General features: G+C 36.6%; 3 protein-coding genes and 1 pseudogene across 3 annotated transcripts; 1 reads left to right on the top strand and 3 right to left on the bottom strand.

The window, feature by feature from the left end:
- Positions 1-15,252: 15,252 nt before the first annotated feature.
- On the top strand, positions 15,253-20,667 carry LOC143571017 (B3 domain-containing protein REM8-like; annotated as a pseudogene).
- Positions 20,668-35,530: 14,863 nt separating this feature from the next.
- LOC143571010 (secoisolariciresinol dehydrogenase-like) lies at positions 35,531-36,733 on the bottom strand. The gene is made up of 2 exons (XM_077056525.1): positions 36,584-36,733; positions 35,531-36,411 (listed from the first exon to the last, which is right to left on the bottom strand). The coding sequence occupies exons 1-2, from the start codon at positions 36,601-36,603 to the stop codon at positions 35,619-35,621; spliced, it is 813 nt and encodes a 270-aa protein (XP_076912640.1). The 5' UTR covers positions 36,604-36,733; the 3' UTR covers positions 35,531-35,618.
- Positions 36,734-40,833: 4,100 nt separating this feature from the next.
- Positions 40,834-41,417, bottom strand: LOC143571012 (small ribosomal subunit protein eS17-like). Its single transcript, XM_077056526.1, has one exon. It carries the CDS (start codon positions 41,289-41,291, stop codon positions 40,866-40,868), a length of 426 nt encoding a protein of 141 aa, XP_076912641.1. The 5' UTR covers positions 41,292-41,417; the 3' UTR covers positions 40,834-40,865.
- An 11,387-nt stretch (positions 41,418-52,804) lies between these two features.
- LOC143571013 (secoisolariciresinol dehydrogenase-like) lies at positions 52,805-54,524 on the bottom strand. Its single transcript, XM_077056527.1, has 2 exons — positions 54,463-54,524; positions 52,805-53,668 (listed from the first exon to the last, which is right to left on the bottom strand). The coding sequence occupies exons 1-2, from the start codon at positions 54,480-54,482 to the stop codon at positions 52,876-52,878; spliced, it is 813 nt and encodes a 270-aa protein (XP_076912642.1). The 5' UTR covers positions 54,483-54,524; the 3' UTR covers positions 52,805-52,875.
- Between the last annotated feature and the right edge of the window lie 3,663 nt (positions 54,525-58,187).

Consider the following 58,187-nt stretch of genomic DNA (forward strand, 5'->3'; position numbering starts at 1 on the left):
CTTTATACTAAAGCGTTTGATAAAACAAGATTTCAAAACCTTATCGAGCTAAATGGGATGATCAATCCCGAGTAACCATGCTTTTCTTGTAATATTTAAATAAAAAAAAAAAAAAAGGTCACTATCGCTTAAAAATATGTCGGTTACATCAGTTTGAAGGACTTGTCTTCGGATATGTTTTGGTCCTCATTTTCTACTTGTAGATTTTGAGGATAGCCATTAACCAGATTACTGATTGTGACCGGGGCGGTTTATGATGAGTTTTCTTTTTTTCGCTTAAAATTAGTCGATCATACTTAGTTAGAAGGACACATACTAGTATGTGGTCGGTCCAGCTGATCCATTGGATCTTCGGGATAGCCGTTTACCTGAAGACTTTGTTTTGATCGGGGCGATTGAAGTCAAATTTTTTGAGGGAAATGAAATTATTTTTCAAGTCTACTACTTCGTAAGAAGTACGTTTGCTATGTTAAACGGAAAATTGATCCAACCTTGGAAAATGATAGATATACTAACTTTGTGTGCTTAACTAGTGAAGTTATTAGGCTTAAAAGGCTTTAGGACAGTCATTGTATGTCATGGTAACTTTTCATGGTGCGTAAAAGTAGACGTGATACAAACTAAATCTACTTGATTTTACGTGGAAACTCCTTAAGAGTTTTGCTTGTCTACATTTTTATCTTTCCAAGTGATAGGCAGAAAAGCAATTACCCAGTCATACACGAGCCCATGTGTGTTCTGATTCCCGTGAAGATAGCGTTTCAAGAAACTGCAGTGATCCAGATTCGGAACTTGCAGTTGGTTACTACTCTGAAGTCTATGTAAATGTTTATCAAAAAAAAAAAAATTGTGAGTATTGAAACATTCTAGAGATGAAAGTGCCAAGACTTCTCAATCATAGAGTAAGAAGGAGAACGGGAAGCAGATGGAGAGTAATTACAAAATTAATCAGACACTATGAGTCAAGGTCAATTCGGGGTGACTTGGGGAAAGCCAAATACGCTTTGAGAATAGATAGGAGGCATCATAATCTCTGAGTTGTTGCCCACTTAAATTTTGAGGCATAATTGAACCTAACTCGTATCATAGAAATGATGAAAACCATCTTAAGTATATTACCTGCTTACAACCTGTCTCTTTATGTCATAATACAGCTAAACACGGATCTATGTGACAGTCACTTACTTAGTATGATTCCTGTTCGGATCTTTTCTAAAACGTAGCAGTCCCTATCGAGACTGAAATTTGATCCCTTATACTTAAATTGTTTAAAGTTTTCTTTTTCTATAGTTGTATTTGTTTATAACGGGTTACTTGGACTTGATCGTGTCATTTAGTTCTTAAAGGAAAGTTTTATAACTTGATTGAAAAAATGTTAAAATTATAAGGTTAAATTTTGTAAATATAGGCGATGTTGTTGAACAGGCGAAGTTGTGGATAACTTCGCCTAGGCGAAGTTATCCGTAACTTCGCCTGTATAACTTCGCCCCTATATAAGGATTTTCAAGAGTCAAACAGTTCATTATTCTCAAACTCAGCGAACTTATTCACCGTTTACACAGCGAACTTATATTCTGATCCTACTTGTTATCTTGTTCTTCGATTTCAAACCGATCTAAAGGTTGTTTGGGTTCTTTTATCACATGTTATATGTTCATTGATGTTAATCTAAGGTTGTTTCAACAACCGGTTAATAACCTCGAACAACCGATCTTTAAACCCGAGTTCAAACCTTGTTTTACGTGTTCATGTACAAACTGGTCGTTTAGTTATCATTAATATCATGTGCTTGAGCCTCCTCAATCGTCAAAGTTAATCGAAACTCCGGTTTTCCGGATTTCGATTAACCTTACTGTCACCGTTTCAGATTCAGGCGAAGTTAAGGTTTAGGCGAAGTTATCCGTAACTTCGCCTGGAGCTTAAATTCGCCTGAGGCGAAGTTATCCGTAACTTCGCCTGATGCTCAACTTCGCCTGAAACTTAAATTCGCCTGAGGCGATGTTGTGGTGAGGCGAACTTAAAGATGAAGCGAAGTTGTTCCCAACTTCGCCCCAACTTTAACTTCGCCTGGAACCTTTTTCACTTAATAATTTTTGGTCGAACTTAAAGCTGAAGCGAAGTTGTTCCCAACTTCGCCCCAACTTTAACTTCGCCTGCACAGTTTTTATCACAACTTCGCTCATGGTAACAAGCGAACTTGTGTTATGTCTTAATGTTTATCTAACTTGGTTCGTTTGTTGCAGAGATGGCTGCTGTTGCCGGTGCTGGAGGTGCTGGAGGAGATGACGGTGATAACCAGAGGCAATTCTTTCCGGGTCACAACATGTTCATTACCTTAGACCCGGAAATGAGCGGTGTTGAAGACTACCGTGAGATCATTTCTTTCCTCATACGCTCGAGGATATTTCACGCAATCACGACGACTCTGCCGATATCCTTACCCAATATCGAGGATTTCTGGCAGACGGTGGAGTATGATTGTCGTGTTGAGCCCCCGGTCATGAGAGCAACAGTAAATAATCAAGAAGTTCAGTTCTCATCTGAACAAATTCGGGTGGCGTTACGCTTTGGAGGGGAGACTCGGAACGACCCTACGGAGTTTGTGGCTCCGTTTCGTGATGGAGCATTTCTAAGAATGGGCTATTCTGGTCCATTGGGCGATACCCAGAGACGGAAGGGGTTCCTACTTGATCAGTGGCGCTTCCTCATGCACGTTATGATAGTATGCATGTCTGGGAGGAAGGCGGGCACTGACGGTATGGGTGCGACCATGCAGTCCGCAATGACTGCACTGACCTATAACAAACGTTATAGCTTCAGTCAGATGGTCTTTTACGAGATCGACAGACAGAGGAGGGCAATGGCTCGTGAGCGGTTCATAATGTATCCAAGATTCATCCAGATGATCTTGAACCATGTGGCTCCAGCTTTGCCTCAACGACGCCCGATAAGATACGTGGAGAATGTGAGCAAACGTATCTTTGCTCAATGCCGTACATCCAGTGCGAGGAGCAAGCCTGAACGTCGTCCAAGGCATACTCCACTCTTTGGGTTCTTAATAAACCCGGGGTATGTTCCTGCTGCTGGGGACGAGTTCAGAGATCCTCACCCACGACAGGCGGGAGCACCTCAAGCTGTACCTGCTGCGCCTGTTGTGCCGGCTGAAGAGGATGTAGACCTTGATGCTGCATTTGGCGGCCAAGGATTCTTCGACATGGATCGTTTTGATCCACATGAAGAAGTGCAGGTCTCTGCTGCACAGGTGAGGGAAGTGATTGTGACTAGAGCAGCTACGACGGTGGCTGACTCCGATCTTGACGACGTTATGGATGAGGCGAGAAGGATGTTGGTGACTAGAGAGAGGACGTTGGGGAAGAGGAAGAGGACGGTGGATGATAGTGAGTCAGAGGAAGAAGAGGAGGACATACACAAGTTGATCAGACGTTCGAGACGTGAAAGGACAGGTGCTGGTATGGGAGCTGGAGAGACTTCACGTGTTATACGTTTTGCTCCATCCGCACTGTCAGGTATGTCAATTGTTCCTACTTCTGTACAGGTTACAAGCGCTGCAGATGTTCCTGTGGTGGCTACATCAGCTGTTGGCATCCCATCCACTACACTACAGACGACGACTCCGGAGATTGTGTCGTTACCACCTCCAACGCTTACTCCTTCAGAGGTGGTGGCACGGTTTGTAGAGTCGACGGTCGTCGCAACTGCAGGGTTGTCGGTCACGATACCACCTGCGGTTACGTCCACAACTGCTTCTGAAGTCCCAGTTGCATTCGAAATCCCTGCTGAGTATACTCCAGATACATCTAATATGAGATTTGATTTCGATGCAACCATCTCAGACTCGGAGAGAATAGCTGCACTTGAGCGGGTCGTGGCAGAGCAATCAAGGATCAACTTTATCCAGACCCAGGCTATTCAACGCCTTGTAGCAGAAAATCAACTACAGTCGTCCCTCCTGGTTGAGCATGGGAGGATTATAGATGCTATGAAGGCGTTCTTGGCATCTCAGGGGGAGACAGGCTGTAGAGGCGACGAGTTAAGGACTAAGAAGAGAAACGACAGAGACGATGATCCCAATGCACCGAAAGGTGCAGGTGGTGAGTTGCCAAGAACTACTCAAGCTCTTGGGACTTCCACAGCTCAGGGGGAGTCTGCAGGTGCAGTTGGTGGTGATGAGGTGGTAATGGTTGATGATGAAGATGATGTGATTGATGCGTTGAGAGAGTTAGATGATGATATGCTAGATGATGATGTGTTTGATGATGATGTGCTGCCGTGTGAGGAGATTGAGAAGATTGGGGCACAGATTGTGATTGAAGATGGGATAGAAGAGGGGGAGATAGTAGAAGAAGACGTTGAACACGAGATCCCAGATGTTGAGAAAGCTGACATGGGTACTGAGATGGATGAGACTGAGTGGGAGGAGCAGCCTAGGTGGAAGGAAGGCTGTGCTCATTGGTTTATTAAGACCAAGAAGCCTGCTGTTCCAGCCATGTTCAAGAAGAGTTATAACATCAAAGGCTATGCTGAGTCGAAGAAGGGAATTATCTGTTGGATATATGATGAACAGATAAAGTTGTTTGTGGTGAAGCGTTATGATGGTATTCAATACTTCAAAAGAACCCTGAGATCTCTCAATACGTTGCCGGAATGTGAGGTGAAGGATTTGGCCAGGTTGGGCCTGATAAATAGAAGTGACGACAACATGGCAAGAGTGATTGGGAAGATCGTGTGGAAAGAAAGCATAAAAGAGAAGAAGTTTGAATTATTAAAGCCACAGAAGGGAAAGCTCGTGGAGGATACAGAAAGGGGAATGAGAGCAGATGGCAAGCCATGGATGGTGATGAAGTACAAACCGATCCGATGCATCAAGGAGGTTCCAATGAAGATTATGCCTCAAGATGTGTTGAAGAATCTAAAATGGTGGTACGTTGATTGCCAGACTGCTGAAGCCGTGATGGAAGACGAAGACGAACAAGAAGTGCTGAGGGTGTATGATCCGATGCATCTTGTTAACTTATCGAAAGCTGATCTGCAAGTGTTGAATGAAATGAAGATATTCTATATTCCTGCTTGGAAGGACGAAGCAAGGAAATATCAGCGAGTAGTCACGGTATGTGTTAGAGAAGGAGTGCATGCGTGAAGATACAGGATTACAAGACAAGAGCTTAAAGATCAAGATATGAAGCTACTGCCAAGGGGGAGTCTGTTGGTGCATGAATGTCAGTAGTTCATAGTCTAGTGTCTGTAATCGAGTCTGTAATGTTATTTATGTTTTTGTACAAGCGAAGTTGTCAACAAGTTCGCCTAGGCGAACTTGTTGAACAAGCGAAGTTATGGACAACTTCGCCTGAACATATCAGGCGAAGTTGTCGTGTATATAAATACAAGCTTACGGCTTGGTTTAGTATTAATCGTTCAATCAGTTAGTTAGCAGTTTTGGTTATCGAGTTTGTTCGGTAACGTGTGTTTTGTAATAGTGATATTTACATCACGTGAGTTCGGTTTTAATATATAACGTGTTTCGTGTATTCGTGTGTTTGTGTTCTATACTCGTAACGATCTACGCAGGGATTCCGCACCTGAGTAGACCGCGATATCTCGTGCGATCCGTCCAGGGAACCTACATTCATCTTCTTAAGGACATCGTGTTGGATGATGTTGACCGAACTCCCACCGTCAACTAGGATCCTGCGTACATAATGGTTAGCGATAAATAAAGTAATAATCAAACCGTCATGATGAGGATCCTGGATGTTTAGTTTGTCTTCCTCATCGAAGAAGATCCTTTTGTCTGTTGTTAAAGTGGTGGATACTATTGGTCGGTCCCCGTTATCCAATTTGATCTCTTTGGCAAGTCTTTTTGCTGCAGAGAAAGAAGTTCCACATATGTCTAAACCTCCAGATATGAAATTGACCATCCGCACATTTAGCTCATCCTGGTGAGGATCCTGGATACTTGAGTCGAAGAAGATTCTCTCATTAGTCACTCGAGTAGTGGGGATGAGTGGTCTTCTTTCATCGTCCAACTCGAATTCTTCTGTAGGACAAGAAGTTTGAAATATGTCGTATTCTCTGGAGACGAAGTTGATCACATGAGCATCTGGTGGTGGTGGTGTTGCTTTTTGTGAAAGATCTTTAGGATCCTGGATCTTGGTTTTCTTCCTTCCCAAGAGCTCTTTGAAGTGGCCCTTGCTCAGGAGGTATCCAATTTCCCTCCTTAAACCAATGCATTCGTCTTTCATATGGCCAAAATCTTCGTGGAAGGCACACCAATTGGACTTGTCTTTGAAGGTGTTCGTTTTCTCATTCTTACAGGGTCACCTAGCTTTCTCCCCTAGATCCTTCATGGCACAGATCAAACCATGGGTATCTACGGAGAAACAATACTCAGAGATGCAGGGATAGTCTTCATCATCATCTCCTTCTTCGGCTGCTCGTACGTTTTGATTGTTGAACTTGGTGTACGGCTTTGAGTTGTTGTTCCTGTATGAGAATCCTTTATTCTTGTCAAGGGATTCATCTTTTGTTTGAGCGCCCAATCTTTCTTGGATCCTTTTGTCATCTTTCAGCCGTATAAACCTTAGTGCTCTGTTCCTTACTTCATCTAGAGACCTGCGGGATGTCATCACAAGATCATCATAAAAGGGGGAGCCCCTCTGAAGTCCCATCTTGAAGGCTTTAACTGCAGTAGCCATGTCAAGATTAGGGATTTCCAGAGCTTCCCTGCCGAACTCGTGACGAAATCCCTAAGGGATTCATCACTTGGTTGGACAACTTGGTATAAATCACTAGTTAACTTCTTAAATTTCCTTCTACAGGAAAATTGACTGTGAACAAGTTAACTAAATGTGAAAAGGAAGTAATTGAAAAGGGAGGAAGACTTAGCAGCCATTTTAATGCTAATCCTGTCAGTGTGGATCCAAAGCCTTTACACAGGCATGCTTCCTTGAGTCTCTCAGGAATGGGGTTGATCTCTATCATTTCTCCGTATAGTGCCACATGTTCTTCAGGATAAGTGGTTCCATCATAAGTCTTCATGTTAGGGGTTTGGAATCGCTTCGAGATTTCAGCATCATATATAGGCGGAGCAAATCTGGATAATTTGTGGCTTCCCTCAGGTATCTCGGGGATTGGTCGTATCACCCCGGGAACACTAGATATCATATCCTTGAGCTTCTGTAGCTCCTTGGCCATAGCTTGGTTGATATTTGCATCCTGCATGGAACCACGGTTAGCATCTAAGGATAAAGGATCATACAAATTACCTCTTTGTTGGCGAAGGTTGGCATCTCGGATGAGTATCTGGGATAAGATGAGTCAGCGATAGGAGTTGGACCACCCGTCGCGATAGTCTGCATAGGAATGAAATCTCCTTCATGGACTTCGGAGGATCGTTGATGTTGGACTCCTGAGGATCCTTGATTATGATAGAAGGATCCTTGAGGTTGGGAATTATAGGATCCTTGAAGATATAATCCAGAGGATCCTGATTGAAGGATGGCTGATCCTTGTCGGAAGTGTGAGGATCCTTGAGTTTGCTGACCCATGGACCCTTGTTGAAGGATAGATGATCCTTGCTGGAACTATGAGGATCCTTGAGTCTGTTGACCCATGGACCCTTGTTGAATGATAGATGATCCTTGAGTGAACTGAGCCATGGATCCTAGACTAGTGAAATCTAGCATCCTGGGTATCAGGGGAGTGTGATCCTCCGTTGGCCTCTTAGTCTTCTTGACATCTTCTATCTCACAAAGGATCCTCTGGTTGGTCTTGTTCTGCTGCTCCATATATGCTTTAACCTACGAAAACATAGATGAAACATCATTGTTAGTATAACCACCGGCGCAGCAGCAGCGGTTTTCGAGCTCTGGAAGACTGGTAACTGCGTCGTGCTTCCAGCAGCAGCAGCCCTTGGTGCTCCCGTGATTGGCGGAGGCATCGGCGGCAAAGCTCTTGATGAGAGAGAAACCGAATATGGCATAGTTGATGAAGTAGAGGTTGATTGAGAGGCCGTTGATGGTGATATGGGTATGAAAAGTTGAAAATTGATAGCGAATAATCTGGATTATAGCACCAATGGCCCCACGATGGGCGCCAAATTGTTTTGGACAAAAATCTGGTAAGGATAATGTATCCAAATCTGTTAAAGTGATGTATAGTGCTATGCTAATAATAACGATTATATAAATGAAAATGGAGTGAACACGGTGATTTGTTGTGAGGAAAAACCTTTTGACCTTGTTCAGATCAAAAGAAAAAAACCCGGGTGATGACAACTCGTCGATCACCGGTTTATTAATATCAAAAAATGGGTTACAAAGGTTGTGGAGATTATATCGATGTTACAAGAATTGCTAATGTGTACAGAGAGAATAATTGTTTCTGCTCTAGTGTGTGTGAGTACAGTGATATATCTAATCGATCGTTCTCAATGTATATAAAGAAATTGCATGTAACTAAAAGTCCTAACTATCCGCCATTATTCCACTACTCTTCCAACGTTCGTTTGACCACGTGCATGTAGCTTCCAGTTTCGAGATTTAAGGTAGACCAAGTCCTTTAGCCGTTACTCCTGTTGAATAATATCCTACACATACGAAACAATTGTTAATAATATTAACCTCTGAGGATCCTTGATCTTCGATATGGTTCTGGAACTCTTCGGGAGGATAACTGATCCAGACACATCTTCAAGGATAATATATCCTCAGCGGAGAAAATATCAGCCCTCACAAGCACTAATTTTTTTTCTTATCATTATTAGGTTATGTGTAGTGGAGATGCTACGAAATTGGGCGACTTGCGTCATGTGACGTTTAGTCAGCAAAGGATGATCTTTTATTTTAAGGGTGTAGTCGTGTTGTAGCCCTTATTTATATATATATATATAAATATATATATATTACATTGTAATAGATTTAGGACTTTTCATCTTCCTGAGAAGCAGCCGTAATATTTATTACTCTCACTATCTTACCGCCGGAAAAAATTGATTGTTCTCCTGTACTCCGGCGACTCTTCCTCTCTGCCTATTGTAACGGTCCTCCCATCAATACTCCATTCATGTCAATTGATTGATATTAAGAACTGTATGTCGTTACAGTTGTTGCTCGTTATACAGATTTCAACCGTAACCCTAATTCTCTGCCTCATCTATCTCGCTATAAAGCCTTAACCGCAGTATAATATGCAAAACACAAAACCCTACCAACATCTCTAAATCATTCAAAATTGGTGCTCCGGGATCTAGGATGAGGAGTGGGGAAAACGAAACGCCTGCGGAAACTGTAAATTCCATAAATTGATGCTACCGGATTTAGGGTTATTTCAATGGATACTAGAAGTCAATTGTAGCTGCTGGTGATGGAACTGGAGGTTCTGCTATGGCACTGACTGTGGATAAACCCAAAATCGCTTCTCATACAGTATATTCTCAATTCTACCAAGATTTTTGTATGTTACTCTTAAATTGACCAATCAGTATTGATTTTCTTCATTAATTATGTTCACCAAAGGTTGTATTTTAGCCATAATTTACTAAACACATATGTTATTCATGCTAATGCACATGTAATTTACTACTTTTTAATGTGCCAGTGATGCATCAAATTGTTTATGTCAAATTTACAATATCTAATTACACTGAACACGTTTAAAAACACAAGTAAATTGGTAAAACGGGTCAACCGATGAACCCACAGGGCTGACAGTTTAGCTAAACATGTAAGCGGGTTCGACACGAGTTTTGGTATAGCAAAATTTTAAATCGTGTTCGTGACTAATGAAGAATAAAATTATGCATGGAGATGGTAACGTTATGAATTTAGTACCTGCTTGATGCATTGATCTTGTTATTATTCATGCTTGCAAAGATTATGTATTTTTGTTTGCAGCAATACAAACAAACAGAAGCTTCTCAAGAGTCTTTTATGACTTGAAAAATGGCCAAAGGCAACGGTTTTGGGCTTGCAAAAACTTCAGGTTGTTTTAGTTTTATATTTGAAGAGGGTTAAGTTTCACATAACCAAGATATTGTAGAGCTCCAGCCTGGTTCTGAAGGGATTCCTTTGTTAGGTACTTTAATTATTATTGGTGATTTTTTTAAAGAATTGATGTTTTTTTATAAAACAAGCAACGAAACATTAATAAACTATCTTTTGTTTTAATATTAGAAGTGATGAACCTCTCCCGGTATGTTTATATGTTTATTGATGAAGTTGTCCCTAAACCGTATCATAACTCTGCATATATGCTTTTTGTGGTTATGAAGTTCTTTATTTGGTAATTCATTCGATTTGTCACTGCTGGAAAATGCACACTCTTTTTTAGCTATATGCATATTTTTGTTTTTGCCAGAACTGATTTTGAAGAAACTGAATATTCCAAGTAACACTTTGGTGTGAAGCGTTGAGATATTGTCAGTATCGTCGCGTTTCAGGTTTGCAATTTAAACATGCAGTTTGCTTTGTTTATTTTATATTGTTAGAAGTGTGAGTGGCTTTGGGTGATGCACTTCATGTGTTTGTTAACGTGTTTAAGCACACTTAGAACCCACCCCAATTGTTGCTTGATTTAAACTATTTATTAACTTACTTTTTGACTTGATTCATTGTCTTATTTGTTCGTTAAAAACCAAAAAAATTGGCATTATTGAAGATGCAAATAATGATAATCTGTTTACATGTTATTCTACTTGAACTATAAAGTGATCCGAGTCATTTTAAAACATGGTTGTTAGGGACATTCCCCTGATGTTAGGGACATTCCCCTGATGTGGGTACACTGCTAGCTGGGGGTGCACCAGCTGCATATAGAGTTTACAATATGACACATGGTCATGGAACCCATGAAGCAAAATTGAACCGAAACAAAACCACCAACAACCAAAAACCTGAAACTGAATGAAACCTAAAAACCATAAAAAACAGGATATCCAGGGACAAAAACGAATAAACAATTGAATTCGAACCGAACCGAAATGAAACCAGCAATCAAAAAAATCAAACCTGAACGAAAAAAAGCCTAAAGAAAACAAAAAAAAATAACTGAAACGAAACCTAAAATAAAAAACTAAAAACTAAAATCCAAAAAACTGAAACCACACCGAAACAAAACAAAAAATTGAAAAACTAAACCTGAACCAACACTCGATACGGGTCAAAACACAGTATGCGAATTGTAATTTTAGTTAACTACTCATAGTATTTATTTTAATTTACATTACTTTTAATCAAGTGATTCATCATTTGTTTGTTTTCGTTTCGTGGCTACATGAACAAGAGGAAATTTGAAGATGAAATTTTGGAGATTCGTGTGGCAAAACACACCTGTACATATAATAATAGGCGTTTGTTATATTGTTTCAGATAACTTTTCAAGAACTGAATTTCAGTTTCTTTTGTTGCTAAGTTGAAGATGTTATTTGTCTTGTGTTGATCTTTACGCTTTTATAGCTTTGAGATCTTTATTATTAATCGTGACGACTTGTCTTTATCCATTGTTATAGTGGACTCAAAATATTGGGTGTTTGTGTTTCTCTACCAGGTGAAATATTTTAGACAATAAAGGCTTTTTTTAATGTGTCTTTCCAAAATGATTATTGCCACTTAGAGATTTAGAATTACACATTTAAAGCTTACTGATGGTTTTACATTTATCTTGATACTAAGTACTTGCAAGTTGCAACAACGTTTACATGCATCTCCAATCAATCTTTTTGGCCGTAACTAATTAAAATTACGAACATAAATGTATGAATTTGTGATGTAGGTGTGATTCTTTTTCAAACACGTTACAGGCTCAATTCAATCAAAATAATGAATTCCAACAATATTTTTGGCAAGTTCATATTAGCTGTTTGATGAAATATCCAAATGAAGTTATGTTTGTAATAACCTGCTTTCTTGATTAGTTGATTGTATAGTGTGCTTTGAATGATGATTTAATTGTGGGAAAAAACAAACTATGTGAACACAAATATTTTGTTTGTATTTATGGTTCAGTTACAAGTCGAAACCATGTTTTTCAATAACGGGTCTAATTTAACCCGTTAACCGGTTACACTTTTGGTAATGTTAAGGGGTTACTGATCAAATTTCTCCAAGTTTACCATTCGGTTGCCGGTAAAAACCTTGTTTTTTAAAAACGGGTCCAAGTTAATCTATAAACGGGTTACATATTCTTCGTATTTACCATGTTATATTTCACACCCGCTGCAAAGCGCGGGCTCTTTGCTAGTGTGTATATATATATATATAGATATATTACACAAATATAATACGATTATAATAAACACATTACACACAACAGGTGATAAAAACCCGTCGCCCCCCTTATCACCCAGGGGGTAGCGTTTTCTCCTTTTTATCGCCCCAATTTGGGCTAATTATGGCCCCGTTGCGGAGGCCAATTACGGGGCTGGTGCCTTTGGATCTTGATTGGTCCACGTGGCACCAATCCCGTCTAGACACTTCATTTTTTATTTTTTTTTCGATTTTGTTTTCGTAAAGTTTGACTGGGCCACTTTGCGACACATTATTTGGTCTCTTTTGGATTTTTTAGTTACGGTCCGACTGAATGCCTATTTTGTATTTTGTTTTGTTTTGTTTTAGTTCTGGTACCATAAAGAAAATGATGAGAACTGACCGAATTCGAGTAGACTCAACGTTTTTTGTTTTAGGTTCAGTACCATAACAAACATGAAGAAAACCCACCAAATGCCGGTTTTATTTTGTTTTTTATTTTAGTTCTGGCACTGTAATGAACTTGACAGAAACCAATCCAATTTACGTAGACTCACCACCTCAACGTCGGGATCGACAACGGTCAAGTTTTACCAACACCCGAGTTTTCCAGTTGACGCCACCCCATTAGTCCACCTCAAATTTTATTGTTTATTGTTTTTATTTTGGTTTTAGTTCTGATACAATAACAAACGTAAACGAAACCGTCCGAATTCGTGTCGACTTACCACCTCAACACTTGCGGCCAACAACGCTTGGGTTTTACCATCGCCCGGATTTTATCGACCTGTTCCGATGCAACGCGCTAGGTAAATCACTAGTTTATAAATAAATTCACTCTCTACTATTTTTTTTACACTCATACAATCATTTTTTACTCTCTTATATTTCTATCAATTTAATTATATTTTTCCCAAAAACATCATATTATGGAACAACCAAATCCTGGATCGAGAATTAGAGAGGGCTAAGAATATGGAGCTATGAAGTAGCAATGTTACCAAATGCTTGGGTCCATGTTCCCAAAAACTTGGACCATGTGAACAATTAATGAATGTCGAGTTTTGGCAACGAGTATCCCTATTTTGTGTCAGAGAGAAGATCAAGAGATTGTACCATGTACCAAGTGTCAGGACCAGCCCTTAGGGGTGGCTGGGTGGTCGACGACCACAGGCACGACATCCAGTTAGGCCCGAAATATTTTATTTTTATAAAAATTTATATGTATTTTTATGAAAAACAACATGTATATGTAATGTTTAAACTTAATTGCAAATAACTAGTTTGGCTTAGTGGCAAATGGTTATGACTATCAACCAAAAGGTTGTGGTATCTAGTCTCATTTTAGGCATGATTAAGCCTATTTTTATATAAAAAAAATTTTACATAACCCAAATCATAAGCAAGTATGCTCATTTAAAAATTAAATTGTTTAAACCCAACAAAATTCTCATTTTACTTGAGGTCCAAAATATATTGTTCGCCTTCGGCCCAAAATATTTTTCGTCTTCTCGTAGCCGGCCCTGCCAAGTGTGTTCAAAATGACAAAATATGATGAGACAAATTAACGCTTACGATAACGACTCATTTAAAGTAAAAGCGAAAGTTAAAAAATAAATGAAACTGAGAATAATATTTTTATGCATATCTTTTTATGAATGAAGTATTGTCGGGTTCGAGTCTTATTGTGTCACTTGAGACATTGTGAAAATATTAGTTGTTCATAATAAAAGTATTGTTTAATTATTTATGTATTTTTAAAATGAGATCTATGCATTTTTATTTATTTTTTGTGCTTTTTTTTAACAATTTATTAGTAATTTTTAATTAAATATTCAAATTATCTATACTATATATAATACATGTGACATAGACAAATTAAGATACCCAATTTTTAAGTAATTTACAACTTTTAATGCCTAAGATACACCTTATATAGCATGTAAGATAGAGACAAACTTGTCCATTAGAAAATATGTCTTGAAATAGTTACAACAATGCCCCCTCAACTTTACTCAACTTTTGTAAATTTAAGAAATAGTTACTACTTTGGACATTCATCTTTACATATATATTCATTTTAGTTTTAATTGTAAATAACTTCCCACCAATGATTTTCCAACAACCATAACTTTTTCATACCTTAATATTTTTTATAAAGCACTATAAAAATGAGCATTTTATTGTCTTTAATTTGAGTATGGTATTGCTATATATATATATTTTTTAATAACATTTACGTATGGGTGATCACAATTCAGTTTTAACGGCTTCTAAGATATACCGTGAGCCAAACCGTTGGTTCGATTTTTTGTTATTGAGAACCGAAACTGAACCGTTGAAACTTTAAACTGAATCGTTACTAATGGTTTGATTTCACGCATTGAGCTTCAGTAATAAGTTTACCGTTCGGATCCGGTTTTATATAGCCAATTTTCTGTATAAACCATAAACCAAACCGTTTGCTATGGTTTGAACATTCGGAAACCAGCTGACCAAAAGTGATAACTGGTTCCACCGTTTTCAAGGTTTCAAATGAACCATAAACATCCACAATTGTTACACGATTACTATGATTTTTGTTCCCCGCTGTATCACACGGGCACCCGTCTAGTTTAGAGTGTGACGCGATCTCTTTTAATAGTGCAAAATAGTACAACTTAAAATTAAGATAACAATATTGGATTGATCAGGTTTGGTAAGGTAGTTTGAAATGTTTATAGTTATATCTCAGCTATCCAAAATGTTAACAGTTGCTCTCAAGTCTAAACTCTAAACTTTTTGGTTGGTAGCACACTTCATTTAATGCTTACTTGATAATCTACAACTTATACGTACGCCAGTTTATAAACTTTTATTATCAAGACAACTTGATAGTCATCAAATATAAATTTTTATTAAACACTTGGATTACTTTGTTATGATATTTTTATAAGATACTAGGACCTTTGAGATTATTACCTCTTATCATAGCATATTTTTTGCAGCAGCCATGGCTGACCCTTCAAATCACTTCTTCAAGTTCATTCCACCAGGCTTCAAATTCAACCTTGTAAGCTTTTATATGCATCGATCATCAGGAGCAATGCTCATTTATGATATTTTTTTTTACGTACTGACTCCACATTTTCATCCAAATTTCGCCAATATGCATCAACGCAACTAATATTCATTCACAATGTGATAAATGTTTATTAAGAGATTTGTTAACTTTCAGATTCAAGTCATCAATGGATTATGGATCCAATAAAAACAAAATGAAAACATAATAATAATAATAATAATAATAATAATAATAATAATAATAATAATAATAATAATAATAATAATAATAGTTTGTCTATATTTGAATTTACAGTCGATTCCAAAATCTTTTTTGACGAACTTGGACGGATGGAGATCCAAAAAAGCAATACTGAGACGAGGGTGTCACAAATGGCCGGTGGACATTAGCGACGGAGGGGTTTGGTGACGGATGGAGGAAGTTTGTGGTGGATAATGGAGTGCAAGAGTTTGACTTTATTATATTCAAACATCATGGAAACATGGTGTTTGACCCATCTACATGTGAAAGGCAGTATCCAAATCTATGTGACGAGGTAGAAGATTCTCTCCTAGAATCTCATTCGCTTCACACACATAGTAAGCTCTCTTTTTTTGCACTCCCTGCTTCATAGATTGTACTTTCTTTTATGTTGGTGCCTTTATGAGTTTAGAGGTGCAAATTTTTGACATGATACAAGACTAACATCAAATTTGTATATAAAGGGGTTTGCGTCTGTTTTATGACGAACCCATGAACATGTTTAGCTAAACGGGTTGTGTACGGGTTAAACCCGACATGCTTGCGGATTGACCCGTTTTGGCCATTTATTTATTTTGATTTTTTTAATATTTTATGTAATAAATAAACCGGAGGTGTATCTTATGCTAAAGTTTAAAACTTGAAAAGAAATTAACATGCAATTTTATAATTAAAAAGGAATTGTTTTATACAAATTTGTGTGTGTATATATATATATATATACTAGTTTTTATCCCCCGTATTACGGAGGCTGTTTTACATTATTCGTTTTTAATTTATACTTTTTTGGAGTTTATATTTATTTATTGTAAGAGAATTTATAATATACTTAGAGTTTGATGATAAAATGGTTTCACAAATAACTAAGATGTTATAACCCGGTTTAAAAGTTAGCTGGGTTTGGTGAGACCCAGACCCGCTTATTTTTTTTACTATAAAATTGTTTCTTAATTATAAATAATATCTTTTTTTTAAATTATATAATAATTTTTAGTATATCTTATTTTAAAGGATTTTCACATCAATAATTTGGTGAGAATAATTTTTAATTTAATGATGTTATAACTCGTTTAAGGAATATCTGGGTTTGGTAAGACCCATACCCATGAATTCGGGTCAAATGCATGAAAAACCTTCATTTAAAAATCAAGCAAATCCGGTGACTCCAAAAAAAAGGGAGCGAACATATCGCGACAGTAGGATTTTTATGGGTCCCCCCGTATTACGGGGCTGTTTTACATTACTCGTTTTTAATATTTATATACTTTTATGGGTTTAATTTTATTTATTGTAATGAAATTTATAATATACTTAGAGTTTGATGATAAAATGGTTTCACAAATTACTAAGATGTTATAACCCGGTTTAAAAGTTATATGGGTTTGGTGAGACCCAAGACCCGCTTATTTTTTTTACTATAAAATTGTTTCTTAATTATAAATAATATTTAAAATAATCATATAATAATTTTTAGTATATCCTATATTTTATAGGATTTTCACATCAGTAATTTGGTGAGAATACTTTTTAATTAAATGAAATTTTATAGCCCGTTTAAGGAATATCTGGGTTTGGTAAGACCCATACCCGTGCATTCGGGTCAAATGCATAAGAAGCCTCCATTTAAAAATCAAGCAAATCCGGTGACTCCAAAAAAAAGGGGGAGCGACCACATCACGACGCATAAGATTTTTATGTTTTCGTTTATATATATATATTGCTTTTAAAATGTTAAATACGTATTGATATGCAAAAAATATATAAATAAAAACCTTTCAGTTCAAACAGGTCGTGTTTGGATCAAACCGTGAATATAAGTGTCGTGTTCGGGTTGACGTGTCTGACATGATTTTTGGGTTTGGTTTGGGTTCGGGTTAAATTTTTGGGTTTGTGCTGGGATGGACCCAACACGACCAGTAACAACCTTGGCTAATTTTGTTTTGATATGTGATTAGAGAGATCGAAGATGCTCAACAAGCGCAAGAGGACGGACCGACTATTCTTCTCCAAGAAAAGATGTACCTCCACTGGACGATGATCGTTGTTTTGTGACCACAATGATGCCTTACTCGATCCAAACCTCACGAATTGTAAGTCAACTTAAATTTAGATTGAACAATTTTTTTTTTGTTAAAAGTTCGAAAATTTAGTTACTTGATTAAACTTGAAGCAAATTAGGATACATCGCCAATAGGATGTTCTTGGGCGGCTTTGAAAAGCCATGTGGCCGGTTTTGACATTCCTCTTTGGAATACACGATGGATATAATTAAAAAAATTAATAAACATCTTAGAACCAAGAAATATGAACTCCGAGAACCGCATAATGGATTTGTACATTTTACTTTATGTTATATTGAAAACGGGTTTATAACGTGCGAAGTATGGCTAGTGTGCGAAGCATTAAAATAATTGTTACGCTATAGTTTTAAAATTGCGAAATAATTTTACACTACAACAAAATTTGGACGAGGTTAATACTTATTTAGTTACTTTAAAGCTGTACGGTAATGATTGTGGATGCTCTTATATAATGATATAATTGGTGTTAAATCTGTTTGCCACAAAATTCAGTTCCACTACATCATGATAAACTTCTGTTCCAGATGTCCTGAAAACAAAGAACAAATGTAGTTGGTCGAGTCCAAATTTAGCGGTTGTGAACGAGTGCATCATTATACGTGTTTTGCAGAGTGTTCCTTTGAAGTTCGCTCGATCAAATGGATTAATTACCAGAAAAATGCATACACAAGTAGTTCTAGTGGACGAAGCAGAGAATACTTGGCCAGCAACGGTCCATATCAGGACCGATCAAATTCGTTTAACAGGCTGGCGTAACCTCATAATAGCAAATGACTTAAGAGTTGGAGACGCGTGTATGTTTGAGCTCGTAAAAGCAGGAGAAATGCCTGTTTTCAATTTCTATAGTACGTATCTCTCCAAATCTTTCAATATATAGCTATTTATTTTGTTTTTTATTAATCTAACTTTATTGTTAGATATAGCGAAGAATCCCACCAACAACAATATTCAAGTAAAGAAGGAGACCAGTTTGACGATACAGGTTACCAGCTCAACACGTTACTATATTTCTACTCTGAAGCCATATAGCTGTGAAAGGTCATATTTGTTAACTTCTCTAACACCTTATATTGATATTTTGGTAAAACGAAATAACTAGCTTGCATACATAAGCATGTTTCTTTACATATGGTGAGTCTTTGTAGCATCTTCCGGCTAAATTTTCAATATCAAATGGTTTAAGAACGGGAAAAATGATTCTTAGAGACGATAAAGGTAGATCATGGAAAGTTCAGCTCAACAAAGAACGTGCAAATTACCGATTTTATCTTGGATGTGGTTTTAAAGATTTTTTGATTGCGAACGGATTAATGGTAGGTGATAGGTACAAGTTTGAGCTCCTTGAGAATGAGAAGGACAAGTCTCCCGTTGTGAAGTTTTCATGTAAGCTATTATATCTTTTCTTTGTTTTCATTTTAGTTGTTTTTGTCTTCGAATTTGATTCAACTTGTGTCAAACGTCTGTTATCTTTTTAACTTTTCGTGTAAGTTATACTTTTATCAATGTGATGTTATTATTCTTTTAGATCTGGGAAATAAGGCAATCAAGGACAATATTCAGTTACAAGAGACTAGTTCAAAGATAAAGAAGGTGATTGGTTCAACTCTTGTAATAAAACAGAGTGCTAGCATAGCGCCAAACGAGTCAAAAGTTAAGCTCGTTTTAAGTTGAGTCTTTCTAGCTGAATTGCCATCAGACTATTTAGCTGGTTTTAAAAAGTCTATTAGCTCCCACCAAATTTAAAAGTTAAGCTTGTTTTAAGTTGAGTCTTTGTAGCCATTTTGCCACCGAACGTTGATTATTTTGCCACTAGACATCATGAAAGGTGATGGGTCCGACTCTGCTAATTACAAGAAATTATGCTATCTACCATTCTACCAACGAATAAAAGTTAAACTTGTTTAATATGAGTCTTTCTAGCCAGTTTCCCACTTAATTATTTTGGATATATAATTATGTAATATGTCACGGCTGCTCTAATAGGGTTATGAGTAGATCCACTCTTATGCACTAACATGAAAGGTGATTGGTTCGACTATGATTGTGAAAAAGGAATGCTAGCTCCCAATAAATGAAAGTTTAGCTCGTTTTAAGTTGAGTTACTAGTCAGTTTGGCTCAACTCGAGTTATACAAAATTATGATAGCTCAGAATGAATCAAAAGTTAAGCTCATTTTAAGTACATCTTTCTTGCCAGCTTGGAAATGGCTAGACATTAAGTATTTTGTCACTAGACTGCGTCATGAAAGGTGATTGGTTCGACTATGGTTTTGAAAACGTCTTCTAGCTCCCAATTAATCAAAAGTTAAGCTTGTTTTAAGTTGAGTCTTTCTAGCCTCTACACATCAACTAATTTCCACCAGACATCATGAAAGGTGGTTGGTATGACTTTGGTTATATATAAGTCCAATAGCTCCTAATGAATCAAAAGTTAAGAATGTTTGGTGTATCTAGCCAGTTTACCACTAGCAGTAACTGCTTTGTTATTTTGGATTATAAAAGTGGAATATTACTTTTTCTTTAGGCTCATGAGATCGATCCACTTTTGTGCACCAACATGTATATGTGACATAACTTACATATCTATTGCAGTGGAAGTAGACTCAACTCCATCTGAAATAGAAGGCTGCCCACACTACAACGGTGAAGTAAAGTCCTACATAGAAAAGTCGATTCTGGCTATTCAATGCATTATAGTTTTCGTTATTAGAAAATCAAAAAGCACAATGTATAGTCTGCGTTACATATAAATTAATAACAATTTGGTGCATGTAGTACTTGCCTAGTAAATTTGCAAGGAAAAAGGGATTATTCAACAAGGAAGAATTGATTCTCGATCAAATACGACAATGAAAGGTTATGGAGTGTGCCTATAAAGCGCTCTGGGGACTATTGTTACATAGGACGAGGATGGACGGATTTGTGCTGCAAATGGCTTGAAGGAAGGAGATCTTTTCAAACTTGAGCTCGTCATCAATGGTGAAATACATGTCGCAAACTTTCACAGCCAAAAGGTCCATTAGTTACATTTAAGTACTTATAAACAAGGCTTGCCTTTCTTGATGGTTAAAAATATGTTGTTTTGTAACGTATTCTGACAAAAAAAAGAAGTATGTATTAAACTACATCTAGTTTTTGTAAAAGCATCTGAGATGCTTGTAGTAGAATTACCAACTATTTCATAGTGAATGATCACATGGCAACCATAGCATGCACCACTTCATCCCATCGACAAAGCCACCATTGTTAACCACTGGTCACTACTCTAGTCCTTTTTACATCACTTTCCCTACCATCACGGAGAACGATCCTTAAACTCTTTCATTAGATAACGATTTAGAATAGTTTGCTTTATAACACAACTTTTTGAAGTAAGAGATTATAGGAAGGTGAACAAAGTATGGTTAATGGTACACCAGTGATAGGTTAACTCTACATTAGGAACATGTCTCGTATGACATGTATACGAGTCGTATAGCCTGTCAATGTTACCCAGCAATCTCATATTTTTTTAAAACAAAGGAATATTTTGCATTTAAACCCTCTTTGATCAAGTCAAAGATGGTAGCTGGCAACAATTAGCTAGTTAAGTGATATTTTCTTGGACATATGTAGTTAGGCGCTTCCCACTCCATAGCGTCGGGAAGACCGTCCCCGGGCGCCATGGAGGGGGGGGGCTGCCCACACAGCACCAGGTGAAGAGGAAAGGTTGGTTTTGATTGGTGGGTTTTTATATGTTTATATGTTATTTTTTTTATAAATAATAATAATAAAATAATAAGGTAATAATTGTTGGGGCCTCATCCACTACACAAAAATATCCCTATATTAACGTGGCGTCACATGTTGCACAACGCCCACAAAAAGACTATATCCATTACACATAGTCTTAGGCCTACTTAAAGTCATAATTCACCTACTTCTTGTAAACTCGGAGGTCTGAAGAAAGAAAAGCAACATTAACACATGGCATTGAAATATGAGTAAAACAAGAAAATATTGTGTTATTTAATATTTGTTTTCTGTTGTTTATTAGTATAAAAATATTACCCCCTTTTTATATTGCCATTTGACTTTCCAATCAAATTCATCGTAACATTCATAATGATCAACTTATCACCGTATCAAGATAAGTTTTACTTTAGTCGACCATTCAAGTCCCGATCGATAAACAAACACGAACTAAACGAATAAATCTTGTCTATATTAATCAGAAAATATTACTCAAAAAACTAATTACAACTCTCAAACCCAAACTCGGTTTGACTCTTGGTTAACCCTAAGTCGGTTACATCTCATGTGTGCCTCTAGATGAACCCTAACTCGGTTGCATCCACACCTCACAATCTATAATGTTTAACCATAACTCGGTTTATATAGATTAACATAGCTTACTAGTCAAGACATTACCATTTATAATAAATCCATAATTACAGCCCCATAAATCCATTACATATTAATGAATCTCACAGGCCCAATACATCTAACCCGTTAACCTATATATGACAGGCTTATTAAGTTGTGAATTACATCCAACATTATCAATGTTACCCATAGAGGCAATCTCATTGTTTTCTTTAAAACAAAGGAACATTTTGCATTCATTAAGAAACCCTTTTGATCAAGTCGAAGATGGCAGCTAGCAATAATCAGCTAGTTAAGTGATGTTTTCATTAGGCCTATTTAAAGTCATAATTCACCTACTTCTTGTAAACTCAGAAGTCTGAAGAAAGGAAAAAAAACATGAACACATGGCATTGAAATCTGAGTAAAACAAGAAAATAGACAAGACTAATTCTAAAAAAAGTTAATTGACAAATTACTTTAGATAAAATAGGTATTGTGTTATTTTATATTTGTTTTCTGTTGTTAAAAAAACTTATAATCTTATTCGTATAAAAATATTACCCCTTCTTTCTAAAATTGGACTTACCAATCAAATTCATCGTAACAATTATAACGATCAACTTATCACCATATAAAGATAAGTTTTACATCTATCGACTCGTATCATTCTTCCGATCAAAATCTGTAAAAAATCCGTTTGGAACTCGGAAAAAAACTTAACGACGATATGTTTTTTTAACGGGGTCCATTGAGACAAAAATAGTAGAAAGGTTGGACCGTTGGTAGTGATTTTTAAAGCTGAGATTATTATCGACCAATACGTAAAATGTGGAATTATTTATTTCTAATTTACCCTAAAAAAGAATAAATTAAGGTATTGAACCCATGGCATTGAAACTTGGAAGTATGAAAAAAGGAAAGCAACATGAACACATAGCATTGAAATCTAGTAAACAAGAAAATAGACAAAACATGACTGATTAAAAAGAAAGTGACAATTTAGTTTAGATAAAATACCATATATATATATATATATATATTTAAATGTAAATGGTAGTTATCTCACAAATATCACTATTCATAGGATGAAACACTTACCATTTCACATTTGGTGTAAAACCGTTATATTATATGATAAACGTATGGACACTTCATTTACAATTCTAGGGTAGAGATATTGTACGATAATGGCTTAACGTACGAGAGGTACGCGAGACACTCAAAGGCAAAAAACAAAGGCAAAAGTACTAAAACGCTCAAAAACGCTCACCCAAACCCTAAACGCTTAGCCAAAAACCTAAAACGCTTAAAAAACGCTCAAAACGGTTTCGTGAAAAAAAGTGAAAAATTGATCGATTAACAATCCAGAATTGTTTTTTCGGTGAACCAATGATTAATTGGATATGTATTGACAATTCCGAGATGTTGGAATGTGATTTCATAGATCGATTTCGTGAAAAAATAGATTCACATATCTATTATACGTTAAAGTATTATTGTATTAGATCTTTTTCCTACAATTCTAATCCATTAACTTAATTGATTTAATATTATTATATTTTTCATATAATTTTGTTAGACCTTTAATTCAGCTTACTTTCTATATTTTATTTTAGTATATTCTTTTCTTTCTTCTATAAACATCTTTTACATTTTTTATATTCCATTTATGAAATTCGAAATATAATGTTTTCTTAAATAACGAATATATTGTTTTGAAATCCTTATTTTTATCTACATTTCTATATAAGTTTCGTTCAAAACCATTCTAAACTAAATATAATATACTTTCAACATTTTTTTTTCATAACATGATATTGTTCTAAATTTCGAATATACCGTTTTCACGTTAATATTTCTATGTAAGCCTCGACATAACAAGTTCTCGCAATGCGTGACCATAACATAAGGTTTAATATCTTCTTTTTTTAGTTATCTTCATGACAACTTAAATTTTCATAAAGACAAACTTAATTAACTTTATTTTTTATCAGTATTCCTATCGAGACACGTGGGTTTACGTGTATCAACGTTTCCGTAGCACCGCGCGGAGATGTTTACTAGCATTGTATTATTTTATATTTGTTTTTTTGTTGTTAAAAAAGATTATAATCTTATTAGTATAAAAATATTACCCCCCCCCCTCTTTTTACCATTTGACTTCCCAATCAAATTCACCATAACACTCATAATGATCAGCTTATCACCGTATAAAGATAAGTTTAACATCAGTCGACTCGTATCATTCTTCCGATCAAAATCTATAAAAAAACGGTTTGGAACTCGGAAAAAACTTAGCAACGATAAGTTTTTTTAAAGGGGGTCCATTAAGACAAAAATAGTTAAGGTTAGACCATTGGTAGTGATTTCTAAAGGTGAGATGATTATCGACCAATACACAAAATGTGGAATTATTTATTTCCGACAAAATTACAAAAATTGTCCTTTATCTTTGCGCCAAATTCCAGTGGTTTTTCTTTGTCTTTAAAAGTAACATAATCTGTACTTTACGTTTCAAAATGTTACACCTTTGTCATTTGAAACTAACCCAGTTTGTTTTTCTTGTTAACTTTAGTCATGTGCAAGGCACATAAGGGTAATTTGATCATTTTACCTATTGGTTTAAAAAACATTTAAATGAAAGAATAATTAAAATTAATAAGATCAATTAATATCTCTCACTATCTTTATTTCTTTTTTTCTTCTTTCAAGTTTCACCCATTTTTGTTTCTATTTCTTCACATGTTACCACCAACCAACCTCCCACAACCACCTTCATCTCCGACGACCACCATTGTCTCCGGCAACCACGTATGTTCCGTTTGTGTGTGTGACTGGGGTTTGGCTGATCTAGGGTTTGTGTGAAGTGGCAACCATAGATGAGGAAGACAATGACAACCATAACTTCCCCTGCTTCTCAATCAGATCTAGGGTTTGTTTTGTTGATATATGACGATTCAAAACAAATTAATTATAAGATGAAGTTAGAGGGATTTAAGTACAATTGATCCATGACACCATCCGTGGTGATTTTGCAATTGAGGGATTTGATGCTAAAAACCTTGCAGAGTCGGCTCCAGGCGCCATCTGTGGTGAAGGATATAGTGTATGTCTAGTGGCGTGGTGGTGTTGGTGGTTGAGGTTGGTTGGTGGCAGGTGGTGGTGTGGTGGTCATGGGTGAGAGAGAGAGAGAGAGATGACACGTCAGCAGCATCCGGTGCCTCCGGCACTAGTGACGTAGGAGTTAGATCTAACGCCGGTGGAGGTGACGATGGAGATCCGGTAGACGGTACGGCGGTCGGAGGAAGAAGTGGGGGGGGGGGGAAGTGGCGGTGAGTGAGAGTGAGAGTAAGAGTCGTCGGAGGTACTGAGGTGTGGTGACGGTAATGACGAGGTTCCGGTGGGACGTGAAGATAGGGTTAGAGTGAGAAGAGTAATTATTAATTTTTACTATTATAATATTTTGTTTGTTAATCTTAATCGTTCTTTTTTTTAAATGTGTTTTAAACCAATAGGTAAAATGATTAATATACCCTCATGTGCTTTGTACATAACCAAAGTTAACGAGAAAAAAAAACTGGGTTAGTGTCAAAGAACAAATGATGTAATATTTTGAAACGTAAAGTACAAATTATGTTACTTTTAAATATAAAGGATAAACACTAAAATTTAATGCAAAAGATAATGGACATTTTTTGTAATTTTGTCTTTATTTCCAATTTACCCTAAAAAAAGAATAAATCAAGGTATTGAACACATGGCATTGAAACTCGAAAGTCTGATGAATTGAAAGCAACATGAACACATGGCATTGAAATCTGAGTAAAACAAGAAAATAGACGAAACTTGACCGATTCTTAAAAAAAATAATTGACAACTTGGTTTAGATAAAATACCATATATTGTTTTATTTTATATTTGTTTTTTTTTTTTAAAAAAGCTTATAATCTTATTGGTATAAAAATATTACCCCCTCTTTTTACCATTGGACTTCACGATCAAATTCATCATAACACTCATAATGATCAACTAATCACCGTATAAAGATAAGTTTTTACATTAGTCGACTCGTATCTTTCTTTTGATTAAAATCTGTAAAAAAAATCGGTTTGAAACTCGGAAAAAAACTTAAGGACGACAAGTTTTTTAACGATGGTCCATTGAGACAAAAATATTTGAAAGGTTGGACCGTTGGTAGTGATTTTTAAAGGTGAGATGATTATCAACCAATACACACATAATGTGGATTTTTTTATTTCCAATTTACCCTTAAAAAAAGAATAAATCAAGGTATCGAACACATGGTTGAAACTCGGAAGTATGTTGTAATATCGTTAAAATATCGGGTTTAAAATGTAAAGATTTCAAAGTCTAGGGATCAAAATTGTCAAATTTCAAACCTTAGGGTTAAAAATAAAAATTATGATTCCCTGACCCATCGCGATACGCGATGGATCAGAAGAGAGACCCATCGTGTATCGCGATGGGTTGTCTGACAACAAGGCACGTGGCGTGCCACGTGGCCACACGTGGCACCCCACCTAACGCGTGTCCCGACACGTGGCCACACGTGACCCGTCGTCCACTATGCGTCGACATGTGGCACACCGTATGTGGCAGACCTATATCTTGACTGGCGCGACCTACGTCGCGATACGCGACGGGTGATCAAGGAGGCCATTGCGTATCGCGATGCCCTCCCAGATTTGCCTATACATATCGGGCATGAGCCCATGCATTTCTCACACCAGACATCAGCTCTCATCTCTCTCTCTAGAATTTCCTCGAAAAGTGTGCCCTGATTCCTCGATTTTCGTGCCCGTTTTCTCGATTGTTCATACCACCTTCCACCAACATATCAACCAAAGCGTTTGTTATCTCTGACATTATAACGACTATCCTCGTAAAGCATGCCGACAAGCGGTGAAGTATTGGTGTTCATCGATTGGTGTGCCAAGGAAAAGAGTGACGAAAAGAAGTTGAACAAGAAGGTGAAACGGTGTTGAAGTGTTGCTCGAGTAATTAGGGTTTATAAGCCGAACAAAGGCAGGCATAATGCCCGAATAAAATAATAATAAAATATTATAAAGGATTAAACCTTAAGTCGAGGTTATACTCGATACCTCGATAAAATAAAAGAAAATATAACAAAGAAAGAATAAAAGATAGAATTATGAATATTTATAAATATGTATATATGTGTGTAAGTATATATATATATATATATATATATATATATATATATATATATATATTCTTTGTTATGAAAATATTATTTAAGTAATAATAACTATTCTTAAATAACAAAGAAAATAAAGTACGTTTCTTAGAGAAGAAGAAACGTAGGGTTTTATAAATAAACTAAAGGTTTATAATATTACTTTTTAACTAAAGGTTTTAAAGTAAAAGAGATTTTGAACTAAAGGTTCATCGAGGTAAAGTTTATAAAATAAGACTAAAGGTCTTAAGCCGGATTGTATATCCGACTAACAATTGGTTATACTCGTACTATAGGTGCGAGAGAGCAACGGGAAAGACCATCAGACGGTGTTTGAAGCCGATCCAAATTGAAAAAGGTGAATACGCCCCAACTTTATAAACTTGTTTTCAAAAGAGTCAAACGTGTTATATGAAAAACTTTACATGGGACTAAGTGTCTTTAAAACATTTATAAACAAAGGTATAAACACTGGCCTGGCTATCGTGTACGTTCGTCTGAATCCTTACATGTGTGATGGGCACATCACACCTGGTCACAATTACGCTCGCCTGCGGGAAGTATGACCTTGTGTATGCGTATAGAAACTCAACTAGTCGAACGCTGCGGTGTTTGCCGGGGGAACCGAGTGTAGAGACTTGAGTTTATGAATTGTGTTGTTTTAACTTGATTATTCCTAAGCCACATTGGGCCGAGACCTACGTAGTCTCGAGGGGTGATTAAGTGAAGAAAATATTTTTAGCGTCAGCATATTCACCAGCATTCGTTGCTGACGTATTTTCTTACATTTTGCAGGTGAACAAGGTTGGCGCTTAGGATTACGAAGTGCTCAAGATATCCGATGGCTCGGATCTTTTTATTTAAATTTAATATAATGATTAATGGTGGTTTTTGTAAAACAAGTAATCCTTAAACATCAAACGGGAAACTTTTAAATCCCGTCTTTTATATATGTAAATATTACATTTTAAATCCACAAGTTTTCAAGACTGCCACTATTAAAACGTATCTCTAATTTAATTACAAATGTGGTACCAACATATGTGTCATACACCTAGACCGAAGTTTGGAGTGTGACATATGTAGAAAGGAAAGCAACATTAATACATGGCATTGAAATATGAGTAAAACAAGAAAACGGAAAAAACTTGACCCATTTTATAAAAAAAAATTGACAACTTAGTTTAGATAAAATACCATATATTATTTTATTTTATATTTGTTTTTTGTTGTTAAAAAAGCTTATAATCTTATTAGTATAAAAATATTACCCCCTCTTTTTACCATTGGACTTCACAATCAAATTCATCGTAACACTCATAATGATCAACTTATCACCGTATAAAGATAAGTTTTTACATTAGTTGACTCGTATCTTTCTTCTGATTAAAATCTATAAAAAAATCGGTTTGAAACTCGGAAAAAAACTTAAGGACGACAAATTTTTTTAACGGTGATCCATTGAGACAAAAATATTTGAAAGGTTGCACCGTTGGTAGTGAATTTTAATGGTGAGATGATTATCGACCAATACACACGTAATGTGGAATTTTTTGTTTCTAATTTACCCTAAAAAAGAATAAATCAAGGTATTGAACACATGGTTGAAACTTGGAAGTCTTCAGAAAGGAAAGCAACATGAATACATGGCATTGAAATATGAGTAAAACAAGAAAATAGACAAAACTCGACTGATTCTAAAATAATTAATTGACGACTTAGTTTAGATAAATTACCATATATTATTTTATTTTATATTTGTTTTATGTTGTTAAAAAAGCTTATAATCTTATTAATATAAAAATATTACCCTCTCTTTTTACCATTGGACTTCCCCATCAAATTAATCGTAACACTCATAATGATCAACTTATCACCGTATAAAGATAAGTTTTACATCAGTCGACTCGTATCTTCCGATCAAACATTGTAAAAACTCGGTTTGAAACTCGAAAAAAACTTAACGATGGTAAGTTTTTTTAACGGAGATCCATTGAGACAAAAATAGTTGAAATGTTAGACCGTTGATAGTGATTTTTAAATATGAAATTATTATCAACAAATACATATAAAATGTAGAATTATTTATTTCGAATTACCCTAAAAAAAGAATAAATCAAGGCATTGAACACATGGCATTGAAACTTGGAAAGGAATGAAATATGAACAAATGGCATTGAAATCTTAGTAAAACAAGAGAATAGACAAAACTTGACCGATTCTAAAAAAAATAGTTGAAAACTAATTAGTCTAGATAAAATACCATATTTGTGTTATTTTATATTTGTTTTATGTTGTTAAAAAATATTATAATCATATTAGTTTAAAACTATTACCCCCTCTTTTAACCATTAGACTTCCTAATCAAATTCATCGTAACACTCATATTGATCAACTTATTATTGTATAAAGATAAGTTTTATATCAGTCGACTCATTCCTTTTTTGCAATCAAAATCTGTAAAAAAAACTCGGTTTGAAACTCGGAATTAATAACACCATTAAGTTTTTTTAATCGGGGGTTTATTGAGGCAAAAATAGTTGAAAAGTTGAACCGTTGGTATTGATTTTTAAATGTGATATTAGAATCCATCAATACACAAAAAATATTATAATCATATTAGTTTAAAAATATTACCCCCTCTTTTAACCATTAGACTTCCTAATCAAATTCATCGTAACACTCATATTGATCAACTTATTATTGTATAAAGATAAGTTTTATATCAGTCGACTCGTTCCTTTTTTGCAATCAAAATCTGTAAAAAAAATCGGTTTGAAACTCGGAATTAATAACACCATTAAGTTTTTTTTAATCGGGGGTTTATTGAGGCAAAAATAGTTGAAAAGTTGAACCGTTGGTATTGATTTTTAAATGTGATATTAGAATCCATCAATACACAAAATGTGGAATTATTTTTTTCCAATTTACCCTAAAAAGAATAAATCAAAGTATTCACACGTAAGCAACCAGCGGACTCGGGGAGGTGTTAATACCACCACCATAGTATATTATCTAATTAGTATATTCAAGAACTTTGGTGTCACAATGTAGTGTTAGTATGTTTTAGTATATTTGATAATAGTAGAGTTCACGTTAAATAAGCATTTGGCTGGATGGTGGTTGTCTTAGCTTTAGAAGATGGAGCCTGTTTGTTGCCCTGGTTCGATTCTCTACTGTCAATTGCTTGCAGATGTTAGGTATTTTTTTTAATTTTTATTGCATGTGTTATTAATTTTCTTTCATAGTGGTTGATGATATGGCTTTGATTTCCAACTTCTAGGCCGTTATATTTGCGATGAATGCGTAGTTTTGGTGTAGTTGTCATCATTGAGGCCGCAAGTTAGAGCCTTTTATTGAATTGGGTCGAAGACATTTTATGGTTATTAATTTGGGAAACGAAATTGTTTTAGTCCCGGTATCCTAAAGAACGTGTCAAAAATCGACCGAATTCACATAGACTCACCACATTTTCTTTTAGTTTCAGTATCGTACCGAAAACTGATCGAAAGAATATTTTTGTTAGTTTTGGTATCGTAACGAACGTGACGGAAACCGAACACATTTGTGTAGAATGACCACCTCAACGTCCGAGATCGACAAAAGCTGAGTGTTACCAACCGAAGCACCCAATTGGTCTACCTTGATTTTTATAAATTTTTTGTTCTATTTTTTGTTTTAGTTCTGGTACAATAAGGTATGTTTGAGTTTTACCACCATCCAGGTTTTACCGACATGTTGCGCCGTCACTAGTTTAATATGTTTAAATATGTTCCTTTCTCGCTATGCTACTTTTAATTTATTAAATTCTAGCTTTTGAACCCGTAAATTACATGAGATATGTCAATTGATAAAAATAAAATAAGGTCCGTTATTTCAATTTTGATTCTCAAAACACTTATAAATTAATTTAATGTAGATTTAATGGAATAAAACTAGCACGGTTAACGAAAAGTATTAAAATAACATGATTTTAATAGAAACGTCATGTGTTCATTTGCAAAAAATTTGAAAAATGTAATAAAGTTGCGTAGTTGGTCAAATATCAGGTATAAAAATGACACTTAATTCAATAATGAATAAGTATCCACACTATGTTATAACCCATTTGACAAAAGTGTTTTGGCAAATGACTCATGGATAACTAGAATTAATGAGATGAGAGATTAGAAATTAGGTGAAATATAGGTTTTACACCTAATCTTCAATATTTTCTCTTATTAGTATAATAAGATAGTAAGATTAGACCACATCAAATTTGTTGGATTATATTTTGACGGATTTTACCACAAGCAAATGAATCGTAGAATTAGAATGCGTATATTACCACATATGAACTCTCTTACATGCTATTTACACCATTAACTCATGAATCACGTATACTCACTTCGTCCCTCTTTAAAAAAATACACAAAGTTCAAGGTAGATTTAATAATTACTCTTTTTGTTTGCCAAATGACTATAATGCCCTTGAAAATTGGGTCCATCAATATTGTTTATTAATGCTAGTTGTGTGTGTTTAAGGCTAAACTTGAAAATTAACTAATAAATTTTGAAAGTGAACATTTGTCATGAGACAAATAAGAAATAAAATATAGACACTTTTAATTTAGTTCTTAATGAATTGCAACTGAAGATAACCCATGAAGCACATATTAAGATCTTAGCATCTATAGGTGTGAGGAAATTTGTTGATCCATTTCTCGTTTGGATAGTATCATAGTAGATTGAGAAAGTCTATTAGATGAAAGACTTTGCCACATGATTGATTACTAAGGATTGTTGTATACATTCATAGCCCATTTAATATTCTAAAGTTGCTTTCATTGTTTAATATATAACTAACCGAGTTGAACCTACTTAACCATCTCTCTCATCTAACTCGTCATCTAAAGTGGCAACGAATGGGGCGGGCGGGCATTGCTTTGGAGTTAGTATAAGGGGGTGTTTAGGTAAGCTTTTGAAAAATGCTTATAAACCACTACTACTTAAAACTAGCATTATACCCGCGCAATGCTTCGGCAACGATAATGACGATTCTTAGTAGTTACAAGACATGTAATGATTAGATCATAAGGATGACAAATAGCAAACCATATTAACAAAGTCCGTGATACTCGAACGCGTTTTGACCCATCAAAGTCTTTGATCTTTGACCCAAAACAACAAAAAATATTTTTAAAAAATGATCGAAACTCACCAAAATTTATACTTCTTCTAAAGTGACACAAAATCATATTGTTTTATATCATGCACATCTGTATTTGGTAAATCTTACATTGGAACGTCAACAAAAATAAACACATCGTGATTGTAAGGTTGAAATTTATTAAAATTTAATTCAAATATATAAAAGAAAAAAGAAAATATAGATGAATATATGGATAAACTTAAGAGGGTGGAAGGGTAGTTATAATTTAAACTTACAAAGTTAAATATAATTGAAGGATTAAATTGATAATAATATTTTAGGTTTATAAGTGCATATTTGAGTTGTACTCTTATGCTTAATTGACTTGTACATTATCACAAACACCTCAAAATAAAATAAAATAAAACTTACATTGAAACATCGACAAAAATAAGCACGTTGCAATGGTAAAGTCGGGTTATTTTAAAACATAATATATTAAAAGATATAGAAGAAATAAAAATTTTAAATGAATATGTCAAATAAATGAGTAAAGTTAAGGGGTTTATTTGTACTACTTCAAAAATTAACAAAGTTTTGTTGAAGTTAAAGGATCATAATTGTAACTATTTTCTAAACTAATATTCTTAACCGTTCAAGATGTCTAAAATACTATATTACCCTTATATTTTCAAATTTTTATGCATTAAAGAAAGTAATTTATGCAATAGTGCTTGTACCTCTTAAATTTTAAGAGGTTCTTGTCATTTGCTTTATATATAGTATAGATAAGCACAAAAGTACAAAACTTGATTTAAAAAACAAGGGTAAAGTTAAAACACAAAGGACAACAAAAATGAGAAGGGTGAGAAGGAATACAGTCCATTGATCTTAGATTTGAATGACTGAGATTAATTTAATAAATAAAAATTGATGAAAAGTGCATGAAGGTAATAACACACCTTTGTTGACTTTTTCTCTCCACATGCAAAACATATGTCAATTCCCCCATCATTTTAAAATGTCCATAACTTTTTCATACGACACTATTTTTTTTTAAAAATTCACCATGATAATAAGCGTTTTTTTATTTTTAATATGAGTATCATATTGTTATATAAAATTAAAAAAAAAATTAATGGGTTTTTTTAATTGTGTTTTTTTTTGTTCATTGTGTAATATGTTGTTTCCATTGTGTCTTACGTTTTAGGTCATTGTGTTATACGTATTCACCATTGTGTTTTACGTTTCAAGTTATTGTGTAACATGTATTAATCATTGTGTTTTATGTATTAGATAATTTGTGTTGTTTTATCATTATTTTTACATATTATTATTACACAACAGTGTTATTAGTATTTAAAAAAACATGATGATGAGTTGAAAGACACAATGACGAAAAAACACAATGACGAAAAAAGACACAATGATGTGCGAAAAGACACAATGATAAGCGAAAATACACAATGACGGAAAAAGACACAATGATACGCGAAAAGACACAATGGTGTGCGAAATGACACAATGGCGAAAAAAGACACCATGATAAGCGAAAGACACAATGATAAGCGAAAATACACAATGGTGTGCGAAAAGACACAATGACGAAAAAAGACACAATGATAAGCGAAAAGACACAATGGTGTGCGAAAAGACACAATGATAAGCGAAAAGACACAATGGTGTGCGAAAATACACAATTACGTAATTTTTGTTTTATATTTTATATAACAAAAATCATACTCATATTAAAAATAAATAAAAAACGCTTCTTATTATGATGATTTTATTTTTTTAAAAAAATATCATACGAAAAAGTTATGAACGTTCTAAAATGATGGGGGTATTAACATGTGCCTTGCATGTGAAGAGAGAAAATATGTACAATTACCTCTATACCGTTTTCCTTTTGATCCCACTTGATACATGTCAATTATTTATAGCTTCTCACACTTTTCATTTTTGTTACTCTTTATAGAATAACTTCCCTAAAAAACAAAAGGCAAATCCATATGCAATTCATAACAAATATAGTAAGCAAATCCAATTTATCTTTCAAAACTAACCTAACAATTCTGCATGTTTTGTCGGCCTGAAGTTGTTTCTTTATAATAATTTATTTGTTCCTGTTACGCTTTGTGATGTATCTATGCTAGTAGCAAACTAGGCCTCTAAGACCATATGTTATGGGGTGCCTTTAAGGGTTTTTTTTGGATGATTTGGGCGTGGAACACCAAGGTGGGGCACCAACGGATGACGGGTGGCAAGGGTTCGGCCAACACAACGGTCGCCGAGGTTCATTTAATTTTGATGGGTCCCTCTCCAATGTTCATATAACAGCTACTTTTTAAAAAAAAACTAATTATTTTATTTATAAATACCAATCCATTTTATCAATTTTTACTCAAATAAATACCAAATTTCATTCAAATAAACCATCAAATTTCACTACAAAAATCTCTCAATTTTCTATCATGGATTCTTTCTTAAACTTCACAAGCTCGAGCTCAAACCCGAACCCAAACCCGAACACGAGTTCGAGCTCAAACCCGAACCAAAACCCAAACACGAACCCAAACCCGTGGAATCTGGCTCAAATGTGGTGGGCTAGTGTGCTCGCAAACAATAATGATCCTACCAATCCTTTCTATGCCAACCGGAATCTACCCGTAATGCCTCCAACTGTTGGTTTAATAAAGGGGCTTCGAAGCACCCTCACCATAGAGGAGCATCTTTGGGGTGAGGCTTTGAAGCCCCCAGTGCCCGCGTGGCGCTGACATGACACTGGGGAGGGGCTTCGAAGCCCCTCACCATAAAGGATGATCTAATAATTTTTTTAAATTCGTATATGGTTGGAGTCTCATATATTTTTTAAAGTAGTTTCTTTATCCTATAGAATAGATATGGTGTGTTTACAACCCACACCCTCCCAGGCCTTACCTATAGCTCATTTACGAGTAGGGATGGTAACGAGCCGGGTTCAAGCCGGGTATTGGTAATCCCATGTCCATACCCATTTGTAAAACCGTGTCTCATACCTGCCCCATTACCCGTCGGGTTTCGGGCAACCCGCGGGTATCAGGTATACCCGTTGGGACTTTCAAGTACATTTTTTTAATCGTTATATTTATTTTATACCTTTTATAATTTTATTTATACAAAAATTATTACAAATTTAAATATAATGCATTCGGTAATAACATTCGAGTACATTTATTCTCTGTATCTTATTGAATATGTATACCCTTACGTGTACGTTTATGCTTAAATATCTCAGTTCAAGGATTACCCGGGTATTGGAACATGTTGAATAATGGACTAGTAACACCAAATCCACCATCAATAAACAAGTTTTGCCCGCTAATGTACTTAGCCTCATCGCTCGCCAAGAAAAGGGCCGCTTTGGTAATATCATCAGTCTCATGTGTCACACCTTTGAGGTTTGCGTGTAAACTTGCCATGTTCTCTAGAGTTTCCTTATTAATCCCAAGAAAACTTGTGGCCAATTGTGTGGCTATTGCATAAGGTGACAAACAATTGACTCGAATGCCAAATTGTCCAAGCTCTGCTGCTAAATTCTTAGTCAAACCTGTTACAGCATGCTTTGCACAAGTGTAAGCATGTGTGCTTAGACCACCAATATTTGAAGCAACACTAGCCGTTGATATTATTGAGCCAGCTCGTGCCGGAACCATAACCCTAGCAGCATGTTTCATGCCAAGAAACACGCCTGTGACATTAACACTAAGCACACGTTCAAAATCTGCTTTTTCGTTGTCGATAACGCGTGCCTTGTGAGGATCCAATATCACTGCATTATTGAACATGATGTCGAGTTTTCCAAATTTGTCAATTGCGGTATCTACAGCGTGTTTAACATCTTCTTCGTTGGTTACATCGCAATGGACAAATATGGAGTTTGATAAACCTATAGCTTCACAAACGGCCTGTCCGAGTTGGTCTTGAATGTCTGCTATGACAATTTTTGCACCATGTTCCGCAAAGAGTTTTGCGGAACACTCCCCAATACCACTTGCTGCTCCGGTTATCAGTGCTACCTTTCCCTCTAGTCTACATTAGTTGTACCAAAAAAGAACTACATTATCATAAAATTCAGATATTCATACAAACATTAATTACGCTAGAAAAGCATGATTTTTTAATTTCCAAATCATAATTTTATATTAAACGATAGATTGATACTAATAATTAAATGCGAAAATTTAAAAAGATATATTATAACCTTCTTGAAGTTGATGCCATTAGCTTCAAACACGTAGAAAAGATTGATTGTTTGATTGGATCGACTCGAAATGGAAATAAAATAAGAGACTAAGGGAGCTATTAATAGATACTAGAAGTGGACCCGACTTTAGATTTATGTGGTGTAATTCCCATTTCACCATCATAGGGCTTACGAAGAGTCAGCACCACGTGGGAGGTGAGATTCAGTGCATATAAAAGTTTCTAAATTGGAGGGCGATCAATATTTTCGAACGAAAACGAATAAATCCGCATGTCGCACGTCCTCCGTCACTAGAGTCGTTGAATGCGGCGAATTCTTTATGCCAAAGCTATCGCCCAAATTAAGAAAGCAAGTCCCGAGATTCTCATGGATCCAGCAATAACAAATATTGGGTTCACAATTACCTGATTAACAACCAATGTTTGATTAAAAATCAATATCCTATTCAGAACCAATACCCGAGTAAAAGAAGTATAATAATAAATTTAATAATATGACTTATGATGTAATTATATTATCAACAAAAAAAAAGTCATTGCTATTTAATAGGAGATAGATTCGGGAACTCAAAATCTAGACCTCATTAATATTTAGTAGGAAAGAAAGACGAAAACACCAACTGTAAGGTTACCTAAAAAGCTGAAGATTTTAAAAATACAGGAAAACATGAAGATAAGTATTTCTTTTACGAAGTTAGAGAAAGTAAAGTTGAATGACATGTGACGTATCACTGGCGTGGCACCGAGTAAAGAAAGATATGGAGTTCACCACCGCACCATGCATGTAGCATAATATATACAAATCTTCTCCTGGTGGTTATCAATGGTTCAAATATCAAATCTTTCAACATCCACTGCCAGATATTTGTCTAAAGGGGGGTCACAACATGGTTTGCACAATAATAATAAGCATGTGATCGAGGTTGCACCAACATTTATTAACCAATATATTTAATAATAAAGATGCTAACTTGTCAAAATTATTGAGCCAAGTGATTTAGAATGTCTACCGTTCGAAAAAAAAAGTGATTTAGAATGTCTGATTTAAAATGTATATGCATTAAGCTGAAATAACAAATTAAATTTCTCTACACTGAGTCCCAGGATGAAGGATGACTGTTAGGTTGTTTCGCATCTGTGATATAATGCAACGGGTATTTCGGTTATGTCTTTGGGAGTTTGTTATCGAATTTCTCCTTTTGGTCTATTATTTTGGCTTGGTTTTGTGTGTTTATTTTCCGTATTTGTCTTGCTTTTAGTTTGTTTTATGTTTGAAGGTCGTTTTCATGGATTAGTTGTGTCTAGTTTCTTACTTGATCGGTTTTTTAATATAAGTATAGCCATTTAGATAAAAAAAATGGCAATAAATGTTCAGCGCTCTAAGTGTCACTCTTTAAAAATTGTCAACTCTATTCACCGTATTTTTTACAGACTCGCCTTCAAGGCTAACAAAAACGCGTGGCTGTTATCAGTGACTCAGTGTGGCCTCGCCAAGGGCGAAGTATAGTTAGGGCCCGGGGTGGCCCCGGCCCCCCTTTTTTTGCGCAGTAGTTTAAATTTGCCCGTTTTCGCCTGAAATTTTCATACGTAGTGTAAATTTAGCCGTTTTCGATCGAAAATTGAGCCCGGCCCCCCCTCGTTTGTGATTTTTTTAATACATTTTGAGCCCCCCTCCCCCCGATATCTTCGTCCAAGCTTCGCCACTAGGCCTTGCCATGGCATAAGGTGACAAACAAGTAATAAAGGGACTCAAATATTAAACCGTCCAAGTTTCACTGTTTGAGTTTTGTTAAGACTGGCACATCATGACTTTGTTCTATAACAAACATGTGACGTAACCGACGTTGCACGAGCAATATTTTAAAAAAATGCTAGGTCTCAAACAATATTTAAATAAATTTACTATTTTGTCAACTAAAAATTATTAATTACTAAAATAAATAGATCTTAGTACCATCCAAACGTGTAGCAAATTGATGAGCTTTCTTTCTCATGATTCTACTTTCGAATGATAACAGACGAGAGATTTGTTACATGTTTACCTCCATGTTTTTATAACTATTCAATTTGAATAGTAGCCTACCAATTTTTTTAATCAAACGATTCTTGTTACGGACCAAAATTACCACCTTTTATTGACGCAATCGGAATCCATACAACCCGATCCACCCATTTTGCAGGATATAAATTTTATGCTATGTAAAATACAAGAGTGAACCCAATACATAATGACTAAAAGTTTTGTTGCCTTAAGCCAACTGTAGCGATATCCCCATGGGACGCCACCACCAGCCTCATAGGCACCATCCCAGCTCCAACACCATTACACGATTGCCAGGCAAAAGAACAAGTGGCGTCATGGAGTTCCATGCCCTTTTTTACGAAACCCTCAACGGGTGTTTCTCCAAAAGAACAATTGCACATTGCCCATTCCAATAATTAAAAAATCTCACTGAACCAAGTTTAAACCACTACGTCTAAGTTAGGAAAGACCTATTTAAAGCTTCATTTCCACTGTGACACTTTGACAATACATTTTAACTTAAACGACCACATTCATGGTTTGTAAAAATCACGCACGTGTTTCAATTAATTGTTAGCCCTAGGGGTGAGTAAGATAAGGGTCGGACCCTTGAAACCTGGTTACCCGAATCTTAATACCCTTAATTAGACTCGAATAAATAATATGGGAAGGTTAAAGGGTATCTAAATTTCACCTTAAAAGGTAAAAGGGTTTGAAGGGTCCGACCCTTTTTCAAACCCTTGACCCGTTTACTAAATAGATATACATCAAATTTTGCGATTAATCTGAAATTTATGAGTTTGTATTTCATATATGATTCATCAGAAACTTCCCAACTACTAAAAAAAATAAAATTAAAGGGTCACACTACTGAATGGAAACATATATATAGAAATCACTGAATTGTTCTCTACATGTAATTTGTGAATGTGAATATTGTTTGCATCAATTCAATTGGTTGATAAACTTTCGAAGTTAGACTTTACTATGTTATTAAATGAAAGTATAATTGTTCTATGATTCATATATTAAAGTCGTATATGAGATATGCAACTAATAAATGCAAAAATTGAGATGCGATTAATGTCTTAAAGGGTAAAGGGTTGAACCCTTGAAACCCTTATTTATACCCGACCCTTTTATTGTTTAGAGGGTAGGGTCTAGGGTCCACGTTTCTTCCTAAAAGGGTAAAGAGTCCGGGTAAGGTATTAGGTAAAAAGGTCGGGTCTTACCCTTTGAATAGTCCTAGCTAGCCCCTACCCAACCGACTAGTTGACGGTTAATCACTATTTGGTCAAAATCAATCAAAATATCTGGAAAAATTAAATATGAAATTCAACCGAAATAATCCAAATGCCCCTATCCAACTATCAATAGCCCAACCTACCCCCACCATCCAACTATCATTGAGTGATTTTTACAACACTCCATCTACACTTTCTACAAACCATACATGATACACCATTGAGTCTGAAAACTCGTTCAGGTAATGACCAACACATAACAGGCATATCCAAACTCCGGGTGCTTGATTCCTTATTTTACATCCTTACAACTTTTTGTCATAAGTTAATGACTCAGAATATAATGACCCGAGTCTCATTTAACGAGGGGAGGGGAAAGAAAAGAGAGGAAAATATAAAAAAATCACGTTCCAAAGATTTTTTAAGAAAGGGAGGGGAGGGGAAATGAAGGACAATGCTAGATAATTTATACATATTATCATCCTCCCAAATTAAAGAGATTAGGAGAGAAAATATTTATGTCTAATTATAACTTTTATCAATTCCTAAATTACCCTTATATCTAACTCCAAATAATAGTTTACTTAAAGGGTATAATAGAAAAATGTATCTTTTTTTTTCTTTTCTTCTTAACTCGAGAGCACCTAAAATATTTAATTTCCCTTCTTTTCTTTCCCTTTTCATTAAACTCGGGAACTCAAAATAAAATAACACATTTTCCTTCCCCTAGCTTTCTTTTCTGTCATAATTCCCCTTCCCTTCTTTAAATGAGACTCGGGAACACAGCATACTAACTTATCCTCACACTATAAACAATCTCACAAACATATTAACTTTTCAAATAGTTCATAAGCCGATATAATAACCAATCCCGACAACCCCCTAAACACTAAACATCATACAAGCAAAATTCGCAATCCAAAATTATCAAAAACTTGATTCAAACTTCAAAATAGCAATTAGACATAAATTCTTAATCAAATTCGTCTCTCAAAACAATAACTCATATAAAATCAATACCTCCTGCCACCACCACCGCGGCCGCCACCACCATACCCTCTGGAAACCGCCGCGGCCACCACCGTCGCCTCCTCCTTAAGCACGACACCAGGCAAATCACTCATCCCAAGACTAGCAAGCAACTCAATAGTCTCCTTATCAACCTTAATAGCAGACTCATCCGGTACAAAATCCATCCTTCGTTCTCTCTCTTCTTCCTGAAGCTTCAACGAGATGCCTCTCACGGGTCCTTTCTGAATACGCTTCATTAAGTGCGTCGAGAACCCGACGATCTTGTTACGTAACCGTTTGGATGGAATGATGGCCACTTTTTCTATAATCTTCTTGTTGGTGTGGAAATCCAGTGTCATTTTCGAGTAGTAGCGTTCGATTACTTGACGTGATGATTTCTTCACGGTCTTCGTACGGACACGGCCCATGTTTCCGGCGGCGGCGGTGAGGTTGTTTCCGGTGAACGAAGGATTAGGGTTTGTAGGTGGAGGTTAATGGTTTATAAATTTGGGATATTGGGCTTATTTTGGAATAAAGTTGGGCTTGGTTTAGGTATCTAACCTTGAGGTGCAAAAAAAACCTGAACCCGGAACCGGATCCGAAAAAATACCCGAAACCGGTTTTCTTTATACCCGGGTATTCTATACCCGAAACCGGAACCGACCCTACCCGTAGGGTATGGATAGGGTATGCATTTTGAGGTCAATACCCATACCCGGAACCGTACCCGATTTATACCCGTAAATACCCGGACCTGGTCATACCCTAACCCGATACCCGGTAATACCCGATACCCGATACCAATTTTCTAATACCCGAAATAATACATGAGTTTTTATAGTATAATTTTATATTTACTTCACAACTTTTATGTTTAAGTTTTTGTAAAATGTATATTATTAAGTAAATAATTTGTAATTAAGTTGATTTATGGTTTTTATAATATAGTTTAATTCATTACAAAGCAAATTTAAATTTTAAACAAATTAAAAATCTATAAAAAAATTACAACTTCACAACCGGGTATTAATACCCGGTCGTACCCGGTTCCAATACCCGAACCCGATCATACATGTCACACCCCCATCTTAAGCCTAGGAGTATGATCAATAGTTGGTACCACAAGTGTAAATAAATCAGAGTTACGTTAATTTAGCGGAAGTCTTATAAAACTTGTGGGTTTAATTTGTAAATATTTACATTCATCAAAAGTTGGGATTTTAAAAGATTCCCAAACTTAAGTACAAAAGATTACTTGTTTATGTTTTACAAACCACCATATTAAACTTTATACAAAAGAAATCCGAGCCATCGCTGCTATTTAGAGAGAGAGACAACAGCTGAGTTTGGATGTGTAAAATGAACACCCTATGGCTGCTATTTATAGACGAAAATTTGGCTCCCATCGCGCTACGCGATGGGTGCCTCAGCAGACCTATCGCGTATCGCGATATAGGTCTGCTGACTCACAGCGTAGACCTGCCACGCGTCGACACGTGGCAGGCACCGCTCCACGTGGCAACACGCGGCAGTAGTGTTGCCACGTGGTGACACGTGGCTAGAAAATGATGCCACCGTGTGCCACGTGGTACACGTGTCACATTGTGTCAGGTACCCCATCGTGATACGCGATGGGTCTCTCTTCTGACTCATCGCGTAGCGCGATGGGTCAGGAAATCAGAATTTTCAATTTAAACCCTCAACTTTGGAATTTTGGCAAATTTTGTCCCTAGACTTTGGAAAGTTGATACTTTGAACTCGAAATTTTCATGTTGTTACATCCTCCCCACCTTGAAACAAATCTCGTCCTCGAGATTGCTTTTACAAGAATAGTTGGGGGTATTTCTTTCTCATTTCCGATTCGAGTTCCCAAGTATATTCGGGTCCTCTACGCAAGTCCCATTTAACTTTCACTATTTTCAAAGTTCTTTTCTTTAATTTCTTTGTTTTTGAATCTTCAATTTGAATTGGACGTTCTACAAATTTTAAGTTCTCATTTATTTCAACGTCTTTTAATGGCCTAGCCAACAATTCATCGGTCAAACACTTACGCAGATTCGAAACATGGAATACATCATGTATCCCTTACATTTCCTCAGGCAGTCGCAAACGGTATGCAACAGTGCCGATTCGTTCGAGTACCTCAAAAGGTCCAACGAATTGAGGACTCAATTTTCCTTTCTTACCGAAGCGAACGACGCCCTTCCAAGGCGAGACTTTCAATAACACTTTGTCACCGACATTGAACTCTAACGGCTTACGACGAACATCGACGTAACTCTTTTGGCGATCACGTGCCGTCTTAAGTCGTTCTCGGATTTGGATAACCTTGTCGGTAGTTTCTTGGACTATCTCGGGTCCAGATAACTAACTGTCTCCAGTTTCAGACCAACACACGGGCGTTCTACACTTTCTTCCATACAACGCCTCGAACGGTGCGGTTTGAATACTTTCATGATAGCTATTATTGTACGAGAATTCCATTAGGGGTAAGTGGTCATCCCAACTTCCACCTAGATCGATCACACAAGCGCGGAGCATGTCTTCCAACGTTTGAATCGTCCTTTCGCTTTGCCCATCGGTTTGTGGATGATAAGCAGTGCTAAGGTTCAACTTTGTACCGAGGGCTTGTTGGAAGCTTTTCCAAAAGTGAGACGTAAAACGACTGTCTCGATCAGATATTATAGACAGCGGTACTCCATGCAAAGCAACGATGATGTTTACATAAATACGCGCTAATCTATCCATAGAATACGACTCATTTATGGGTTTGAAGTGTGCGGATTTGGTTAAACGATCCACAATTACCCATATTGCATTGTTTTGTCGAATCGTCTTCGGGAGTTTTGTAATAAAGTCCATGGTAATTAACTCCCACTTCCATACTGGAAGCTCGGGTTTCTGAAGCAATCCCGAAGGCCTTTGGTGTTCAGCCTTGACTTTCAAACAATTCAAATATTTCGCAACATGCGAAGCGATATCCTTTTTCATCCCATTCCACCGATAGTTCGCCTTTAGGTTGTGGTACATTTTATCACTTCTGGGATGCATCATGTATTTAGACTTGTGAGCTTCGTTCAAGATTTTCTCTCGCAATCCTCCAACGATTGGTACCCAAATTCTATTGCCAAGTCTTAGGATACCATCATCACCCTTGACTAGCGAGTCAATGGTGCCATTTCGTTTTTCGTCGGAGATTTGGTTTTCTTTTATCGCTTGAGTTTGAGCAGATTTGATTTGTTCAAAAAGATCAATTTGAAGTTCTAGGCGCAAAGCTTGTACTCTTTTGGGTTTTTCATGCTCTTTACGACTTAAGGCATCGGCCACGACGTTAGCCTTGCCTTCATGATACACAATCTCGCAATCATAATCGTTTAGAGTCTCCATCCATCGCCGTTGGCGCATGTTGAGCTCTTTTTGATTGAAAATGTGTTTCAAACTCTTATGAACGGTGTACAAAGTAAATCGTACTCCATAGAGGTAGTGCCTCCAAATCTTAAGTGCAAAGATTATGGCGCCTAACTCTAGATCGTGAGTCGTGTAATTCTTTTCGTGAACTTTTGAGTTGTCGAGAGGCGTAGGCGATTACTTTCTTTCGTTGCATTAGTACACATCCCAAACCGGAGTGGGATGCGTCACTAAATACCACAAAATCCTCAGTACCTTCTGGCAAAGCCAAGATAGGTGCTTGGGTAAGTTTTTGCTTGAGTAAATCAAACGCCTCTTGTTTCTTCGTTCCCCATTCATACTTGATGTTCTTACGAGTTAATGAGGTTAAGGGAACGGCGATACGGGAGAAATTCTCGATAAACCTACGGTAATAGGCAGCCAAACCCAAGAAACTTCGGATCTCTGTTGGTGACTTTGGGACTTCCCACTTAGAGATAGCTTCAGTCTTAGCGGGGTCCACTTGAATACCGTTAACATTGATAATGTGACCAAGAAATTGCACCTCATGCAACAAGAACTCGAATTTTGAGAACTTGGCGTACAACTTCTAGGTTCTAAGAATTTCAAGCAAAGTACGAAGGTGAATTTCATGATCGGCCTTAGACTTAGAGTAAATAAGTATGTCGTCGATGAATACGATAACAAATTTATCTAAGGTAAGGCTTGCAAATACGGTTCATCATATCCATGAACGCGGCGGGAGCATTAGTAAGTCCAAACGGCATAACCGTGAACTCATAATGTCCATACCTTGTTCGGAAAGCAGTCTTTGGAATATCTTCAGATTGGACTTTAAGTTGGTGATAGCCAGAACGGAGATTGATTTTTGAAAAGAAGCTAGCACCTTGAAATTGATCAAAAGGTCATCAATACGAGGGAGTGGATATCGATTTTTGATTGTAACTTTGTTTAACACACGATAGTCGATACACATCCTCATGGAACCGTCCTTCTTCTTGACGAATAGAATTGGTGCTCCCCAAGGCGACGAACTCGGTCGAATGAAACCTTTTTCAAGAAGTTCATCGAGTTGTTTCTTTAATTCCTTCATCTCGGTTGGCGCTAAGCGATACGGAGCTTTCGCGATCGGAGCAGTACAGGGAATTAGATCAATCCTAAATTCTACTTCACGATCGGGAGGAATACCAGGGAGTTCATCAGGAAAGATGTCAGAAAATTCGAAAATGATAGGAACGTCTTTAATTTCCTTTGGCTTAGACTATTCAGTGACGTAGGCCATGAATGCGAGGCATCCTTGATTTAAACATTTGTTAGCCCTAATCATAGAGATTATGCTAACTTGGCCAGCATCTTTGTCCCCTTCAATTCGAATCGTTCGTTTATCGGGGGCTTGAAGTTCAACAGTTTTGTTATTGCAGATAATACGGGCATGGTTATCGGATAACCAATCCATACCAAGTACAATATCAAAACCAGCCAATCTCATGGGTAACAAACAGGTAGGTAACAAATAACCAGCTAGAAGGATTTTTCCGTTTTCAAGAGCTTCGGAGATCTTAATGACTTCACCGCTAGCAGTCTCGACGCTTAGAGTTTTATCTAATTTAGTTAATGGTTCGTTTAATAGACTACGGAATCTATAATCTATAAAACTCAAATTCGCACCCGAATCAAACAAAACTCTAGCATAGGTGTCGTTAACTAGAAACGTACCGGTTATGGTTTCTGGTACGTCAGTGGCCCTTTTTGTGTCGAGTACAAAGACTCGAGCGTTTCCCTTTTTGTTTTGACCACTTCCACCCGCACCACCAGCAGCGGGCTTGTTCTTCGGGCATTCAAAACTTAAATGGCCCATCTCCTTGCAGTTAAAGCAAGTCATCCTCTTCTTCCAGCAATCAGCAGCATCGTGACCCGTGCGATTGCATGATTCACACACCTTAGGAGGCGGGCCAAAGTTGCAACGTCCTTTGTGATACCTCCTACAAGTTTTACATTGCGGGGCGTTTGAATTAAATCGACTTTGGTTAACGCCCTTACCCTTGAAGCGATTATTTCCTCCACTTGTTCTTCCTTGAGTTTTTGGTGTCGTAACCTTCTTGTCTTCTTCTCTGTTACGAACCATGCCACCCATTAGATAACCGGCCAACTCCATTGCAGAGTCAGCGGTTTGTGGTAGGTGGGACCTTACCATGTCGCGGATTTCCCGCGGAAGTCCCCAAATATATCTCGTGACTTTGCTGGATTCGGGGTGAACCAGCTGGGGAACAAGGCGACAATACTCATGGAATTTGGTATTGTATTCGCGGAGGTTTGTCCCATTGACCTTGAGATTCAAAAATTTCGTTTGAATCTGATCGGTCTCGTGCATGGGACAGAACTTGGCCATCAACAAGGCTTTAAAATCTTCCCAACTTAAACCATACATAACATCTCTCCATTTGCTCATCAACAGAGCATTCCACCACTCCAACACTTCACCCTTAAACATAAGGGCTGAATACTGAATTTTCTCAACCTCAGAACACTTACTAGTAATCACTATTGTTTCCATCTCCTCGAGCCACCTCACGGTTGAAATGGCTCCCTTGTCACCATGGAACTCTTTCGGTCCATAGTACTTGAAGTCTTTGAATGAACAACCACTTATTTTAAGTTTCTTGAACTCATGTCTAACTCCGCCGTCGGCGTTAGACTCATGCACGCTTTCCTCGACATGAGACGGTTTTGGTCTAGATTTTTTGGATTTTTGAGAGGGATGAACGGAAGGGTTAGCAGTTCGTGAATGCCTAGATTGTCTAGATTGAGATCTATTCGTAGATTCTTCCCTCACGGCATCTTTTATCATCTTTTGAATTTTATTCATATATTTCTCGGGAATTTCTTCCTCTCGCTCGTTCTCGGGGCCTTTACCCTTGTCTTTCATTTCTTTTTCTTTACGAGCATTTCATTATTATTGCTTTTTTCCAGACATTTTCCTTATCTTTTTCAATTCAGTCTGAAATTTTAACAATATTTCTCTTTAAAACACACTTTTATTTATTATACATATATATATATATATATCATAAAAGATATATATATATTTTCTATTACAAATACGTATATATATCGTTTCAACGATATATATAGCTTGTCTTATCATTACAAGAGAACGTTTCGTACGTTCTTTATTCATACACATAACATATAAAACTATTTTACACATAGTCCTTTTCATCACACACCACCTTCTTCAGTCTTTTAAGAACTTCTTCACAACCTTCGTGAGTTTGTTGCATTTACGAAGGAGTGCTTTTCCAACTTTCTTCTTTTCCTTCTCTTTTTCATCTACCTTCTTCCTCCAGTCGTCGGTCTCATGCAATGCACGATCCAGATGTTCTTCGTACGACTGCGGGACTATGTTGGGATATCCGTACTGCGGAGGTGGGTCGCGATAACCCAGTGTTACCATCTCGTAATGGTTCCGCGGCATAAGTCTGGTCAGATGAAAGGTAGAGGTATGTCTTGGCAGCTTGGTTCTGCTCACGAATTTCATCAGCTTGTTCTTGAATTGAATGAATTCTCCCTTGAAATGGCGGGAAGCTTGATGAAGCTTGGTTCCTTAGTTGCTCCAAATATTGAACATACGGATCGACCGAACCGTAGCTTGGATTGGAAGTGAGTGATCCATTCATTGAGCTTGTCATCTCGTTAGATTTCTCAGGATGCTCTTCTTCCATTTCTTCCTCGGACTCCTCCACAGGGTCCTCATCATTTTCTTTGGGATCTTCTTCCTCATCGGGATCCTCCTCTTCAATGGGTTCTTCTTCCTCAGGTTCATTTTCATCTTCCTCCATTGGTTGTGCTGTTTCGTTCTCTGTTGGGGGCATCTTGAAAGTTTCGTAGGGCATCATTACCCTCATCTTGGGCTTGCGGGACGGCCCTTCGATATTTTTTGGTTGGGAGCTAACATCATTGAAAGTAGAGCTTATGGTAAACCATCGGCATGGGTCGGAATGACACTGCATCCAATCAGAGGACGGGCTTCGTGGTTCTTCCTTTATGGGTCGGTTTGAAAGGAAGGTATAGGATGGGTGTGCATTTGGGAAATATCCAGTGGGATAGTTTTGTGGTTCTTGTGATGGTTTATACCTCGGTATGGTTGGTGGGTGATAGCTGGAGTGTCTCGGTGGCTCAACACTTGGCTTGGGTGGACTATCGGGTACTTCTATCGGGAAATGCTTACTTCCGGGGTAATACAACGGTTTGGACAAGTCTCGTTCCACGTCTTGATCAAAGAACGCTTCATAATATCCATTGCTCATGTTATCCTCGGGATAAGGTTCAGCTATAGCGGCTTCCTTGGCCTTGCGAACAAAATTCTCCATAAGAGCTTTGAAGGACATCTAACAATTTGGGTGGTTTAGAATGTAGAGAGGGATAGAAAGGTTACCAGCCTATCTTATCCTTAAAACAAATAATCAAATAGTTTCCTATACTTGGATCGAAGCTTGGGTATTGTTTTATGATACCCAATTCGCTAAGATCGATGGCTCTGATACCAACCTGTCACACCCCCATCTTAAGCCTAGGAGTATGATCAATAGTTGGTACCACAAGTGTAAATAAATCAGAGTTACGTTAATTTAGCGGAAGTCTTATAAAACTTGTGGGTTTAATTTGTAAATATTTACATTAATCAAAAGTTGGGATTTTAAAAGATTTCCAAACTTAAGTACAAAAGATTACTTGTTTATGTTTTACAAACTACCGTATTAAACTTTATACAAAAGAAATCCGAGCCATCGGATATTAGTACTTCGTCATTTCCAAGCTCTAACTTTGTTCACCTGCAAAATGTAAGAAAATACGTTAGCAACGAATGCTGGTGAACACGCTGACGCAAAAATATTTCCTTTACTTTATTACCTCTCGAGACTACGCCTGCCTCGGCCCAACGTGGCTTAGGAATAACAAAGTCAAATAACACATTATAAATATGAGCCTCTACGCTAGGTCACCTCAGCAAACACCGCAGCGTTCGACTTAGTTAAGTACCCGTAAATATACACATAAGGCCGTACTCCCTACAGAAGAGTGTCCTACGACCAAGGGTGGTGCGATCATGCCCATACATCGCATAGTACCACCTATGTAAGGATCCAGACATACGTATACCACAGCCTGAGGGGCGAGGGCTAGGTTTATACCCTTTATTTATAACGGTTTTAGGAACACATTGTTCTTTGTAAACAATTTCAAATAACATGTTTGAAGTAAAAGTTTTGGGGTGTATTCACCTTGTCTCTTTAGGATCGGCTTCACTCACCGTCCAAGGGTCTTTCCCTTTCTTTATCTCGCACCTATAGTACGAGTATAAATATTTGTTAGTCGGATACACGATCCGGCTTAAGACCTTTAGTCTTATATCTCAATCCTCGATTGAACCTTTAGTTCAATTCTTATTTACTTGAAAACCTTTAGTTTAAAAGTAAATTATAAACCTTTAGTTTATATCAAAAACCAGACGTTTCTTCTTCTCCAAGAAACGTAATCTCTTCTTTTATTATTTAAGAATACTCTTTATTCATTAAATAATATTTCATAACCCAAAGAATATATGCATATATACTTACACACATATATATGTTATCACAATATTCATAATCATATTTTCATTCATTTCTTTGTTATGTTTTCGTTTCTTTTCTTTTCTTTTATCGAGGTATCGAGTATATCCTCGACTTAAGGCTTAAGCCTTGAATATAATATTAAATTATATTGAATTCGATATTACGCCTAACCTTAATGGCGTATAGAAACTCTAGAGAATTGGGCAGCACTCTGACGCCGCTTGACTTTTCTCGATCAACTTTGATTTGCCAACTTCAACACTCGTCGGCACGTCTTTCGGGACTCTTTCCCATAACAACGCCTTCTTGATGAATGAGGGTGGAGGGTGGTATAAACTTCGAGGAAACGGTGTACACAAACAAAGGATCGTGGCACGCTTATCGAGGCAAATCGTTTATATGATTGTCGGGTTGTAGTGAGATGTTAAAGAGAGAGAGAACAACTGAGTTTGGATGTGTAAAATGAACACCCCATGGCTGCTATTTATAGACGAAAATTTGGTTCCCATCGCGCTACGCGATGGGTGCCTCAGCAGACTTATCGCGTATCGCGATATAGGTCTGCTGACTCACAGCGTAGACCTGCCACGCGTCGACACGTGGCAGGCACCGCTCCACGTGGCAGTAGTGTTGCCACGTGGTGACACGTGGCTAGAAAATGATGCCACCGTGTGCCACGTGGCACACGTGTCACATTGTGTCAGGTACCCCATCGCGATACGCGATGGGGCTCTCTTCTGACTCATCGCGTAGCGCGATGTGTCAGGAAATCAGAATTTTCAATTTAAACCCTCAACTTTGGAATTTTGGCAAATTTAGTCCCTAGATTTTGGAAAGTTGATACTTTGAACTCGAAATTTTCATGTTGTTACAATACCCTACCCGGGTACATAGGGTTGAGTTTTTCTCCTCAATACCCTACCCGAACCCTACCCGATTTATCTCAATACCCGATTTTCCAATACCCGATCATACCCGAAACCGGTTCATACCCGAACCCGGGTATTAAAAAAACCCAATTTATGCACCTCTAATCTAACCATTCGTCATTTCAAAGTAGAGAACTAGAGATGTACAAGATATCTGGTTTCGTATCTGACCTGTAACTGGTTCCTACCCGACATGACTTGCGGGTTTGAATTGGGTTGCGATTCTTTAGAAAAATCGAACACGGCGGAACCGGTTCCACCTCCACAATCAGTCAAGACCTGGACATAACCCAGCCCGAGAACAAATAATAATCTTGGCAAACATTGTCAAATACCAGACCATACCCGACCTGGTTCTTGATTTTTGTTGACAATACACGGAAACGGTTCTTGAAAATATCTTATTTGTGCAACTATATTTCAAAGGGGTGTCTTTGGTTAAGGGCTAATAATTAAGGGTGTGTGAGTGTGACTATAATTTATATAATTTATTTTTTTCCATAAACAATGAATGTCACTTAATATACATGTTACATTAACATTTTTAAGAGACTTTAAAGGTTATCAGGGCCGTCTTAGACCTCACACAGGGCTAAGCCGCCACCTCGGGCACGGTCTTAATAAGGGCATGATTTTCTAAAGAAAAAATTTAGATTTACAATTTTTTTAACCATAAGAAACACTAATTAGTGCCAAAAAATCTAAAATAAGTTTTATTAAACATTAAACAATTTAATATAATGTTATTGACCTGAGCCTGGTAACGAAGTAAATCGGTAACCGTAGTTTTGGGGAAAAAATTTTTACAGAAGGGTCATTTATTAGTACTCGACTACTCGTCTTGGGTACTCGAAACCTCGTAGACGGCGCTGAAGGTTATTAGTTAAAAAAACAAAAGAAATAAAAAATATATTAATTTTTTATGATATTTAACTCTTTAATTAATAAACAAAAAGAACAATATTAGCTAACTTTTTGGGACAACGACTTTGATCATCATAATTCGATGATTAAGCCATTAGACTAAAGCAGATACTAAAAGTTTTTGAGCCGAGTCATGAAACACCCTTGGAGACTAGATAAATTTGAAAAACTTGAAAGTTAAAACTCGTAAGTTGAGCAAGAATAATGCAAGTGGAGGTTGAAAAGCTTAACAGGATGAAAAAAAGGTACATAGACCATCTGAAATGGTCTTATCAGAATATGCAAAAAAACAAAATAACAAAAATGATCGACTTTAAGATGACGGGATATTTGAACATGTTGAACGATGGGTTAACAATGGTAAACTCACTATCAATATTCAATAAACAAGTTTTGTCAGCTAATATACTTTGCCTCGTCACTTACAAGAAAAAGGGCAACCCTGGCAACATCATCGGTCCTAAATGTTACGCATAGTTTCTAGCATTAGATGAAATAACTGTGCAATTTTTATATTATATTTTAGTTTTAACTTTATTCAAAGTTTATATTACTTAACATACTTCATCAGTCAATTTTAACAATTTTCAAGCTATATGAGTTCTTTAGTTTGGTCAAACTAACCTAGAGTCAAGATCGAGCTATATGAGTTCTATCTGTCGAGTATTGATATTACCGTAATATAAGAAAAAAAATATTATCAAAATGTTCTTGTAAACCAATAAAACGCTTTAAAGGCCATTTATTTGTATCTTCTTTTTACAAGTTTGTTGATCCAACTAAAACGTGTCACCTAACATACATGTGCACTAGCCGCTAGGTGGTGCACAACTGTTTGTACATGTGCCTTCAACCAAGGAATAAGAAACTGATATGGTCCTATTGGTTTAACTAGTTCTGATCATGATTATCTGCACACACTTGTGAACAGTGAACTATTGAGCTTTTTGAAAGAAATATTACATGCAGGATACTTGTTCACTACAGAATATGGTATATATTTATTTTATAGAATTTTTGAGCTTTTGAACGATGAACTATTGAGCTTTTTATAACGGTAGTCCAGTACATTTATTTTACAGATCTTATTGAATATGTATGCATGTACTTATTCGTATATGTTTAGATATCCCAATTCAAATATTCTCCGGGTACTGAAACAAGTTGAATGATGGATTAACAATGCCAAATCCGCCATCGATAAACAAGTTATGCCCGCTAATGTACTTGGCCTCATCGCTCACCAAAAATAAGGCTGCTTTAGCAACATCATCGGTTTTAAGTGTCACACCTTTGAGATTTGCGTGTAAGTTCGCCATGTTCTCCACACTTTCCCTATCCATACGAAGAAAACACGTGGCCATTTGTGTGGCTATTGCATAAGGTGACAAACAATTGACTCGAATGCCGAATTGTCCAAGCTCTACTGCTAAATTCTTAGTTAAACCTGTTACAGCATGCTTTGCACAGGTGTAAGCATGTGTGGTCACACCACCAATATTTGAAGCAGAGCTAGCCATTGATAATATTGAGCCTGCCCGAGCTGGAACCATAACCCTAGCAGCATGTTTCATGCCTAGAAACACACCTGTGACGTTAACACTAAGCACACGTTCAAAGTCTGCTTTTTCGTTGTCAATGACGCGCTCCTTGTAAGGATCCATTATCCCTGCATTACTGAACATGATGTCGAGTTTTCCAAATTTTTCAACTGCGGTATCCACAGCATTTTTAACATCTTCTTCGTTGGTTACATCACAATGGACGTATATAGAGTTTGATAAACCTATAGCTTCACAAACTGCTTGTCCGAGTTGATCTTGAATGTCTGCTATGACAATTTTTGCACCATGTTCAGCAAAGAGTTTTGCGGAACACTCCCCAATACCGCTTGCTGCTCCTGTTATCAAAACTACCTTTCCCTCTAGTCTGCAATAGTTGTATCAAAGCACTTCATGGTCATAAACTTAGTTGTTCATACATATATACTCAGGGAAATTAGCATGGTTGCTTATCATCAATTTCAACATTCTTAATATAATCATAGCCTAGAACAGTTATTAAAACAAACACATTAGGCTATGCGTAATGGGGCGGCAAATCCAGGCGATGGGGGCGATTTTGGGGGGGACACCGCCCCCCGGGCGATATTCAGGCGAAATGGGGCGGGGGCGATGGGTTGTTCTCGCCCTGCATATGTGTGTGTTTTGTTTGTTTATATTATTATTATATATATGTGTAAGATATATATATATATATATATATATATATATATATATATATATATATATATATATTACTATTTATAGCCCCTACACAAAAACAAAAACCCACCATTTGTTGACTGGGCGCCACATGACGCAAAACGACCCAATTTGTAGCTCCTCCACTACACATAGTCTTATAATTAAACAATTAGAACGTGGTTTATGTTAAACCCGCGGGGGGGGGGGGGGGGTTGTAGTTCAAATGACAACACCAAAAGTGTTAGAACTATGATGTACCGAACTTAGTAAAAAGGCTCTCAACAAATATACAAGATCGGTTAAACTAGCATACTACACCTACATGCTACAAACAACATATATGATGCCTAGTTTATTAAAAAATAGAAAATAGCTATCAAAAAAGAGGCTTTGCTATCATGAAATTAATCTAGAATTTTAAATTCAACGATATAGTATTGATAATGATAATTATAGATGATAATTTAAAAATAGAACCTTTTTGAAGTAGCTGCCATCGGCTTCGAAAAACAAAAGATATTGATTGAATCGGCTCGAAATGGAAACCATAGACAAGAGTAAAGATTAAAGAAAGAGCTACTTAATCTCTTCCTAGTGGTTGTAATTTGTTTGAAAAGTACAAAGAATTTGTGGCCAAAAATGGATAGTGAGTCAAATTTTTGATATAGGCAGGTCAAGGAATCTCAAGCAACACTAACTTTGGATTTTCTTCGTAAAACAAAATTTTTTCGACTTGATAAAATTGATTAGAAAAAAAAAAACATACAACCATTACAACTGGTCCCTCGACAGAGAACGGAGGAACAACAGCCAAAAAAAACAAGCAATCTTTCACAAATACATAAATCAAATTTAATCAACTTGTCCCATTCCCCCACCCAATACTAATACTAATAGAATGGAAACTATATTAGTATGAATGATATTAATATATATTATTCTCTACATAAATATAGAATGGAAACCATATCAGTATGAATGTATAGATTATTCTCTAGTTAAATCTAAAATACTAGGCCAAAAATAGATGGTAATGGATTTATTTAACCATCGTTTGTAATGAAAAGATTGAAAATAATTGTGATCATTCTTACATGGTATCAGAGCCCATCTTTAACCAAGGCCGCCGTCTTATTTCGGCAGCCCCTTACCACCATTCGATCCTCTATTTCACACCCTTCCACCACCTTCTTTCATCTTCCAACTTGTCCCTCTACACTATGTTTATACATCCTCCTGATATCTTGTGGTATATGGACAGCGGTGCAACCACTCACATGATAAATAATCCAGGAAATTTCCAGTCTCTTTCTAATAATAGCATTTTACAAAATATTACCGTTGGTAATAGCACTACTATCCTGGTAACCGGTTACGACCACCAAACTTTACCCTAACCTTTTCCCCCAGTTAAATTAAACCATGTCCTTTATGCACCTATATAAATCAAAAACCTTATCTCAGTTCATCGACTAGTTATCAACAATTGGGTTTTATAGAATTTGACCCTTTTGGTTTTCTTGTGAAAGATTACAAGACTCAGATCCCTATCCTCCGGTGCAACAACATTGGTGATCTTTGTCCACTTTTACCCTCACTCATCTCCAAGCTCAAATCACCTTCCGCGTCTGCTGCTATCTCTTAAGAACTTTGGCACCGTCGCCTTGGTCACCCTAGACAAGATTTATTGAATTCTTTAAACGTTCATGTTCTATTAATTATAAAACAATGAATAAAAATGTTTGTTCTTCATGTGTGTTTGGTAAAAGTACCTGTTAACCGTTTGTTGATTCTAATAATTACACATATTTTCCGCTTGATATTATACATAGTGATATATGGACATCACCCATTTTAAGTGCGAGCGGTCATCGACATTATATATTATTTTTGGATGATCGCACCAATTTTTTGTGGACTTATCCGCTCGCCAAGAAATCTCAGATCTATTCGGTTTTCTGTACCTTCTATAGACTAATTGAAACACAATTTGAGCGTAACATAAAAACCCTACAATGTGACAACGACACCGAGTATGTTAACAACTTATTTAAACAATTTTGTGTCGCCAATGGCATGCTCTTTCGCCTTTCGTGTCCACACACGTCATCCCAAAATGGCAAGGCGGAACACAAAATTCGCTCAATCAACAATATTATTCGTACCTTGCTAGCCCATGCCTCTCTTCCACCCCAATTTTGGCACCATGCCCTCGAAATGGCTACCTACATACTGAATATCCTACCTAGCAAACTCTTAAATTATTCCAACCCCACTCAACTTCTCTATAACCGTTCACCACTTTATGACCACCTTCGATTCTTCAGTTGTTTATGTTACCCCTTAATTCCTTCCACCACTACTCATAAACTTGAAAATAGGTCCACACCCTATGTCTTTCTTGGATACCCCTCCAACCACCGAGGATATGAATGTCTTAATCTTCAAACCAATCAAATAATTATATTATTACGACACGCTATTTTCAACTAAACAATATTTTCGTTTGCCAATAATAGTGCACAATCCCCATCTTATGAATTTTTATCAACATCCACTCATCCTCTAAATTGGTCCCACATTGACCCGAGCCCCTCTGCACCATCCACCTCCCATTCCCCCACCCACACATCCACTCCACATTCGTTCACTAACCCAATCTCCTCCCATCTTAGCCTACCACTCCATCCCACTTATCCTCCCACACAATCTCCCTTGGCCCACCTCAAAATTCAATCACCTCAGCGATTCATAACACTAAGGTGCTGTTTGTTTTTGCAGATATAAACTGTCTGTAAGCTGATTTCATCTATTTTTATGTCTGCAGCTGAAGATGTGGTCTGAAGCTCTGTAAGCTGAAAAAATAAGACTGTTTGTTTTTATAAGTTGATACTGTCTGCATAAACTGAAAATATGTAAATTATCAAACTTATCTCACTGGATAGAAGTTATTTAACATTCAAGTTACATAAAATTATAATATTAAAAACAAGTTTAAAAAACACATAACATAAAATAAACTCAAAGCACATTGTTTTGCATTAATTGTTGTGCTATTTGATCTCGAAGTTGACTCATGAATTCACGATCCGCTGCACTTCCATGTCGAGCTTCTCCTTCTTCACCATTATCTTGTGCATCTTCATCTCCATCTTGAAAACGTACATTTGGGTGATCATATTCATCAAAAAGGTCATCGCTTAAACCCTCTTTCCGTATAAAATTGTGAAGTGCAAAACATGCAATCGTAATATTTCGTTGTGTAACCAACGAGAAAGGCGCCATTTTTTTAATATTGGAAAACGTGCCTTTAATACCCCATAAGAACGTTCAATAACATTTCTAAGTTTTGCATGTGCGTGGTTGAACTTTTCTTTTTCGGTCAATGCACGATTTCTTCGAAAATCTCCAAGCCAGTACCTCACATTTCGATATGGTGCCATAAATCCACGAGTGTGTGCATACGCAGCATCACATAGATAATATTTATCTAAAAAAGACGATGCATGCATCAAAACTATATATGTAATATAAGAAATAAAGTTGAGATTGTAATATATATACCCGGAGGAGGTAGTGGAAATGGTGCATTAGCATTTGTTAAAGATTCAGACAATATTCTAGAATCATGTGCTACTCCTTCCCATCCGGCCACCAGAAAGGTAAAGACCATATTGAAGTCACAAATGGCCAAAACATTTTGATAGCACTCGCCTTTTCCTCTTCCTCTATACAAATGTTGTTTATGAACAGGGACAATGGCATGTATCAAAGTTCCATCAAGTGCACCAATCGCTCCCTATATAGAATTTAATCGTTAATAATATACATGGAAAGAGATCACAATAGGACTTTTAGGACGTACCTTAAAAACTCTTCGTAATCTTTTATTACGTCTTGGAGTATCTGGATTAGATGTTGGTACTATAACCTCTTTAGCAAACTCCATCATTGTTGCCAACACTTCATGAAAATACTTATGAATTGTTTGTTTCGAGTGTTGAAATCTACGTTTAATAACGGAAAACCGTTGATTGTGACCGAGCATCATCAGAAACATAGCCATTTTTTCTTCAACGGAGATGTGTTTGCTATCTTTTAACCAACCTTTCACTCTAAAATGTGTGCAAAGTCGAACAAATGAATCACGTGACATACGAAGGAGTTCAATGCTTTGTTGATTGTTCCCACGCAACAGCTCT

This window comes from Bidens hawaiensis, unplaced genomic scaffold (genome assembly GCF_021521415.1).
Source record: "Bidens hawaiensis isolate Kalapana, Puna unplaced genomic scaffold, B.hawaiensis_p1.1 tig00025182_1, whole genome shotgun sequence".
Classification (NCBI taxonomy): domain Eukaryota; kingdom Viridiplantae; phylum Streptophyta; class Magnoliopsida; order Asterales; family Asteraceae; genus Bidens; species Bidens hawaiensis.

Excerpts from the sequence above, each read along its gene's own strand:
- LOC143571012 (XM_077056526.1), bottom strand. The coding sequence starts at position 41,291 with ATGGGCCGTGTCCGTACGAAGACCGTGAAGAAATCATCACGTCAAGTA.
- LOC143571013 (XM_077056527.1), bottom strand. The coding sequence starts at position 54,482 with ATGGCAGCTACTTCAAAAAG. Across the intron at positions 53,669-54,462 it reads ATGGCAGCTACTTCAAAAAG|ACTAGAGGGAAAGGTAGTTT; the intron begins GTTCTATTTTTA and ends CAACTATTGCAG.
- LOC143571010 (XM_077056525.1), bottom strand. The coding sequence starts at position 36,603 with ATGGCATCAACTTCAAGAAG. Across the intron at positions 36,412-36,583 it reads ATGGCATCAACTTCAAGAAG|ACTAGAGGGAAAGGTAGCAC; the intron begins GTTATAATATAT and ends CAACTAATGTAG.